The 71727-nt window shown below is 50.8% G+C and overlaps 2 long non-coding RNA genes across 4 annotated transcripts; one reads left to right on the forward strand and one right to left on the reverse strand.

Moving 5' to 3' along the window:
• Window positions 1-12165: 12165 nt before the first annotated feature.
• Window positions 12166-15959, reverse strand: LOC132343665 (uncharacterized). The gene is made up of 2 exons (XR_009492613.1): window positions 15784-15959; window positions 12166-12604 (listed from the first exon to the last, which is right to left on the reverse strand). It is a non-coding gene; the product is annotated as an uncharacterized lncRNA (long non-coding RNA).
• Window positions 15935-41505, forward strand: LOC112443832 (uncharacterized). Of its 3 annotated transcripts, none has more exons than XR_009492610.1 (4): window positions 15935-16351; window positions 21863-22022; window positions 38716-39026; window positions 40166-41505. It is a non-coding gene; the product is annotated as an uncharacterized lncRNA (long non-coding RNA). The 3 variants fall into 3 exon arrangements; XR_009492611.1 differs by lacking the exon at window positions 40166-41505 and adding an exon at window positions 39196-40058; XR_003032224.2 differs by lacking the exons at window positions 38716-39026; window positions 40166-41505 and adding exons at window positions 24164-24321; window positions 24594-24756.
• Window positions 41506-71727: the final 30222 nt, after the last annotated feature.

Below are 71727 nucleotides of genomic sequence, written 5' to 3' on the forward strand. Positions count from 1 at the left end.
GAAATGCCCTTCCTCCCCGTTTCTCCAGCTGCTCTTGGTCAACGCAAAGACGTCTCCCCTGAGCCCCTCGCTTTTGCCCATTTCCTCGCCCAGACCTCCATCACGGAGTCAACTCCTCCGTTAGCTCAGAGGACAGGGCAGGCTGTGGATTCAACTGCAGACTCCCCCTTGTCACTGTCTGATTCGTGTCTGTCCCTTCCACACAGCAGGCAGCTGTGTGCCACACCCCTCATTCCCAGTCCAGAGCCCAGCAGCCAACAGGTGCCCAAATAATTATTGATTAAATCAATGAATGAAAGAACTCCCCCCCAGGGATCTTTCCACATTGTGACAACACCCCGCAGATTGGAATACAGCCCTGCTTAACGGTGGGAGTGGGGAGAACAGAGAAGATGGCTCTCGTCGGGTAAAAGAGCAGAGAAACAGAGCTTCAGATTTTTTTAAAGGTCTGCAAGAGGGTCAGGCATGTGTCAAAAACAGATTCCTGGCCTCTTTACAAGATCGTGCCTATAGTAAGCCCCGATCATGACAGGAGCGGCCCGCACAGTTCAGGATGTCATCAATTGGCCGCTGCATCTTGACACCCACTCATATGCTTTCCTTTGGGGCAGGCTGCACTCCTATTTGAGGCTTATTGTGTAAAGTTTGATCCACCACAGTATAATTGAAGTAGAAAAGCATCTCATTATAGAACCGCAAGCCCGTACGGAAGCGCATCCTCCTTTATGCAGAGGGGTGAGAGAGCAAGGGTCCCATCAAACCGCTCGGGGCCCCGGCCGCGTGTCCACACCCCCAGAGACCCAGGCAGGCCTTTGGACAGGGTGGCCCCGTGCACGTGATCTGCGCACTGACAATTGACTAAGTGGCGTGGAGATGGGAGCAGGGCGCCCTCTCTGTTTGGGGCTCCTGTTTTCACTCATCTCCCAAGCCCCCCGATTAGGCAATGCTCATGGGCAGGAAGTGCTTTGGCTTTAAGGAGTTGGTTAAAAATCAAAAGGCTCATTTTGCTCACTGCAAGGAAATGCGTGCCCCCCGCCCCTCCCTGACCCCAGCAATCTCATCGCTCTGCCGGAGTCAGGAGGGGGATGCCAACTGGCAGGCCCGGGGCTGCGTGTTTAACTCACGGGGGAGCGAAGCAAGGAAAACATTTTTGTAAGGCTCTTTGAAAGTTATTTGCTAGGGAAACAATTAAAAAAATGTGTGGCCGTTTTCTTGCCATTGAAGAAATGCTACACGCAGTTTCCAGCTCCGGCCAGCCAGTTCTCTCCTGCAGGATTTATGCGGCCGGTGCTGCCAGGCAGACAGAAATCCACCCAGGAACATGTTTCATGGTAAGAGAACTTTCATAAGAATAATGCCCGAAATACCCAGACAGTTGTATAGCGTGCTGGTCCTGGAGCCCCACTTTCTCCTAGGAGCTTGGATGATAAACACGCCCATGATCATCCCACCAGGAGCCTCCTGGTGACTGCTGTCGGGCCGGCCCTGGCTGGGCCCTCAATCTTCCAGACTTAGCTGGGAATCTGCGTCTCCACAAGCACACACGTGTCACACCTCTCGGTGGATCCTTAGGTTTCTAGGCCGAACCCCCCCCAACTCCTCGCTTGGTGAATCTGAAGTTTATGAACAATCCCGTCTCTACCTCCCGACAGGCCACAGCGCATGTTCAGCCTTAAAGAGCTGTGTGGGGGCTTCATTCTGCCAGTTCCCACAAACTCAGACTGGGGGTCCGTGCGGACATCAGTGTTCCGACGCGCGGCTGTCTCTGCCTTTTCCTCTTGGCCTTCTTCCGTTTCAGGAGCCAGCCTGGGGCTCGCAGGGCACACAAATCGGGGTCACGGACAGGCCGTCTGCGGCTCGCCGTGGGGCCCAGGAGGCGGGCGCCAGGCTATGTCTGTACTCCATGTTGGTTCACGCGGGGCCCGCACTGGCTCAGGGCTGGCATTCCTGCGCCACTTGTGCCTCCTCTACCCGCGGCATCCAGGACCACCAGCCCATCACAATCTCGGAGACCAGACACAGCCTCGGAGTCTTTCTCAACAACAACCCCCAGCCCAGAAAATGAGCCTGGCGTTGAAAACGACCCGCCACCCATGGTCTGTACATTTAGACTCTTCCCCAAAATTATTTTTGGTCGTATGAGGGGCACACGGACCCTTAGTTCCCCAGCCAGGGACTGACCACACGCCCTGTGCATTGGGAGTGCAGAGTCTTAGCTGCTGAACCGCCAGACAAGTCCCTACATTTAGACTCTTAAACAAAGTAAACTCCTCCCTAAGTTAACTGGCATTTGAGGGGAAGAACTTTGTGTGAGCCATTATTTAAAACAAACACAGTCACTCACTCTGGTGCATCCCCACCACGTCTGTGTGTTCCCACCATACTGAATTGGCGTTGTTACTGTCACTGATACCATCTTGTCAAAGCGTCTGCCTTTTCTGCCAGGCAAGTCCCTTGAATCCGGGGCACCAGGCTCCCTTGCTCACTCCTAGGGCAATGGAATGTTATTGATGCTGAATAGACGCTCACTCGTTGACTTGAACTGAGAGCCTTTAGGTGATTTATCCAACCACAGCCCGGTGTTTCTGGATGGGAAGGGCCTAAACGCCCCTGGGGAGCTGGGAAGCGCTTGTGTCCAAGGAGACCGAGATCTCCCGGGAGGCTGACTGCAGGGCGGGGCCGGGCTTGCAAGCACTTCCTCTGCAGTCACAACTGAGAGCCGGCGTCTCAAAGTGCAATTGCTAATTCAAGGTTGAGCCAAACCCGGGGAATGCTCTGGTCAGCAAAACTGGACCCAAAACCGTCTCCTGAGAACAAGCTGTCTCACAAGATTTCCGTTACCTGCTGCTTTCCGCCGACTGAAAATACCCCGGGCCGCCTTTCCAGCGGTGGTTTTGGCACCTCTTCCCCCAGATGCAGCCACAAGGCCAGGAGTGCAGGGAACTCAAATGTCCTGGGAGGAGAGTTGATTAAATGCTTTCAAACCTCAAAAAAGGGGGGAAAATGAGAAAATCAGTTCAGGTAGAGTTCACGTTTGGGGGTCAAGCTCCAGGGACCCCTGGGGCTCTTTTGTAAGGAGGCCATTAACTTACTCCTTGAAATCGCACCCTGGAGAGCTCGGGGGCAGCGGTCAGCTCACAGCCCTGCCCTCCGTTGTTCTGTGTGGTCTGCGTGTCACAGCGTGACCCAGAACCACGCCGCGCTCTGTCGCAAGGGGAGAACGTGCAGCGAGGCGCAGAGCAGGCCGCCTCCACCCAGAGACCGAGGCCGACCCTCTGCTCCGCTCTGCTCTGCTTTCCTCTTGAAATCAGAGCTTCAGCCTGCTGACCCTGGCACGGATCTGTCTTTCCTGTGGAGATAGGATCGTTTCAAGCTGCTTTTCCACATGAAAACCTTGAGAGGCCCTTGGTGACACCACTGCCACCCGCCCGAGATGCTGACGGATGAAGCTGGAGAAAGCAATCCAGCGTGTGTTTAAAACCAAGACATTCCAAGGCTTTTACCTCGTTTCGAGCCCTTCCCCCTGTTGTCCAGTGTGGCTGGCTTCCGCGGATGGATGGTGTTTTTCTGAACAGGAAATCAGGCTTCATTTTCCCGAGTCTCAGAATAACTCATGGAGCAGAGTCCAGGGACGAGTGAAGTTCCATCCCCTCCAGAGATTCCCTCCACCCCTTTGTGGTATGTCTGCAAAGGGACTATGGATTTTGATGACTTCTTAGAGAAGGCGGCCACCAGTTTCACCACTGAAGATGATAACGTGGAGACGACTGAAGAAGACCAGGAAGGACCCATGAAGAAGCTGCCTGAACCCCTGGAATAGGGCAGGCACGCTTTTCCTGTAAAGCACGAGACGGCAAATATTTTCAGCTTGGCAGTCACTGTCACAGCTACTCTGCCCTTCAGAAAGCAGCCCTGGATAACAGGTGAAAGGCTGTATGTCCGTGTGCACAGGTACGTGTACCAATAAAATTTTATAGGTAAACAGGCTGTGGGCTGAATTCATCACACCAGCCAGTTTGTTGATCCAAAGAAGAAGTTGGATCTGTTTGGAGGATCCACCTTCTCTTGTTCATCTTACTTGTGGTGTTTAAGAAGAAGTCACTGTGATGACAGACCACAGGTCCCAAGGGGTGCCCAGGCATCCCCGGGCAGAGGAGCACCCTCCTTCCAGGCGCATCCTCGGCAGGTGTGCCCGCTGGACCACGTGTCCCACAACCGACCGGGCCCTCCTCACCCAGCTCGACGACATGAGGGCTGTTTGTGAACCTTGACCTCCGAAACAAGGGGCCACGGCCTAAACATCTCTCTTCAGAAGCCTTGCCACCCGATCAGCAGCCTCAGGGGGGCTTTTAATTCTAATGGCTCAGATATGACATGCACCCTCTGCAGATGCAAAGTTGCCCTCCCCCAGCACGGTTCAGTTGGCTACAGAACCCCATCGGTGTGTGCGCTCAGTCGTGTCCAACTATTTGTGACCCCACGGACTGCAGCCCACCAGGCTCATCTGTCTATGGGCTCTCCCAGACAAGAATACTGGAGTGGGTTTCCTACTCTAGGGGATCCTCCTCACCCAGGGATCGAACCCAAGTCTCCCACACTGCAGGGGGATTCTTTACCACTGAGCCACCTGGGAAGCCCCAGAGAACCCTGTTTCATGTCCAGGACTACCCAGTCCTGCCCCAGCATCCCCACCAGGAGGTCAACAAGAGGTCACCGCCCTGTTCTCCCTGGTTCAGGCACGTGCAGATGTCCTCTGGATGTGTTGGCCCCTCTTGTTAGACTAAGGCCGGCTTCTTGGGCCAAACAGGTGAAACTGATTTATGCCAGGCTCTCAGTGCCGGGGGCTGCCCAGGCAGAAGGGGCTTTGTGTGAGAAGACCGGGATCCTTCTGGTTTGAGATTTGTGAGAAATTCAATTTGAGAGTGCACCCTTTTCACCTCTGAGGCGAGCCTGAGGCCACCTGAATCAAAACCAGATGGACTCTCAGGACTAAAGACAACAAAAGGCGGTGGGAGAGCCCGGCGGCGGAGGACCACCCGAGTGCGGCTGCGAGCACAGCCGGCTGGTTTCCAGCGCTCAGCGGGGACGCTCCCAGATCTGACTGGGGCCCTCTGTCCGCCGGCCACGCCCAAGGCATCGCGTTGTCCTGGGCCGGTTACTGGAGCCCCCGCCCTCGGCCCCTCCTCTGCCGTGCGCCCCTCGCAGGGCTGGTTGGTTTCCGCTCGGCCAGCAGGTGCCCTCCGAGCGCTGCGATCCGCCCCGGCAGGGATGTCTGGGGTGACCCGAAGTCTTGGGTGGCCGCCTTCACGCTCTCGCTTTCCCGTCAGCTGATACATCTGCCACCCACGTGCTGGAAGGTTCCGGCAAGCTCCGAGATTCCTGCAGGAGGGAGGCTGACCTCCTGCGCCCCCGGCCCCCACCAGCTCTCCGGAGGAGCCGGGGCACCCTGGAAACCTCGGGCTCTGCCTCTCCATAAACAGTGCGGGGAGGAGCGGGCGTTTACACATGTGGCCTGTGAAACACGAGCCTCCGACTGATAACTGCAATCGGCCGTAAACAAACGCTGGCTCACAGTCCCAGAGCTTCTTCTAAATCGACTTTGGAAAAAGGAGAGGACTCAGCGGGTTATGTTTCGGAGATCACAGAGCCATCAGCAGAGAGGCCCTCTTTCCCGCGCCCTCCTTCTGAGCTCCGGGGCGTTGTGCCGGGGCCCAGCGGACCCCTGACCCGCCCCGGCAGCTGTCGGGCAGCGTCTCCACTGTCACCAGGGCCCCTGAGCTGGGCCGGGCTTGGTGTCCGGCTCTCTCCATTCAGATTACGGAAGGGTGTCTCCCCTCTCCCCGTGCGGTGGACACGTCTATTCTCTTCCCGACCCCGTCCCAGCCCTGATGTCAGCACGAACCCCGCGGGCTGTGGGCGCGTGCAGGCCTCGCTCTGTGGGTGCAGGTGCGGGCCCCTCCGCGGGCCCTTCCGGACGCCCTGCCCCTTCTCACGGCCTCCCCCTCCGTGCTCCGTCGCGGCTCAGACCAGCGGTGGGCGGGGCCTGTGCGGATGGTGTCGAGGGTGGAGCCAGAGCACTTCGAGGTCACTTTCGCCCAAGAGCGGCTGGACTTAAGATCAAGGCAGAGGGCATGTGGCGCGGCCGGCAGGAAGGGATGGGCTGGTCCCGAAGGGAACCTGTAACGCTCTTGTCAATACTCGGGGAAAACTGAAGAGCACGGAGCCCAGGAGCAGGCCTGGACTTCCACCCCACAGTGACCCCACTGTGTCTCCACCTGGAGGTCCTCCGGATGGACGGCTCAGCGTGGGTGGGTCCTCATGGGCTGTTTGTGGTGGGAAGGCACCAGGTGAAGAGGAGGCTGGATTCCATGAGTCTCAGCTGATTCAGACCATCTGACTGGGGAACCAGGGCAGACCTACTGAGTGTGTGTGTAAATATCCTCCAGACCATATGTACATACATACATATACATGCATACCCACACGTATGTGAATATACGTGGTTTGGGGGCTATTTAGTTCTTTTTCTTGTGTGTATATACAAAATGACCTTTTCCGAAGGCTCAGCAGGTCCAGAATCTGCCTGCAATGCAGGAGACACAGGAGATGCAGATTCGATCCCTGGGTCAGGAAGATCCTCAGGAGAAGGAAGTGGCAACCCACTCCAATATTTTTGCCGGGAAAGTCCATGGACAGAGGAGCCTGGTTGGCTGTGGTCCAAAGGATTGCAAAGAGCTGGACACGACTGAGCAACTGAGCACACATCCATCACAGTGCGTGCGTATTACAGCGTGCATATGTGTGCGCGTGCGTGTTTTGTTTGAGGAAGCTCTCCTGATTGACCACAGTGTGCACGTTCCCCTGTTTGTGAGAAGGAGGCAGTAGCAGAACTGGGAACCACCCGGCCTGAGCCACAGAGGGCACCAGAGATCCTACAGCAGACAACAAGGACAAACAGATCACTCGGAGCGGCTGTATTTTACTTTTGAAAGAAAGAAAAGCCAGGGATGGAAGGAGAGAGGAAGAACCCGCTTCTGAAAATGTATACCAAGACGTACCTGGGAAGCTACAAGCTTAGTGAGATGCAGCTGCAGCGCTGGGGGCAGTCGCCGAACAGAAAGCCTCTGCAGTCCCTACTCTCAGCCTGCAGGCTACGAGGGAGTCAGACTCACCAGGACCCAGCAGGGAAGCGGTCTGTCCCTTGAGGCCAAAGTGATGGGGGCAGGAGAGGTGGGCCTGGACTTGATAGCCAAGGAGCCGAATTTGTCCTGACATTATTCGGGGCTTCCCTGGTGGCTCAGCTGGTAAAGAATCTGCCTGTAATGCACCAGACCCAGGTTTGATCCCTGGGTTGGGAAGATCCCCTGGAGTAGGGAGCGGCTACCCACTCCAGTATTCTTGCCTGGAGAATCCCACGGATCGAGTGGCTTGGTGGCCCACAGTACATTGGGTTGCAGAGAGTTGGACACGCCTGAGCGGTTAACACTATCAGGGGCTTGCACATCAGGTGGCGCTGGGAGAGGCGACATCTGTCAGGGAGGTTCCGTGTTCATTTGCTGAAATCTGCACTTCCTGAGCCGGCAGCAGCCAGACGTGTTCTGCGGCGGTGGAGTCAGGTCGACCGGCCATTTGCAGACCTTGGTTGGGTTTTCATCACCTCATCACGAAGCATTTACATCGTACTCTACTTTCTCTGTGTATTTCAGATTGTATTCATTTTCTCCAGGGTTTACTATTTTTAAAGATTTTGCTGGGGAGAATTGCAGAGTGGGCTAGCACACTGTCCCCATTCTGAAGAACAACCCATAACATATGTTTGCTTCTTTGCTGCAGATGATGAAACTGGGGTCCAGGGGAATCAAGCTTTCAGGAGCGTCCCGTAGATTGTTTTCTGAGGTGGACTTTGGAAACTCTGGTCCCTGGTTGTACCTTGGCTTTGTTTTCACCACAGGACCCCTCCTCCTAGACTTCCCAGGCCCGGCAGCCCGGGGTCTTTTTCCTTCTGTAACGGGCTTATTTCACGCTGTTGCCAATACAGAGCGCCATTGCACTTTCTGAACGGCTTTGACCTTTGAAATGTCACCGAGCAGAAGGGAAATTCTCATCTTGCTATCATCCCAGAGTCTGAACAAACAGCAGGTAATGAATAGTAGAGATTCTGTCAGCTTTCGTTTTTAAACCTTTTTAGCTGTTGTCTCTTTCCGTGACATTATTATTGTCCCTGACAATAATATTGATATGTCCGTGACATATTATTGATATGTGGATACAAACCACCACAAATCCTTTCTGAAAATAGGAGGTAGGCGTGTGTGTGTGTTCAGTGCTCAGACTAAAACTCACTTTTCTTCCTAATTTCTCTGTGAGCCGTGGGGGGCTAGTCACCTTTGTGTTCTGCAGCGTGAAATGGAAACCAAGACTGAGTAATCAGTTAACACGTCCACGAAGGGTCTTAGGGAATCTGAGTGGCCGTGGCGGGCAAGATGCAGGGATGGCATCTAGTTACCACTGAACCGGGCAGTACCTTTTGGTCGACTCGGTGAACCTAAAGCTTCAATATTTTCACCAGCAAAACTGAAGTGACATCCAGTGTGCCCAAGGTTCTGTATTCATGACTCTGGAACGGGATCACGGATGGAAAATGTTTTGTAAATGGCAAATAAGTACACAGTTGTGTATGATTATACCTTATTCTATATGAACACCTGCTTATGTTTTATATCATATACACACATCCACACATACGTAATGCATTATTACTAAAATCTATTGAAGTAATTTTATTTCAAAAGGGTGGATACATTTTCTAGACTGGGCAAAAGCAAGCTTCTGCTCTGTATCCCTTGACATGGGATAACTGACTTTCACAATAAACTAATAACAAGATTCTCATTTAAGTAAGGACTGTTTATGAAAACAGACCTCAAATACCTCCAACAAAAGGTCGTTGTAAGGAGAGGCGCACTTTATTAACTCGAATTGACTTCGGATTAACACTAGTCCTTCACAGACGTGGTATGAGATCACACTGCTGGAAAATATATCAGTTTCCCTTTCAAGGAATAATGTATGTTCCTCTCCCCTCCCCCCAACCCCCACGCCCGCCTTTTCCCTTAGCTAATGGAGTAAATATTGGAGAACTTCTCCTTTAAGACACTCTTCGAGAGAAACTCAGCAACCTGGCGGGCATGAGTGGAGGTACCCATGTCCCCACGAGGCCTGGCCTGGTGGGCGCATTCCCTCAAAGTGGGCTGGGGTCTGGCAGCCTGTGTTTTAATAAGACCGCAGGCGATGGCGATGCTGCCGGTCCATGGACCACACTCTTAGTAGCTAGGGTCTCCACATTTATCCCAGAGGAACAAGGAGCACTGAAGGAAAAGTCTGAGCTATTCAAAATAAGGCAAACACTTACTGCAAGATAACAGGCTTCAGGAAGTGCCCTGAGGTTGGGGCCTTGGGACATTGTCCCTGGAGGCGGTGTGCACCAGACTCTCTGTATACCCAGGGCCTCGGGTGGAGCAGCGGGCTTGGCCATCCAGCCCCTCAGCCCCCACCCTGCCCCGGCCCCTACCTGTAGGTGGGTATAGAAGCAGCCTGTTTTTAGACACAGGCCAAGGGAGACGACAAGTGTGGAAATGCTTTGCAGGGTAAGTATAAACATCAGGAGGTATTTTTTTTATTATCAAGATTTTGCACAATGTGCTGGGTACCGGAAAAGGAGAAGAGGGCAGCAGAGGATGAGACGGTTGGATAGCATCTCTGACTCTCCCGACGTGAGTTTGAGCAAACTGTGGGAGATACAGAGGAGCCTGGCGTGCTGCAGTCCGTGGGGTCGCAAAGAGTCGGGCACAACTTAGCGACTGAAGAACAACAACTGGGTACCTAGGCACAGCCTTGGGGGTGTGGAAACGGAAAGGAGCTCAGCTCCTGTTCCAGAAAGCTCTGGAGGGTGCTGGAGATCTTTCCCATGGGTTCGTTGAGTGGAAGTCTCGGACCTGAGTGGGGGCAGAGGTTCTGCTGACGCTCTCTCTTTGCATCACCTCATTTTTCCCTGCTCTTGGCCTCCGCCTGAAGCATCCCCCAGCCCACACCCCTGCCTTGTCCCTTCAAGAGGGGGTTTGCCAAAGCGGCTGGAATGAGCTGTTTGACTCCCACACACTCATGCTCTCTGCCGACCTCCAGCCAACCTCACCCAGAAGCTCTCGTTTGCTACCATCTTGAAACACATGTATTTGCAAATTAGTGCGTCTCAACCTTCAGCCTCAAAAATATACAACAGGCTGCCTCCCCGCAATGTTACATTTTCCACTGCCTACCTCTCTATCCCACTATCCTTCCGTCCATCATCCGTCTGTGGACACGCGTGTGTGTGTGTATCTCCATCTCTGCATCTTTCCTGAAGCCGCACTTTCTCAGCCTGTTGCTGTATGTGATTCGTGACGTTATTACGTTCTGTGTGTACATTCGCGTATATGTGCGCTGTGGGCCGACCTTGGACAGCTTGCGGCAGTGCCTCTTCACTTACTGGTGTTTGCGGACCCAGCCAGGCTCTTGTTGATCTACTATCAATTCAAGCAATGTTTGCTTAGGAGTGAGAACTGCTTGGTTTTTATTTGTTTGAGTCTCTCGTGGGAACTAATCAGAGGACAGAATGACTCTGCCCTTGATGGCTCCTGGGTCATGTGCATTCCAGCTTGATCTGATGGTATATCTGGGGAACCGGTGAGCCATAACTGGCCTTCCAAGTCCAGCTGTGATCAGAATACTTTCAACTAGAATCAAAGCAGATGGGAAATTCCAGATCCCATACTTGATGGCAGTTGACCCGGAGAGGTGCGCACTTCTGGGACCCCGCTCCTTGTTTAACATTCATTCAACGGCCGTGACTGACGCCTGCCCTGGGCAAGGACTTTGGCTATGGGGAGAGTTAGACACAGAATTGCCTCTGACGTGCTCACAACTGTGTGTGTGCGTCTAAATGGACAGTCTGTCCCAGCGTATGCACACGCCTGGGCGCAGTCGTCCCTGTGTGAACAAGGAGAGTAGCCGGGGGAGGACAGATAAACAGCCTTCTTCAAGATCAGTACGCCAGAGAGCAGCAGAGGCGAGCAGGGCACGCTGGGGCTGAGACGGTAGCCTGGGGTGCAGGCAGGGGCGGGGAGTCCAGGTGGGGAGCCAGCAGAGGCCAGGTCCCGCCCCCAGGTCCCAGCGTGAGGCAGAAGCAACACTCCACTGCTGCCCCCAGCCGCACTCACCTTCTGCTAGAAGCGGAGCCCCTGGAATATCCCTCTGGGTTTGTCCCCTGGAAAACCATTCCACGTGGTCTCCACCCTCTCGCTTCACACGCCACGGCCATCGTGCAGGACACACACGGAGCCGACTGTGGTCGCGCAGGAGAGGAAGAGGGAGGTGGCCTCTCTCTCCCCTGGAGCCACAGCGCTTGCTGAGCGAGGACGGTCCCTGCTTCCCACGTGGAGAGCGATGGCGCGCAGGGCGGCGCAGTGACAAGCATCTGATAGATGCCCCACTCCTCGCACGTTAATGCAAAGGCGCGAAGGCCTGCTTTCTGCGCCAGCGGCTTCAATTCCAGACTCAGGCAAGCTAATGCAAAAGGTCTGATGGGCCTGCCTGGATGGATATCCAAATAAGCAATTTCTTACAAACGTGGAACCCAGTGATGGAGGGGACCCACAAGGCGAGGAAAGGAGCCTGAGATAGCATCAGAGATGACTTAATACAAGGGGAGCCGGCAGAGGTGATCGGCACCCCAGCTTTTGCTAAATTTAACATGACTAGCCAAGTAAGAGAAGTCATTATTGAGAAGACGTGGAAGTCCAGCCAAGAGGTTGGGTGATGGAAAATTAACTGTAGTTGAGACATAAAATTTTACAATGTAGGGATTGTAGAATGATTGGACAGCTTTCATATTTTAAGAATGCAGTTCAATAGACCATCTCTTAGCGTTATCCCGAAAGCTTACACTTTTGATTAAAACCATAAAATCCATCTCAGAGATCCAGGAAAGAGTGTGCATACATTAAACCCAAACATTCTACCACCTGAACAACCAGTAGTCTCCGTTTTCCTTCTATCTGTAATTTCATTAAAAGGGTCGTGGCCGAGATACAAGTCTTTATATGTGAACTCTCTGTAGAAAAGAAGTCAGAGATTTTAAAAGATTATTTAAGAATTTACACATAGGATCATTTTCCGAGGATACAAGGTCAGATCCACGCTTAGGCACGGAGCTCGGGAAAATGACCCATGCGCCGTCCTGGGTGTCGCCTGCCTGGAGGGGCTGGAGGCTGACTGAGGACAAGCCTTGCACAGTCCAGGGAGACAGTCCTGTGACATCGTGAGCTGACGGGAGGAGCGTGGGGACAGAGGAAGGGGTAGGCGCTGGAGGCAGGCGACTCGAGGCCTGGCTGAGCTCCTCTCCAGATGTTCCCGTGTGTTTCCACCTTGTCTGCTTCACTCACATCCACACTCCTAACTCCGCCAGGATCGCAAGTGCTCGTGTAATTGCTTGGGGCTGGATGATGAGAGACCTCTGAGGTTTGGAATTACTTGTGCCAAGATCTGTCACACCAGAGAGCATTGTGTACTGCGAACAAGAAACCCAGAGGAATAAAAAAATAGACATAGTTATGAGGTGCGTAGCACATCCAAATTTCCATGATATGCTAAATAATAAAAATGTTTCTCAAGAAACATCTACCCTAACAGAAAGGAATCAATCAGCTGAGCTCAATTCTTGAGCATTTACTGAGATCCACTTATACTTGAGGTACTGTGAAAACGGATGAGAGTGAAGAGTGAGCCACGTATGGTCACACTGGTGACAATTACATCTTCAATAAATCTAAGAAGACAGCAAACATCAATTGATTACCCGCTCTGAGCCAGGCGCTGTACTAGACTCTGAGGCTATTAAGTTGGTTAAACACAAAATTCTTATCCTTAGTAACTCATAGGCTGTTTGGTCTATTTTTATTTGCTGATTTTATAAAAAACCAAATTCTTATAGTCCAAAGTCTTCATTCAGTAGAGGAATAAAACTGAAAGATGCTTAAACTTGAGCCCGATGTCTTGGTTCCTCTACTGAGGTCTCAAAGAGTCAGACATAACTAAGCAACTAAACAACACAACAAATAAGAATACACTGACTCGAAGTGTTTTCCTACATTTCAGAAGAGCCTGGCAAGTCTGACATCTGCCCACAGATCTTGTGCTGTTGCTGAACCTGAGGGAGAGACAGGAAAAACTCAACTCATGCCAAGTATCATGGTCATCACTACTTTTGCTATTGAAAACCCTATACTGGAAAAAAAAAATTGATAATTTTTCAGTAAGGCCAGAATATAAGACATCTAAAGCTGAAACTCCAGTACTTTGGCCACCTCATGCGAAGAGTTGACTCACTAGAAACGACTCTGATGCTGGGAGGGATTGGGGGCAGGAGGAGAAGGGGACGACAGAGGATGAGATGGCTGGATGGCATCACTGACTCGATGGACGTGAGTATGGGTAAACTCTGGGAGTTGGTGATGGACAGGGAGGCCTGGTGTGCTATGATTCACGGGGTCGCAAGGAGTTGGACACGACTGAGCAACTGAACTGAACTGAACTGAACTGTTGTTTATCTCCATGAGTACTTCTGTACCAAATCAAGTAATCAATAATAGTTTAAATTAATGATCTTGCAACCCCACTCCTTGACATATATCCAGAGGAAACCATAATTCAAAAACATGCATGTATCCTGATGTTCACTGCACCAGTATTCACAATAGCCAAGACATGAGAGCAGTCTAGATGTCCATCGACAGATGAATGGGTAGAAGAGGCGTGGTAGACATGCAGTGGAATACGCCTTGGCCATAAAAATGAAATACTGCCATTTGTAACAACAGGGACGGACCTGGAGATAAACACACTCAGTGAACCAAGTCACGCAACAGAAAGACAAGTATCACGTGGTATCGCTTCTATGTGGAATCTAAAAAAGTGATACAAATGAACTTATTTACAAAGTAAATAAAGAAGTAGACCCACAGGCATAGAAAAAACTTACAGTTACCAAAGAGGAAAGTTGGGTGGGGAGGGATAAATCAGGAGATTGGGATGAGCAGATACACACTATTATGTATGGAATAGACACATAATAAGGACCTGAGGCACAGCACAGGGACTCTACCTCACGTTCTGTAATAACCTATTAGGGAAAAAAAATCTGAAAAATAATAGACATATATGTAATGTATGACTGAATTAGTTTGTTGTAAACCTTAAACTAACAGAATATTGTAAATCAACTATACTTCATTGAGATAGTGGCATATTACATATATGCATATGTATTTATAGTAAGTTGTATATATGTGTGTGTGTATGTATGTATACCTTACATATATTCCAAAATATTAGCAGAGATGCGAATTATGGTGTTGATGTTGGTTTTTGTGAATGACCTTGGATGTCATCTATGTGCTATTATTGTTATAGTTAGAAAAAACACAATTTTAAAGTGAGTTCTTTTTATAAAGACAAAAAATAATTTATTAAGCACTAACTCTGTCAGACATTATCCTAAGGATTTTGTACGTACTAACTCATTTACTTCCCATAATCACTGTATCAATATTGCTGCTGTACACTGTGTTGGTTATTAAGCTGCTATAAACATCAGCTGTGAAAAACTGGGCTTCCCCAGGTGGGGAAGAACCTGTCTGCCAACGCAGGAGACGTAGGAGACCCGGGTTCAACCCCTGGGTTGGGAAGGTTGTCTGGAGTAGAAAATGGCAACCCACTTCAGCATCCCTGTCTGGAAAATTCCGTGAGCAGAGGAGCCTGGTGGGCTACAGTCCATGGGGTTGCAGAGAGTCGGACTCAACTGAACACACACACACATGAATATATCAGGAGTCTTGAAAACATTATAAATGAAAGAAGCTCATTACAAAAGACCACGTATTGTATGATTTCACTTATATGAAATACAAAATTTTAGAATAGGCAAATCTTTAAAGACAGGAAGTAGATTAGTGGTTTCCAGCGACTAGGGGGTGGGCAAGTGGAAAGGGGAGTGATGGAACAGGGTTTGCTTTGGAGGCTGATTAAAATGTTTGTGGTGAGAGTTGCACAACTCTGCAAACATACCCAAAACCATTGAACTGGGCACTTTAAATAGACGGATTTTATGACATGTAAATTATATGTCAACAAATACACTTAAAAATATATCAACTATGGTCTCATGATCAGTTACACAGCCAGGACCGGTAGCAGTCACACATATTTCTCACACATGATTTGATATGTGCATCTGCTCTATGTGTTATATATGTATACGCTTTGTATATGTGTGTTCTATATATTATATAAAGTTACATGTTTCTAAATTAATTTGTATGTATAAATTATATGTAACTTTTTCTTCTTCTTGCAATGTAGTTGCATAAAACGTGCTTTGTTTAAAACTATGTTTTTAACACTTAAGACAGCATCTATTCCTAAAGCTCACTGTCCACATGGGTTACTTGATCCACCTCCATTCTCTGTGATAGCGCTAAGCCAACAAAGTCGGGGTGCTGGGCTGTCATCTGATATCCACCACAGCTTTCAAAGGAGAAAGGGGACGCTTAGAGCAGGTGACTCGTGGGGACCCTGAAGCGGTTTGGAGTCAGGGGCCTCGGCGTTCGCGGAAAAGGCCTGCAGCCTCCGTCTCCCCGCGGCCTTGACTAAGCCGACGCCACGAGAGAAGAGATGCTCGCCCTACCTTACCTTCTCATCCTCCTTCTTCGATCACGTTTCACAGACGACTTCCTGTCACCCAAACGCCTCCTTCTCTCCTTCTGCCAAGTGGAGAATTATTAGGTGCGGGCATACTCAATAGACGGTTGTTCGGTCGCCCTTGAAAATGTTCATTTACTGTAATAGGCTCATTATTCTAGGAATGTAATTGGAACCCAGACTGTTATGACCTCAGGAAATAGAATGTAACAAAGCTATGCAGAAATATTAACTTTGCCCCCAAACAAGGCAGGGCCTTCCCTGGAGAAAGTGGAGAATCCACCACCCACCCTCTTCTCCCCTCCCAAACTCAGCGATGGTTGGCTCTTTGGGGAACTTAGAAGGCTTCTAGTCAAAAATCCTTAAGGGACCCATGGAGAAACTGAAGCCTACTAACTGAAAAAAATAGAACTTTTACTGTCCCAGAGGATTTTCTCTAGTGACCCCTAAGGTTTGGAATAGCCAAGAACTAAGCAAGAAAGACCTCATGTGCACCGAGGCGTGAGGGGCATCAGGCAGCATGGACGTTGTGTGAAGTTACCTGTAACCAGGTGTGAAGGTCAGTACTGAATGCATTTTAAACGGCAAAGAAAAAGTAAGAGGGAGGGTGAAAATCAAAGTCCCTATTAAAGGCCTACATAAAACGAGGGGATTAGACAAGATGAAAGCTCTGACACTTTACTTCATGATGTCTATTATTCTTTTAAAAGTTATTAATAAAATGGAGTTCAATATAAATGCAATACACATTCAAGCAGCCACTGCAGGAATCTGGTTTGATATTAATGATTTAGACTGGAATCTGTTCAACAAACGGGCTTAAAATAATTAGAAATGTAATTAGAAATGTTATCCCCTTAGTGGGAGAAATGCTTGGACTAATCTGAGACCTTATTTCTAAGCTTCAGCATAGCTCTATTCCAGAGACCTCATTTGAGGTTGGTTCCCTTTTTGGAGTAAAGTTTTATGGCCTCACATGACTTTATAAGAAGGCCATCATTATATGCACACACACATACATATGAGCCATGTTTGAAATTTCTAATTTCAGACTCTGAACAAAGAAACTATTTTGTAGTATAATAACACATATTTACTCTTATTAAAATGGAAGGGTTATTATAAGTTTTACAACATTAAAAATGCAATGGGATTTTTAGATCCAAAATAATGCACAGCATTTAACATTTTTCAGTTGGCTTAAAAACACAGAGTGCAGACCAACAATCCAAGAGAAAAACGGGCAAAGGAAAAGACGATAATTACGTCTTAAAGTTACGAAATACGAAAGACAAAAAGAGATGCTCACTGTATTTAGAGTAAGAAAAATGCAAATTAAAGCTATGCTGAGATGTCGTTTTTCATCCATCACGTTGGCAAAGCTCTGACAGTTGTTAGCGCCTTCCGTTGGGAGGCTGCAGGGAAAGAACACCCTCATGCCTTGTGCGTGGGAGTGAGTGCTCCTGCGGGCCCTGCTGTGGTCTGTCTGTCAATGACCGTCAGACCTATCACGCGTATTACTCCTTAACCCGTTGCTCCCCTTCTCTAACTTTATCGTACAGACTTGCACACCTGCAAAATGACCCGTAAACAAAGCTTTCCGTTGCAGCATTGTTTACAACAGCAAAACCCAGACACACTCGGGATTTCCTTTAGCAGAAGCGATTTACAGTATGGAACATGCAGTCATTAGAGAACAATGAGGAGTCTTTCTATATATTGGAATGCAAAAATCTCCAGGTCTATAGTTCTGTGTAAAAGGCAAGGTGAAAAAGCTGAGGGTATTGTGCAATCATTTTGTGTAACAATGAAAGGAGAGATTAAACGTATATAGTTGCGTTTGTTAGTATTTGTACTTTAAAAGTCTGGGAAAATGCAAAGAAACAAGCAGGAGTTTAATGGGAGTGAGGTGTTTGGCTGCACCGAGCTGTGCCCAGGACCCATGCGTGGGACTCCCTCTGTCCCACAGCCTCACCGACACTTCTTGTCTTTTGTCTTTTTTCAGCAGTCACTGTAACGGGTGTGAGGTGACACCTCTTCATGGTTTTGATTTGCTTCTCCCTGACAATGAGTGATGTTGGGCATCTTTTCATGTATCTTTTGACCATTTGTATGTCTTCTTTGAAAAAAATGCCTATTCGAGTCCTTTGTCCATTTTTAAATTGAGTTACTTGGTTTTTCACTATTGAGTTGTGTGAGTTCCTTATATATGTTGGATATTATCTCCTTATCAAATGTGTGGTTTGCAAATGTTTTCTCCCATTTTCTGATGCTATAAAGACCTTGTTCCTCATAACTGTCCTCTTTCCCAGCTTAATTTTTGGTCTAGTGCCACTTACTGTCTGACAGTCATAAATTTCAGGTATTTTTAATTGCCTGTGATATAAGCTTCATGATATAAGCTTCAAGAGGACATTCATTCACGCATTCATAGAACCACCTGGCCCTCCCTGGCCGCCGTGCAGGTACGAGTTCCGAGGTCTCGTGTTGATACACACCCACCATGTAGGAAAGTTCAGCCGATGGGTCCCAGGCCAAAGACGTGCTAGTCTCAGTCGTGCCGACTGTTAGGACACGTCCCTCTCTCCTTCCAGATTCCCCCGCTGGGCTTTCCAAGCCTGGCCTGCGCCTCTGCAGAACATGTCAGGGCCAAGACGCTGCTCTGAGCTCATCTGATCTGCAGATAGGAGACCTGTCAGAGGTGGATTTTGTTGCCTTTGCAAAATACGAGACGGGAAAGAGTGGCACAGAGTGAAGGAAAAGGAAACAGTAAATGAGCAGAAAACTCTGAAGGGTGAGAAGTGGAGCATGTGCAGACACACACACACACACACATGTGCAGACACACACATGTGCACACACACACTAAGGGGAAAAGCTGAAGGGTGAGAAGTGGAGCATTGCAGACACACACATGTGCAGACACACACGTGCACGTGCACACACACGTAGACACACATGTGCACACACATGTGCAGAAACACGCACATGTGCACACGCATGTGCGCACACATGTGCAGGCATACACACTGTGTAGACATGCACACTAAAGGGACAGGCTGAGGGGTGAGAAGTGGAGCATTGCAGACACACACATGTGCAGACACACACACATGCGTGCACACACATGTGCAGGCACACGCGCTGGGTAGACACACACACTACAGGGAAAGGCTGAGGGGTGAGAAGTGGGGCACGTGGGCACACACACCAGAAGGAAAACCCTGAACGACACACAATCACACAGTGAGGTAAACACTGAGTGTCACACTCTGTATCCTGAAATCAGAGAACAACTGTTTTTAAAAATGATTTATTAACAGTCACAAAAATGGACTCTAGTCAGCCAGAAAGAAGACCTCCATTCATATCTTTTAAAAGGCAAAAATAACCTTTTCTGATCAAAAAGCAATAACATGAAAAATTAATAATAAAAGTAGAAACTAGGAAACAAACCTACCATCTAGAAATATTTTTAAACCTTTAAATTCTTCTGTTACTGAAAAATCAAAATCAAGATAGCAGAATATCCGTTAAAAACAAATGAAAACAATTTTTTCAATAGGAAAACAGTAATAACAATAAGGAAATAAAAGCGTTGGTTTTAGTAAAACTCACATCAAAATCCATTGGAATGTCCCTCTGTATAGCCCAGGGAACTATATTCAGAGTCCAGTAATAAATCAAAATGGAAAAGAATATAAAAGGAATGTATGTGTGTGTATAACGGAGTCACTTTGATATACAGCAGAAATCAACACAACATCGTAAATCAACTCTACTTCAGTTTTAAAAAAGAAATTGAAACGATGAGGGGAGAAATGCAAATACGAAAAACAGCAATGGGCTCATATGCGGCGCTGAAAACACGAGCAAAGAGACACAGGCTGTGATCAGTGATTCCGGCTCTGAGCTCCTGGAGGCTGTAGCCCCTCCCTTCACTGACTGCCCCCTGCCTCACCCTGGTCCTTACAGGCTCCGTCCAGGAAGCGGTGGTTGGTTTAGTCACTAAGTCGTGTCCGACTCTGCGACCCCATGGACTGTAGCCCACCAGGCTCCTCTGTCCATGGGATGCTCCAGGCAAGACGACTGGAGTGGGTGGCCATTCCTTTCTCCAGGGGATCTTCCCGACCCAGGAATCGACCCCAGGTCTCCTGCACTGCAGGCAGGTTCTTTACCACTGACCCGCCAGGAAGCCCCGGGGAAGTAGGTCCCAGCTCTCCACCCCCGCCCCTGCTGCTCCCCTCTCTCCGGCGGCGACCTCAGTGCCGAAGGCAATCGAGTCAGGAAAGAGGATGCAGCAGGCCTGCTCCTCATGCCCACCCTACAGAAAGCGGGATCATGGTCGTTCATGTGTGACGTGGGCGAGGGTGTTCTTGGAGTCAAAGAAAATACCCAGAGTTGTGACCCCAAGGGGAGGGTTAGCAGGAGACATTTCTGAAGTGATGGCTCTGAGTTGGGGCCCCCAACTACCGAGTTTCCCGGATCCCCCAGGCAGACCCCTAGATGCCTCGGTCAGCCAGGCTCCACACAGGAAGCAGATGGCTCACCTGGAAAGCTTTTAACGAGGTTATTTACAGAAGTTCGGGCAAGTTGGCATTAGTGTTAGTCACCCAGTTGTGTCCGACTCTGCGAACACACGGACTATAGCCCACCAGGCTCCTCTGGAGGGGTTGCCGTTTCCTTCTCCAGGGATCTTCCTGACCCAGGGATCGAACGCGGGTCTCCTGCGCTGCAGGCGGATTCTTTACCACTGAGCCACCAGGGAAGTCCAGGCTAGGGGTGGTCAGGTGGCCCAGCGGCAACACGGAAAACCATCACCACTCTCACCCGAAGGGAAAGACGGCAGTGCTCCTGTGGGCCCAGGCCTGCAGACCCAGAGCAGGTGCATAAGCTTCTGCCCTCTCTCTGCCCCACCCTCTGGTCCCACAGTTGTTGTCCAGTGATCATATCCACTGGATGCCAACCCGCCTGGGCACAGTCGGGCTGAGCAGGACGGAGAACAGATCTGGGCTCGGCGGCCAATACTGCACAGCCGGCTCAGCTGCCATCTGCCCCTCAGGCTCACCTGTCACCGTGGACAGCCTCCTCTTCCTTCAGAGAGGATCCCCTGCGGGAAGCTCGTCCAGAGTCCACACCGACCTCTTTTTGTGAACACTGATGGAGTTTGCTCTCTTCCCACATGTGAACCAAAGTCCCCGAGAAGCTGAAATGTGATAATGTGTCAAAAAGTCACCTAAAACTTCTCAGACAGTAATGAAAGTTAAAAAACAAAAGCAGGAAGGCATTTTCTATAGGGTAATTATTTGGAGAAAAAAATTAAAAATCAGTGGTTTCATGCTGTTGCTGCTAAGTCGCTTCAGTCGTGTCTGACTCTGTGTGACCCCACAGACGGCATGATGTGCTCGCAAGAGCAAAAATGTACTCGGTGATAAATTCCATCATCTGTCACACAGATTTGTGTTCCCTGAAGACATCACAGGCACACAAGCTTAACAAACGGGGTTTGTGAAAGTATTTGTACAGCTGTAAAGAACCAGGCAAATATAAGTTTATAGTATTATATTCAAACAAAGCAATCTATTATTATTGTTATAATACATATTAGTAAGCATGCATTAAATTTATATTACAGATTCACAAGAAATTACTTAGTTTACTTTTTTTATTAAACAAGTACTTATTAAGTACCTGTCATGGTACTTAAGGCTCCAGAATTACAAACCTGAAAAGCCCAGCCCTTAGAATTTATGCTGGAAAGGACAGGGTTCAGTAAGCGGTTGGCAGTGGGTCTAGTCTAGCGCGCTGGCTGTCTATTTATAGCCTGTGAGCTAAGAGTTGCTTTTACAGTTGTAAATGGTTTTGAAGAATGAGAAGAATAATATTTCATGTCAAAATTAGATGAAATGCGAATTTTAATGTCCTCGAATAAAGTTTTATTGGAACACGGCCACACCTCTTGTTTGCCTGTGGCTGTGGCCTCTCTGCAGTTGAATAGTTGAGGCAAAGACCGGGTAGCCCACAAGGTCTAAAGTATTATCGTTATAAACTCATTCTCTGGCCTTTACAGAGCAATGCTGCTGAGCCCTGGTCCGGAGAGTTACCTGGAGATGCAGGACATTTGCATTGCTGACGGACCCAACGCCTTCCAGAGGAGCCAGCCTTAGTGCTTGGCTTTGCCCAGCCCAAGAGAGCAAGCGTCTCCTCCAGGAGAAAGCACCAGAGAGAATGTAAGGCAATTAAAGCTGCGCGTTCTGAAAGCTGGGTGCGTGAGGGGCTTGCACGTTTGCTTTCGGTGTTGTGTGTGTGCGTGTGTGATACACAAGTGCATCTTGCCAGGAAAAGGAGGAGGTGGGAAGGAACAGGGTCCACCAGCCACAGGACTCGGCACCGCTGCCCCGGGACTTCAGGGCAGGTGGGGCGGGGCAGCTTTCCGGAGAAGGAGAATCTTGCGTCTTGAGGGTGGGGACCTTCGGAGGGGTGCCCCCTCCATCTCTCCACCCACGGCAGGACGGCCAGCCCCTCACCACATGCCAGTTCTCCGTGTGTTCACGTTGACCTCGAGTGCTTTTTAAGGGGAAGCTGAGGAGTGGTTTACGCGAGGAGACCTGAGAGGCGGCTGCAGCCTCCGGCAGGCGCGTTAGTCACAGTTGCCCTGTGACAGTCTGAATCCTATTGGCTTCCTAACATTACTCTTCAGAGAATTTTTATTCTTGAAAAACAGCAAATTGTTCATCTCTGGAACACTAGATAGGTCTGTGACTCTGAGAGCATTTTGAAAATTATAAATGATAAGGAAACTCTGGGCCAAATTTTTTATATGACGCTCCAAGAATTATGCAGGATGGGAATCTGACCCTTTGAGAGTTAAAAATGTTTCTGGAGACAGAGAAGACTTCACGCACTAGAGCGAAAGTGCCTTAAATCATATCGATGGTGCAATTATCTCTCGGCAAAGATCCTCGGAGTTGAAGTTCAAGCTGGGGGTCAGGAGGATGGCTGGGGGAAACAGGGTCCCCCTTGTTAAAATAAAGCAATTAGTTTAATATATACTATCGGGGAAGGAGAGCAGGGAGGGAAATTCCCCTTGTCAAACGCTGAACACTGAGAGCATCGCTTACAGCAGAAGTAATAAGGCGCTCTTCATGAAAAAGTTGGCCTTATACCATGCTTAAATGCAAACATGTGCGTCCTTTCTAGCTCTAATTCATTTAAACTTCTGTTAACCGGGAATATTTTTATGTGCATTCTGTCGTTCCCTTTCTTACTTGAACAAAAATGTGTCAGGGGACAGGAATGGTGCCCAGGGTTGCAAACGCATTCAGACACCATAAAATATTTAACAGCTCTTTCTGGTACAGTTAAGCCCCACCGAATGGCTAAACAAACTTCAATTTACAATTCAAGGGCTGAAGCATTCAAAGGGCCATACGATTTTGCTGCTGCTAATTTATATCTCTCAGAGACAAGAAATCTAAAATGAGTCATTTCAAAGTTCCCAAACCCACATTCCTTCTTATGAAATACATATCTTTATTTCCAGGAGATTGCATTCTTTGCCACAGAGAAGGGCAGCATTGCTCTGATAGCTTTAAAGTTCTGTGCTGTCTATAGAGATCTCAGAGAAAGGATTCTTGTTTCTCCTTCTTCAGATAGTGACTTCTAAGCAAGCTGACTTCTCCCCTGGCATACTCCAACCTGATTGGACAAAGGAAGAACTATGGCCCGGAAGAGGAACTATTTTTAAACTATTCTTTAAAGCAAAAATGATTTTTTTCCCCATAAATAATTTTTTTTTAATTTAGAGGACTAGAACCAGTTTGTTTTTGGCCTTTCTGCTGAAAATTTGTCTCATTTAAGAGGCAGTTAGGATCTTTACCGTATGTATGAATTAGTGTAATTTCATTTTGGATAGGGATAAGCTTCTGCTTCTGATAAAAGCCCAGAGTTTCATCTGGTTCCTCAGAAAAAAAAAAAGAATAAATAAGCCTCAAAAATATGATAGGTGATTAGAACCCAACTGGGATCCAGGGCTTGTTTTGGTCTCATACAATGAGTGAAATAAATTAGCTTCTGCAATGATACACCTGGGTGATTCTCAAAACTATCATCCTGAGTTTTCACTTACCCAAAAGAAGATCTACTGTGTGACTCCATTTATCTGAAGCCCCTGAACAGGCCAAGTCAAAAGCTGGACGAGAAGCTGTCTGACTGTGAAGGGGGAAATCAGGGACTTTGCTGTTTTATGTCTTGATGGGGTTTTGACGGGTGGAGAGATATACGAGAAGACGCCTGCAGGAGACTGTTAATAGTAGGCTCAAGGTCCTGGCTAGGCAGGCGTTCTGGTTAAACCCTTCTGACTCATTCATAGTAACGACTTGGGGGAGAGGCGACAAGAGCCACCACAGCATCAGGCCGGGGACACAGTTTAGGCTGCCGCTGTCCCGGCTCAGAGCAGCTCACACAGGCGGTCACCGCGCTCACACGAGATCCCAACTCTCAACTTACCGCTTGCGTGTTGGAACAAAGGTATTTGTTTCCTATGGATTATCTTGAACAGTGTGAAAGTCCTCACAAAGCTACTCAAAAGTCTCACGGTCCCCTTCCTCTAATACAGAAGCCATAGAATCTATGCAGCGAGGGTAGATAAAAGAGCCAGTCCTGGGCTCTGAGACGTCGGTGGGCCTCTGAGGACAGAGTGTCCCGCAAAGCTTTTTAGAGAGGGAAGATCTGGGAGGTCTGCCTGTTTCAGGGTTTCACCCTTTCCCCTTCACTCACCTTTCTTCCTGCCTGGAATACAGGGCCTGGAAGTGCAGCAGCCCTCTCGCCACCATTAGGATGAAGACAAGCCTGCAGAAGATACCAGAGCAGGAAGATAGGGGGAGCCTGGGGAGTAGCCTGGTTTCGACCACACTAAGATTTCTTATTATCCGACACAGATAAAGTCCTTCGTTTTTAAACATCTTCAGGTTTTGTATTGCATTCAGTCAAACACATGCCTAATATTCATGGCATCTTAGATCTTAACTTTCACTGACTTCAGCAAGGGGTACAGCAAGTTGAGCATGACTAGGGTGGAGGCAGGGCGGAGAAGGCAATGGCACTCCAATCCAGTATTCCTGCCTGGAAAATCCCATGGACCGAGGAGCCTGGTGGGCTGCAATCCATGGGGTTGCTGAGGGTTGGACACGACTGAGCAACTTCACTTTCATTTTTCACTTTCATGCATTGGAGAAGGAAATGGCAACCCACTCCAGTGTTTGCCTGGAGAATCCCAGGGACGGGGGAGCCTGGTGGGCTGCCGTCTATGGGGTTGCACAGAGTCGGACACGACTGAAGTGACTTAGCAGCAGCAGCAGCAGCAGGGTGGAGGCAGGGCGAAGCACCCCCCAACCAGCACACACAGAAACACAGACTGAGAGGGTCAGGAAGGCTGGGGGTTGGGGGCGGGGGACACACAGGCCAGTCACCACGTCTCCCTCTTCCTCCTCTACCTCCTTGACACTGTTGTACTGAATCTGGGTAAAAAAGCACAAGGGCAAGCTTGAGTGAAGAGAGGCTGCCAGAGAGCTTGATGCCATGGCCCTGGAGACATCACAGAATGCACAGGGGACTCTGTTGCCAAACAGAAAGGCCTGAAGCTCTGCAGATTGTGTCTGATTATGTCTAAGGACCCCAGGCGTTTCCACATCCCGTGTCTGCAGCTATCCCTCCACTCCCAGCAGAGCCGCCTCCTCACAGCCAAGGTCTGGGGGCCTCCAGATGCCAGAGGCCCAGGGGCAGCTTCCAGGAAGGGTAGCCCGGGACGTCTTGGTGATGGCGGTTGGGTGTGAGTGGCAGCCACTTCGGGGATGGGGGTCACCAGGCTGCAGGAAACTGGAATGACTGAGTCATTCTACAGACGTGGCTGCTCCTTGCCAACCCAGGTTCCCAGACCAGCTTCAGATAGAATAACTTGAGCAGGGTGAATTCACACTCCATGAAAAGAGACGGGAGACACAAATCTATACCTTTTCCTCATATTCCCAGAAACGGTGGCTTCCTGCCCACGGCACATGCAAACCTTTAATCTGCTAGAGTTTGAGAAAGGATGAGTTCTCTCAGCACTGGGATGTAGACCCTGCAGGTAACGGCTGTCCACAGCTTCTAACTCGGCACCACCATGTCACTCTGACACTGTTTAAACCTCTCTCTTGGGCTGGCAGGGCAGCCCCCGACGCCGGGAACACAGAGTAAGACTGCCAGGCTGCCCCCTTCCCGCTGTCCACATGGTGAGTTTCACAGGACACTCGCTTATTACAAAACTTGAAAAATATTGTCAACATCTCTGAGAGCCAAACCTCACCCCAGCTCAACAGCTAACGTGATGTGAGTGGCCTCGGAGTTTATAAACCTGGAAGTCACATTCAGTCACTGGCAGGAAGCGGAGTTTACTTTGGTGGCCAGATCCGTTTTCTGCTTATGACAGGATTTTTTAAATTGCTGGTGAAAATCGCTGTGGCACAGCTGGAAGATTACCAGGCAGACGCTGACCGTTTCACTTCTAGCTGACAGCTTTGCTCCCTTTTGTTTTTGAAAATAGTGGCATTAAAAAAAGAAAGAAAGAAAGAAAAAGGAAATTGTATTTTCTACTGTTAAAGTCCTTGTCCTGTCCTGATTTCGTGAAAGATTTGAAACGAGCCTTCCTACCTCAACAGTGCACCCGTCAGGCACGAGTGACCGTGGCGAGGTTCCAAGCCCCTGGTTTAAGGCAGTGTTGCTGGAGCCCTGACCTACGTTCTTGGCCTGATGGGCGTCGCAGCGGGACCCTGGGTGTCTCCACGGCTGACACATCAGACTCACGTGGAGACGCTCAGCACAGTCGGACGCAGGTCCCCTGAGCGCTGACGCCCAGCACCACGTGGGCAGGGCTTCTGTTACGTCCTGCATCACCCGCATAAGCCCGCCGTTCTGCCAGCCATTCTTGGCAAGATGCTAAATGTGAAGAAACACTGTCTGACATCCCAGGTTTTTTCATGAGAAAAGCAATTAAAATAGATTTTCCTGGGGTCTCTGTAAAATGCAAAAGGGGACTCTGTTAATTAAAAACAAACAGACAGACATAAAAGCAGACAAAGGACTCCAGAAAGTCTCCTTTCCAATCGCTCTTTTTCACGTCTTTTCACGGCTCCATCACACGTCAGCATCGGTCAGTCTCAGCTTGAGGTTCGCCTTTCCCCCTGCCCACCCACCCCATTCCCCCCGGAAACTCTGGAAGTCAGCCCCCCTCTGGGTTCTCTGCCTTTGCCATGCATTCACTGCTGTCACCTGCCCAGCAGAGCTTTGGAAGTGGAGGATGTTAAGACAACATTTCCCTCACTGCGTAGGGCAGTGGGGGGCAGGTATTGATGCAGATAGAAATTCCACAGTTTTGGGGAAAATAGAAATGCTCAAAATGCCTCCTTGGCCAAATGCCAACTTCTTTTCTAGGTGACCAGAACTTATAAGAAGTCCCAGGATGGATGGACTGAAGTCCATTCCTTCATCCAGCACCACAGGGGGTGTGTCTGCAGGAAGGTTTAGGGGAAAGGTCCCCACCCTTCTAGATCTGACCCAGAGCTTTGCACAGCTGCCCTCGATGGCCAGGAACAAACTAGAACCACCACCACCAAGGCCTGGGCACAGCTGTCGTCCGGACCATTCACACGTCTTAACTGCCCATTTGTTAAACTTTCTCAGCTGGACTAAAACAGCTTATTTATAGCCCTGTATAGGACTCAGAAAAGACGGGACTTTTCTTGGAGGTAATCCACAGCCTGCAGAAAACCCACAGCGGGCTGAATCTGTGTGTGTGTGTGTGTATGTGTGTGTGTGTGTGTGTGTGTGTGTGTTTGCCACTGGAATATACCAGGCCCCCGCCCCCGCCAAGAGGGTTCCTCCAGCAAATGACCTGGGCAGTCGCGTGCTTGTCTTGTGCCTCCAAAGTCTGACACAGCGTAGACGCACGATGAACAAAGAGACAGGGTTAGAAACACGCCTGGAGCTCGTGACTTCAGCTTCTTAGGGCAGAGACAAGTCGCCACTCGTCGTGTGGGAGGTGGACGCCGGGTCCCAGGTCCTCCCTGCGAGGATCCCTGTGGGTTACCTGCCCTCCGCTGACCCCGCCTTCTGCCTCATTCTGTGCATTGTGCGCCCGGCAGATCTGTGCTCTCCTAATCTTTCTGTCATCAGCGATCGGCCTGCCTTCTGGCAGCTTTTTGGCTTGAAACTGAACACTTTTGACAAGTTCTACAAAGACAAGCATTTAGCCAAGGGGCTCTTTTGTCAATTAAGACCTTTCATCCCTCAATTGCCATCAGGGGCTCACGGGGTCCCCGTGCTGTCTGGATTTCAGGAATGAAGAGGAAAAATGTCAGACCTTCTAAAGTCACTCCCTCAACACAGGAAAGGCAAGTTCTTAGCGGCGCAGACTTAAACACCTGCCCAAAGAGGAGGCGTACGTGCGTGGCGGGCCTTTCCACCGTTCTCCACCGGCGATTGCCCGCTGCCTTGGAAATACCCAGGCAGCCTCTGGGGTCCAGATTGTCCAAACTGACCGTCTCACCAAGTTGCTGATTCAGAGTGATTCCAATATACAAGAAAACTGTTAAAGCTTATGCTTCAGCTGTTGAAAGCTGGCCTCAAGTTTCTAATATTGGATTATGTGGACAACGTACAGATGTGTTTCTTATTATTCATACTCATAGTATACATATAAATACATGGCCATGAGAACGTGACTCAGTCCCACGGAAGCCTGAAACAGTTCTCTGGGCTTCTTGCAGCCAAAGTCACTGTTAATCGTACAGTTTAAAACACCAGCCTTTGTTCTGATGGCCATTTTTTAAAAACTTACTTGTTTTACTCGGGTCATATTTCCCCTTTTGAGATGATTTAAGAACTTTAATAAACTGGGATCCTAAAACTCTCAGGATGCCTTTCCTGCTCTTCTGGGAAGAAGACACATAGATGAACCCGAGCTGAGACTGAATTATGTTCCGAAAATCCAAAGGCCAAGAGGTCCGGTTGGCCCTGAGAGCTAGAATGGCTGATTTACAATATCACCGAAGTCCCCACGGAGGGCGAGCACGTCTTGTCTCTGCTGCCTTTGTAAATTTTGTGTAATTTAAGAATGTTAATGCAGATAGGGTTGAAAGCGCCAGCAAATACTCGCAAATCAAGCAGATTTACCCCAAGCTCAAACTTCCGCTTGCTGAACGCCTCTCAATGGAGATTAACTTTCATCTCTAGCAAACTGGGAAAACGAAAGGCTCGTCAGCCCGTTGTTCAACTTACTAAGTTTCTTCACTAGCCTTCAGGTGTGTAACTTGAAATACTTTGGTGAAAACCAGCACAAATCGTGAAGAACTGTGAGATGGACGTGGCCCCGTTCAGTTGCCTTGGATCCCAAGATATTTCAAAGTTTTTCTCCAGCCTGGATCCTCCAAACTTGTGAGGGTGTTTCACCTTGGAAGGGAGCCAAGGAAAACTCAATTGTGCAGAGATAGCCACCACCAATGGGATGATGGTAGGAAAAGTAAGAAAGGAGACGGATCACTAGAAGATCAGGAAATTAACGTTCACGCCACACACTCCGTCTGTCCTCTCCTGAAACTGATGGAAAGGGGGAAAGTAAGAGGTCTGATGAAACAGTTTCTAAGTTAATTTCTGCAGAATCAAATTTGATTAATGATATTACAGATTCATTTGCCAGAAACTTTTGAGCATAATCTTTAGGGTTTGTGATCTTCAGGAAGTTCTTAGCACAGCCCTCTCCCTACGTCTTTTCTTGTTTAAAGGAGAGCCAACAGCAGAGAGTGGGCAGCGGTGACCTGGTTCCACCCTGGCCTGAGCTGTCGGGCCTCTTATAGATGTGGTGGCCATTTCCTGCTCAATTAGGATTCACTTATTTATTCTTCCCATTCCCAAATCAAAAGAGTAAAACCAGAAACAATCCCTGCCTGTTCGGGGGTGGAGACAGCCATGCAGCGGTCACATGATTACCTGTTCAATTGCAATTTGTAGAAACCTTCGGATAGAGCTCTGCAGTCCTCCTACGGGGGTGGGGCCCAGTGGGGGCGAGAGGAAAGGACTCTGGGAAGAAGCCTGGGCCTGGCAAGGTGTGAAGGATGTGGGGGGCGGTCACCAGGCAAAGCAGGGAGGAAACAGCACACAGGAAGAGACAAAGGGGCTTCCCTGGTAGCTCAGCTGGGAAAGAACCCGCCCGCAATTCAGGAGACCGGCGTTCAGTCCCTGGGTCGGGGAGATCCCCTGGAGAAGGGAATGGCTACCCACTCCAGTGTTCTTGCCTGGAGAATTCCATGGACCGAGGAGTCTGGCAGGCTACCCTCCATGGGGTCAAGAGTCGGACACGACTGAGCGGCTTTCACTTTCACAGAGAGACTGAGGCAGAACAGGGGCCCGGTCAGGGTGGGGCGGGTGGGTCTGTCACGGAGGGCCGGGCACCTGTTGCGGGGCCGGAGCACAGGCCTTGGGCAAGAAGCCTGGCGTGCTGAGGGCGTCTGGCCCAGCCATGCCGGGGTCTGGGAGGCTACGTGGCCAGCATGCTCCCCTAAGGCAGGGGGAAGCCAGTGGTGTGGTTTTCACCTCATTTTGCGCAAGGCTGTTCCAGCAGCAGGTGGGAATTCACCCCAAACGGACAGCAGGGATGAGGGCAGCACGGTGACTGCAGTGGCCGGAGGGGTCTCGGGGGCTTGGACACGGGTGCAGAGGGCGTAGGGGAGACAGGGGAGGGCTGGAGGTGGCCCCAGGCTGCTCGCGTGGGCCCGTGTCTGGCTGGTGGTACCTGTCATGGGGATAAAGAGCCGAGCAAGCACCAGGCTTTCAAGGGAAAAACCGACTTTGGTTTTGGACACGTCAGGATTGAGCTGCTCTGGAACATCTCAGAGGAAATGTCAAGCGGGCAGTGGGATACCCAGGCCTGGGTCTCAGAGGGAGGTCCAGGCCAGAGGTAGACACGATGAGTTATACGGCAGGTTAAAGGTGAAGCACGAGCATAACTGGCATTACTAATCTATTTGCAAACACGATGCTGGAAGCAAAATTTAAAGTAATAAAAACATCTGGACCCCTCTAACTGTTATCCATCACTCCTAACGTGGCCCTCCCCCACCTCCCTTCCCCTGCAGCCTTGACTCTTCATTGCTGTCCCTCAGGCCCTCCATCTGACACGGGGGCCTCCTGGGAAGCCTGTCTGGCTCCGGCTGTCACACACTAGAGTCATTGTCCTGGCACTCAGCTGGGAGGACTGGGGGTCCTGTTCAGCAAAGTTCCCGGATGCCCACCCCTCCCACCGCCAACCACCAAGTTCCCCCAGGAACTGAAGCGGCGCTCCCCCCAGAGAGCTCCTCCTGCCCCTCAGGGGACTGCAGGCCCATCGCACGAAGAAGCACAGGGTCCGTCAGCATGAAGCCCAGTGACGGTCTTTGTCCAATAAAATGACAGTTTTCTAGGCTCTCGCCTCACTCTTTCAACCTTCTCAACAATTTTCCCCCTCCCTGGCGGTCCACAGCTAAAATCCGTGTTAGGTGTTATATGCTTGAGATTGCAAAAATTATTCAGAGCATCTGAGGCTCACACAGACTTTATTCTGGAAAGTTTGACATTTTAAAATCTAAGTACACCACGCAATGCATTTCCCTGGTGGCTTAGATGGTAAAGAATCTGCCTGCAATGCAGGAGACCTGGGTTTGAATCCTGGGTCGGGAAGATACCTTGGAGAAGAGAATGGCAACCCACTCCAGGATTCTTGCCTGGAGAGTCCCATGGACAGAGGAGCCCGGCAGGGGTCGCAAAGAGTCACACACAACTGAGCAACTAACACTCACTTTCACACCAAATAGCAACTTAAAAAATATTTGATTTAAAATTTTTTCAAGGTTTTTAGACTAACAAAACGTTAATTTAGCTACTGATGGTTACCTTCTGGATCCATGTGAATTTAAAATGCATCAGCCAGGTCTACTCCGAAGCAGTCATTATTACAGAAAGAACTGAACTGTTAGACAATGTGGTGTTCTGGGGCTACTTCTTCCTCGTTCTTCATTTATGACCTTACAGAAGTCACTCATTCTCTTTGGACGTCAGCATCTCCATCTGCTAAATGGGAATTTAGTGCTTGACCTCAAAACTATACATCCATGTAAAGTCTCTTAGGATTGCATATAAGTTTATCATTTTATTATCATCTGGATGTAAAATGTCATTGCTAAAACTTTCAAATAAATTTTCCTGTAAGTTTCTTCATGTCTGTGTCTTCTTGGGGGTGACAGAGGATTAGATGGTTGGATGGCACCATCTACTCAATGGACATGCGTTTGAGCAAGCTCTGGGAGAGGGTGAAGGACAGGGAAGCCTGGCGTGCTGCAGTCCATTGGGTCACAAAGAGTAGGACATGACTTAGTGACTGAACATATTTCTCCTTGAAATGATTTATCTAAAATTCTTTTACAATCAGTACTCCGATTTTTGCATTAACTTGTCTGGGCCACCAAGGGTCCAGATATTTGGTCATATGTGATTCTGGGTGTGTCTGCTAGAGTGTTTGAGGATGAGATCAATGTTTGATTCAGTAGACTGAGTAAAGGAGACTGCCCTCCCCAATGTGGGTGGGCCTCATACAATCAGTCTGGATTACTCCATACAGAAAGTCTGGATTAGAGAGAATTCACTCTCTGCCTGTGGCCCTGGTCTTTTCCTGTCTTCAGCTTTGCCTTGGGTGAGAATTTGCTCCGCCAGCTTCCCTGGCTCTCAGGCCTTCTGACTTGGACCTGCGGCTTCACCATCCGCTCCCCTGGGTCTGCCCTCATCAACTGGGGTCCTGGCTGCCAGCCTCCAAGATTGTGTGAGCCAGCTCCCTATAGTAAACCCCTCTCTCATGAACATAGGTGGACGATAGATACACGATAGATGAATAGATAGATGGTAAATAGACGATTGATAGATAAGTAATACATACAGATATAGACAGATAATAGATAAATGATAGATAGACAGGTAATAGATACACGATAGACGGATAGGTAGATGATGGATGGACAGATGACAGACAGTTAATAGATCATGATAGATGGACAGATGGTGGAGAGATGATAGATACATGTCCGTCCTTTCGGTTCTGATCCTTTGGAGAACCCTGACTAGCACAGTGTCCTTCTTCCAGAAGGAAGCAGTCAGAGGGCCTGGGCTGTCTCAGCAGCTGCGGGAGGTTTGAGACTGTGGTCTGTGGAGTCTGGAGGAAGGGCCTTGACAGGCTCAGCCGTGCGTCCTTGCACGAGTTATCTCAGCTCCAGGAACCTGAGCTCTTGAGGCCTCAGCCAGAGAGCGAGGTGGCCAGTCCCCAGCAGACCTTCCTGTCCCTCTCTGCCCCTCTCCCCCTGAGCCACGCCCGCCCCTCGGGGACAGCTGTTCCCAGCGCCAGGGCTGTGGGCACGCTGCCGCGTCAGCGCTCTGGCTGCCAACCGCAAAGTCTGCACGTGGTCCTCACGCCTCCCCGGGGGTTCACTGACCCTAAAGGCTCCCGAGGCAATTCTAGATCATAAAAACAGGAAACACTGGAGTTATGCTTCAGAAAATAATTTCTAAGTGTTTTTCACTCCCCATATATAACCCGCCCTTGCTGCGTGCCTGCCTCCTTCCCTGAGAAGCGGGGCCTGCAGCATCTGGGCAGCCAGCGAGCCCACCCAGTCCAGGCCCAGACACCGGCCGGCCCCTCCCCTCGTGCCAGCCTCGGCCCAGACAGGCGTCCCCTCTCGACTCCAGAGGCTCCATCCTGCCTCCTGGAGGCTTTTCCAGAGGGCACACAGGACAGGGCCTCTGCGGGCACAGTCAGCGTGGCTCCTGGCTCTTCACGGCTCTGGCTGAGTGTGAATACCTCTGACCCAGTACACAGAGGGGCTATTTTTGGAAGGATGCTGCTGTTTACTCTGGAGAAAAGTCACCACACCAGGAGTGACAAATACTTTTCCCTTTGCTCAAAGGTAATTTCTCTGGGCAATTTGGCAATAGCCACGCTTGTAGATGAGTTTTTAAAGTGCCGGCTTGGGCCATGAGTGACGGTGTGTTGGTGTGGACCTCCTCTCCCAAGAGGGGTGGGGAAGTGGGTCTGCTTGGAGGACCTGAAAGGAAGACTCGCGTGACACGCGGGGTCCTCCTCCTCCACGTGGTCCCTGCAGGACGTGCCGAGACCCAGCGATGAGCCGGTACGGCTCCCAATGCAGGGGGTCCGTCTGCGAGCCCGTCTTGTCGGCCTGAAGCCCACCTGCCTGCCTGAGGGCTGACCTCCCATGAGGCACGGCTCCAAATGTTTCCCTGTGTCACTGTGACGTTCTACCAGATTTTCAAAAACACTGAAGATGCTTCATGAGGACAGAGTTACAGTTTGGGAAAAGGAAAGTTCTGGAGGCTGTCGCGGTTGGTGGCTCAGCAGCATAAATGCAGGGAAAGCTCCTGCCCCATGCACTGAAAGATGGTGGAAATGGTACATCTTGTTATATGTGTTGTAATAAGGAATGAAAGAATGAAGGAAGGAAGGAGGAAGAAGCTATAATCAGAGTTGTCAGATTATAGTTCATCTTTATGCCTTTGGTTCAGTTCAGTTCAGTTGCTCAGTCGAGTCTGACTCTGCCACCGCAGGCCTCCCAGACTGCAGCACCCCAGGCCTCCCTGTCCATCACCAAGTCCCAGATCTTGCTCACACTCATGTCCATCGAGTCGGTTATGCCATCCAACCATCTCATCCTCTGTCGCCCCCTTCTCCTCCCACCTTCAATCTTTCCCAGCATCAGGGTATTTTCAAATGAGTCAGCTCTTCATATCAGGTGGCCAAAGTATTGGAGTTTCAGCTTCAACATCAGTCCTACCAATAAACATTCAGGACTGATCTCCTTTAGGATGGACTGGTTGGATCTTCTTGCAGTCCAAGGGACTCTGAAGAGTCTTCTCCAACACCACAGTTCAAAAACATCAATTCTTTGGCGCTCAGCTTTCTTAATAGTCCAACTCTTACATCCATACATGACCACTGGAAATGTCAAACTGAAAATACTTTAGCATAAGAACATAATTTTAGTTAACCTTTCATATCCACACTGACACATCTCTGACACATTTCCCTGCACTCTGCCCTCATCTGATGGAAAGAGTTTTCTCTACCAAATCTCCATCCATGAAGTCAGTCTGTGGGTTTACCTTATCTTGTTCCTACGCGTGGAGGTGCCTTCACAACTCAGTGGACGTTGGAAATGAAAACAAGACTCGACCATGCAGACAAGAGAAGTGAGGGGCTGACCACACATGCGGAGGCCTGGGGCCAGCACGCGTCCCAACAAATCTAGGCAGGTCGGCTCAGCGTGAGTGCTCGGTCCTGTGGATGGGGATGTGGTGCTCTCAGGAGCTTTGGCACTCATGTGTCATTCAGCCTTCTCAGGAGGCTGCTGAAACTTAGCATCTGCTGCTCAAAATCCTCCAGAATCCATTAGCTTATATTAAATGTGAGGCCATGAAATTCTTTCCTAATGACAGTCATTCCACGTGGCAAGTTTGAAAGATGTAACTTCCCACCAGAGAGGCATTACAGAGAAACCAGACCTGGGCAGCGCCTTCCCGAAGGGTCCCCTCGACCGGCCCGACAGGAGTCGTCTCAGCCACTGGGAAAGAACATGACGGGAAGCGGGGCTTTGCGTCTTCCCTCGACTCCAGGGCTCTCAATAGCCGCCCGGGGCTGGCTGTCCTGCTTACGAGTTGTGGCCGCTTAAGTCTGCCAATCACCAGAGAGGACAGTGGTCATGTATTTATATTTATAACCCACGTTCATCCCCGAATGCTGGACGGTCGCCGGGAAACGCCATCAGCCACGTTTCCTGCATGCGGCTTGGGACGTCCTTGGAGAAACCCCTGCTTCTCACAGGACAGGACCAGGTGGGGAACGAAGGAGGAGTCGTTTTCCCTGTGGCCCGGGTGGTGCTTGTGCCGGGAATTGCGATTAGGTGTTGCCATCTGACCTGCGCAGAGCAAATCTTACCAGTCGGAGAGGTGAGGAGCTGTGACTGATGGGATGACGACCGGAGTTGCCCGCTCTTAACTCCGCGTCTGTCCAGAGTTGGGCACTGGCGGGCGCCCTGGAGACTCCGTGGGCTGGTGTGTCTCGGGGACACGGACTCTCGTGGGCAACCGCTGACTCCTCCGCTTGTGGGGACGCACCCGCCGCCGCCCCGCACCCAGTGAGAAGGAAGAGGCTTTGCTCCTTGATCTGGACGCGGGTGCCAGGCCCCGCCTCACGGCGAGTGGAGACCCACACGTCCTCGGTGAAAACAGTCACAGCGGCTGCTCCCCCGTGAGCGCTCGGCCCCATCTGGCCCCGCCCAGCCCTGTCCTGAGGCTCCGCACGCGTCCACTCTTCCCATCCTCACGGGTTCTCCGACGGAAGATATCCACTGGACGCTGTTGGAAACAGAAAAGGTGGGGCGGGAAGTCCAGGGGCTCCAGCTGCTTGAAGGTGCTGAGCTGGACTCCAGACACAGACAGCCCGTCTTCAGGTGCGTCTTTGCAGCTTTGTGCCCAAGTAGCCGTCCAGATGGCTGCTCCCGACACCATCAAGACCCCCTTGTGTACCTGGTGGAGCACCTCCTATTCATGGCCCACCCTGGCCTCACTCTCCGTGTAGCAAGGAGATGGAATACACGCGCACACACACGTGTGCACACACCCGGCGTCTGGGAGGATAAGGAAGCGTGGTTTGTGTGTGCATGTGTGTGTGCCCGCGTGTGTGTGGGGGTCTCTCCATGCACCCACAGTGCACACACCTGTATCCCTGTCACTTTGCAGGTTATTCTACTTTCTGGGATGTCTATGCTGTGGTGGAGCTGAGGGGACCCTCGGGGCTGTGACTCACAAGCCCGGCATCCACTGCTGTTCCCTCCTGGCCTGGCAAGCACCAGCCCTTCCTCTGGGGCCTGGATCCACCAGCCCTTCCTCCAAATCAGCTTCCAGACCCCTGAGGGCGGGTCTGCCCCCCGATCCCAACACACACACAGGCCGGCAGGTCGGCAGAGAATTCACAGCAAAGAGAGAGTCCCAGACGAGCAGGCAGTTGGTCTAATGTGAGAAGTCAGTCCCGGGGGGGGGCCAAGCCCATCGTCCTCCTTCCCCCAGTGCCACGGGCCTCCAGCGTCACCAGCGCGAGGAGTGACAGGCGTGTGGCGGACGTGGCTGTGCTGCCAGGCGCCATCACGCATCGCAGCGCTTTGTCTCCTGGGACATTAGACCCCGGTTTCTTCGTCCTTTGTGCTGAGTTTTGGCCAGAGGGGTGCAGGGTGGATATTGTGTAACTCAGGGGTCAGCGGGGCACACCGGGTCCTCTAGGACTCAATCAGAACTGGCTGAGCCTCCTGCCCACATCCTGTGGGAAGGCTGGACCTCCCCAACATTCCTGTAAGTGCTGGGGGAATGACTTTCCCTCGGTCACTTCAGGTCCAGTTTCCTGTCCCCTGACCTCGAGATGCCCTTCCCAGCTCACCTCGAGGGGTGGCCTATGTCCCACACCTGGCAGCAACCTTTCCCCTGATTCCCCAGCCTCCACCCTCAAGCACTGGGGGCCTGCACTCAGGAGTTGGGGGCCTGGGCTGGGGCATCCACAGCACAGCAGGGGGTTCGGGTGGGAGGCCAGGGCCCTCCCTACCTGCCCTGGGGACGGCTCAGCTGCAGACCTCCCCCTCTCAACTGACTGGACACCATTGTTTGCCAAACCCACATTTCAAGTCCCCCTTGAACTTCCGACCTTCATTTAGCATCAGCTTGTCTCTCAGTGACTTGCACTCCTGCCCCAGCAGACCCTGATTTATCTTCGGTGATCACAACGCCCATTCTCCCAGAGAGGGAAGCCAGCAGAAGGGCCATCTCTGCTTCTCTCCTCGGCAGCCCCCATGTCTGGACAAGAGCCTAGACTGTGTGGCTGTTGTGCATCAGCCACACAGTGTCAGGATGGGCAGAAGGAAGAGAAGGGGCGATCTACCTCTGAACGCACAACTGAGTACAATTGTGCACACTTGTACACACCTGTACACACTTACTGTGTGTGTGTACAGGTGTGTACAAGTATTTACATGAGTTCACAAGTGTTCAAAAGTGCACGATTGTGAACACGTGTGTACATATGTGTACAAGAATGCACATGTGTGTGAAGTGTTCACAAGTCTGTACATATGTGTACAGTTGTGTACCACTGTGCGCAAGTGTGTACCTGTGTGTACATTGTGTACAAGTGTGTACTTGTGTGCACGAGCTTGATATCATGTGTGTACATGTATGCCTGGGCATGCATTTGTGCTTACACATGTGTGCGTGTCTATGCATGTGTGTGCATATGTATACGCATGTGCCTGAACGTCTGAGACCTGGCTGGAAATCAAAGCTAATAAGCCTCGGCTCCTGCCCACGGGCCTCACAGAAAGGGTATGATTCTGAAACCCATTTGCATCTCTGGCTGGCGAGGCTGTCTTTCCATTGGCACTGGGAGTGAAGGGAGAAATGGCCAAGGAGCTCCTAGCCAAGCAGACTGCAGTCAGCATGCTCCACCCAGATGCCCACCGGGCCATTTCAGTTGACACCTGAAGTGTCCGGGGCTCAGTGGGAAGCAGGTGGACGAGTCAGGGCTGGGGGCCACGCAGGAGCTGGGCTGGATTCACACAGCCTCGAGCTGCAGCCCTGGAGGCAAAGCCAGCGCACTGTCTCGGGACTGGGCCCTTCCCCGGGGCCCCTGTCGCACCCGGACGGTGCACGTCCTTCGTGCCCTGCAGTCCAGGGGGAGGTGCGGGAGCCTTACAGACCTGCAGGCTGCACTGGCCCTCGCGCCCAGGGCCCCCACTCTCTTTTGCCCTCACCCCACAGGCAGAGGCTTCCTGCCAAACCCAGGACACCTCGATCTTAAAAAAGGGCTGAATCTCAGCTGCTGCTTCCTCCTCCCGCCTCGCTGGGTCGTGTCCATTCAGAGGAGATGCCCCTCCAGTCTCCACTGAGCTGTGAGGATCCCAAGTCACCACCTGGGAGGGTCTGACCTCCAGGACACCGGCCGGGCTGAGCTCTGCTTCCTCTGCCTGGCAGTGGGGTTCACTGTGAGGAATTTTCTGGTTACTTTGTGGATACAGTCATTTGGCTCCAGACAAAACCGAGCATCCATCTGCATCTGATTTCAGTCAATCGTGAGCTTGTTGTCTTTTTTCTGAATGGTTAGGGTTGGCTGTGGGTGGGTGGGGGGATAGCTATTATGGGGGGTGTTTCACGAGAAAGATTCTGGGGGCATAAAGAGAGAAAACAGAAAACTTCATGACTAATTGGAAATTAGAAAGCGCCATCACACTCTTCACACAGCGTGCTTGAGGGGTCAGTGACTCGCGAGCCGTGGGTGGATCGGCTGAAAATGTCACCCTGTGGACACGCGTTCATTCACACAGCCCTCGAGGTGGGAGTCGTTCCATCCTGACTGTAAGAAAATATTTGGAGAAGCACATACTGGTATTTGCCCTGCATCTTAGAGATCACTGCCATGTCATGATGGAAAAATCATAGCCCCTGAACCGGCCATGTACTAAGCAAAAATAAAATCCCCATAAATTCCCCACACAGAAATCACACAGGTAAGGTTTTTCTCTAATGAAAGATAAAAATCATTTTTTCATGATTTTTTTAATGTTTAAAAGGTAAAAATCATCATTACTAGAGAGAAAATACAAAATGAGCACATCAGAGATTTTACTTTCATCATCAACCAATGAGGAGACCAGTACGATGTTAATTACCATGAGTTCAAAAAACAATTACACACATACACACACATACAGAAGTGATTAGAAATGTTGAAATGAATTTACAGATAAATCAAAACTGGTCAATATCCACAAAGCAATAGTTATCTGAATCTCCAATAATTCAGACATAATATATTTATATTTCTATGGTCAAGAGTCATTCGCACTATCACAAAACTTCTTCAGTTTCCAGGTTGTAAAATAGCTCCAGTCAGAGATGACATGGAACAGTATGTTCCTGTTACAACGGGTACCTAATAGTCTGCCCATTTCAAACTTTCCCCAAATTTTCGTGTGAGTGTATGTGTGTAATTTTTCATTGAATTTGTGGGCTACTTATTGTTAGAATAAGAAATGAGTTGGCAATAATTATTTTTACTAATTTTTTTATAAAGAAGTCCTATTCATATAAATAAGTAATAAGTAAAAGATTTGTCAAGGTGATGTCACTCAATTCTTTTAACTTGTTCTGAGTTATATGCCAAAAATCATGAAATGATCAATCACCAAAATTATTTTTAATGATCCACCAGCTGATAATTAGGTTTTCCTGTAACTGTATTGAAAGTGAAGAATTTGAGACAGCCTGACTTGCTGCCAGCACTGCAGTCCTTCGCTCTCTCAGCGCATATCGTGACCTGCTCCCTGCTTGCCTCCGAGGCCCTTACAGACTAGACCAGCGCCCCAGGACAGCTGAGTGCCAGCGCGCCCTTTGTGGAGTGGGGAGGGTTCGGGGGGATGCAGATGACAAGCCAGCACCACTCCTGCCCCTCATGGAGCTCTGGATATGTTTGACACAGAGCAGACCCTTTTAAAATTAACAACAACAAAATCCCGAATGACTAGATAGATGTCTAAGGCAGATTCACCATAAAACCAACAGAGCTCAAGCTTCAGGACCCTTCATTACTTGGGCTCCTTCCGGGGGCCAGGTGAATCCCTCAGGAAATGGTCCACACGCACGTAAGTTTCTTGAGCGACGCTTCACAATGTGCTCATGTGACCATGTGCAATAAAAGTTGCAAACATAAGATCATTTAACGAAGATGAACTAGCGTCTTCTTCCTTTGGAGGGTGAGCTGGAGTGGCTGTAGGGCATGCGGGCTCCAGGGAAGGGATGAGTGGGGCTGGGGAAACAAGGGGATAAATGGGTGGTTTCTAGCCCTCTCCTCTCCGACTTACTGCTGAACACCCTTGATGGCGCGTGGCTTCTGTGAGTGTCTCCACCACACACTGCGTCTACTGGCCCAGCCCCAGGACTGCAGGATGCAGGTCCAGAGATAAGCGTCAGTCCAAGGGTACCCGCTGTGGGTGGTCAGGAGAAGTAAGTCTCACATGCACAGGCTCAGAAGCTCGTCTGCAGGAGGCTCCTCCAGCCGTCGCTGTGTAAAACTGTACACGAGGATCATCAATATTGGTCAAAAGCTCGTTCTGCTTTCCTCTTTCTTTCTGGATGGGGTTGGAATATCTGATAAAAAAGAAAGTTTGGTTTTTTTTTTTACTGGATTTAGAAAGACGAAACATTTTAATAAAGCAAATGAGGAATCATAGAGACTTGATTTGGACGTATGTAAATGTACATCTTTTGAATGCATATGAATGTATCTCTGTGAATGTGTTTGGGTGTGTATCTTCTTTTGGCAAGCCTAAATTTGTTAAAGAATGAAGAGATAATTAATATTAAATTCAATAGAGTACAAACAAAAATGAAAAGTTGTGCAATGGAATCCATAAGAAATATTCTGATATAGAGTACTAAATTTTGACCAAAAGAATGTTCAGATTGCTTCAAAGCCAGTAATTCATCAACAGGAAGAGATAAATTCTGACTAGAAATTATGAGTAGGATTGAATTATAGGAAAATCTAATCAGTGAGGATGCCAGAACTGTCTGAACACTTTGGGGAAAAGATTTCAAGCAAGTTAATCAACCCTGCAAGTGACTGTGTGCCTGTGAGAAATGGCTCCCACGTGATGGGAAAATGAGGCGCCCAGGTAGAAGGAAGACCCCAGACAGGGCCAGAGGGGCCCAGAGGCGGGTCCCAGCACACCGTCACTTCTGTCTGGCCTTCATTTACCAGGGTAACGTTTCCCCGTTAGGACAAGCTTTCCAGAACAGCCCATCCTCACGGTCCTGCTGGCATGGGAAGGAGCTGGGAGGCTTTTTCTCCCCTGGAGACGACTGTCTGGGTGAAACCTCTACGTGTCCTTGGGTGTCGAGCCTGAGCAGTCCTTCCTGCTGGCCCCAAGCGGTAGGCTCCCAGCTGGCCCGGGTTCCCACGCACCCCCGAGGCCAGCCTTGTCCCCGTGGTCACTCTGGCTGATTGCGACTCCCTCTGAGGCTGAGGCCAAGCTCAGCTCAGGACACAGCAGAGACGAGGGTGGTCCTGGGAGCGAAGTCCCTGGACCGTCATCTCGGTTAGATTCCTCTCACGTCACCAAAAGACTCCCTCACCCTGGGGGACTTTTAAATGAACACGTGGCCAAACATGGGGGCCTCCATATTGGAGCTGACGAGCAGGCCACGCTGGGATCCTCGGCCAGTGTCCCATGAAGCCCAGTGTCCGACGCAGAGACCTGACTGGACAGTGACCCAAGTGACGCAGGCTCACGCCCTCTGCTCCCCGGAAGTGAGCAGCGGGTCTGGATTTAGCTGGACGGTCACCGCTGTGCAACCATCCTCTCCACCCTCTCTTCTGCCTTTCAAGCTCGACAATCCGGTGCTCCATCTGTCCCACCTCGAGGAGGAGTCTGTGTTTGGGCTTCGCCTCCCCACTGATGATCCCCTTTGGCGTCAGTGTGTGTCCACTCTGAAACCATGGAAAATGGTGCTCCCGGCCAGAGTGGAGACGCCCCCCGCCCCCTGCAGCGTGTCTGTCCTTCGTGAAGAGTCGGGGGAAGCACCAGGGGCGGGGCCGTGCAGCTCAGCCCCCAGCCCGGCTGCTCCCCACCGTCCTGCCGACTCAACCCCGCCAGCCCTGCCCTGCTCACAGACGTCCTCCGGTTCTTCGTCCAGAGTCAAATCTCTGCCTCAGCATTTTTCTCCAGCTCAGGAGGGAGAAGCAGAGGGTGGAGGGCTCTGGCCTCCCAGCCCTGCCGACCTCCAGGGGCGTCCCGCTGGCTGGCAGGGGGGTGATGGACGGCGCCCCTTCTTGAGGGGGCGGGTGGGACGGGGCGCCTTGGCCTGAATCTGTCCAGTTAGCAAAACAGGGGGAGCTGCCAAGACAAACAGCTGAGGTATGAGGGCTCGCAGCTCGCGATCGCTGCAGGGTGACAGGCCCCGGGGAGCGAGACGTCAAGGATGCTGCTTGGAATAGCTGGGATGGCGAGCATTCTTTCCCAGAGGAGGGCTGGACCCGGCGCGGGGGGCAGGCATACGCGACCCCGGTGCTCGGGAGTGGGGGGCTTACTGCTGCTGCGCCACCTCTGGGGGTCGGGGGCTGAGCAGCACCCACCGCTCAGCGTTTCCCACGCTGGGGCCCCGTCCCCGCCACCTCCTGGCCGCGTCCAACGCCAGCTTGGCCGTGAATCGGTTATATCAAAAGAGCCCTTGTAGTGCATAATCATTTTCATCTGGTTTTGGGGGAAAAGCATCCGTAAAACGTCTGCTGGGCTATGGCTCGGGCCAGCCGGGCAGGCCTGCAGAGCTGGTGCTTGGCCGGGGGAGCAGCTGACAGGCCAGCCGGGCCTGCTTTACGGCCTCCAAAGCCTGTGCTGACACGGAGGATTGGGGTAGGATTTATGGTCAGCTCAGGCCATCACCCAGCGCCGAGAATTGGTCATTACAAGCCGCCTGACAGCTGGAATGCAGTCGTCACTTGGAGGAATATTTATTTGGTTTTTAAGTTTTTGGATGAATCTGGTTTTCAGAAAGCAAGGGCCCCCTAGGAAATCAGACCATGCCATTATTGCATCCAAGCCATTATGCAGTTGCTGGCCAATTATGTAATCCTATATGGAAAACAAGCCGAGGGCAGGGCAGGCCCTGGGACACAAGGACTCCTGTTACCAGCCTCGCCTGCGGCTCCACGGGGCCGCCCGCACCTCGGTGTCACTAAGGCACCCGAGAAGCCAGCGCTTGTACCGTCTGCCAGGCCCCTCCACCTCCCCGACTGCGGTGACAGTGGCCTTGACGGAGCGGTGACATCCATTAGTGCGGTTCCCTCTGACTCCCCGCTGAATTCCAGGTGATAAACAGAGCAGGGCGAACAGAATTGGACATTCCTAGTAAGCCCCTGTCAGCCTGCTTCCATAAACACATCTTCTTTTCATGCTAAAATCATCCCAAATGTTAACATTTCTTTTCTCAAGCAGGTCACAGCTTGGAACTAACGACATTCGTGTGTGACTTCTTTGGACGGCCCTCGCGTTGTCCAGATAAGAACCTTGACGTGCATCGACGGACACACCACTGCCTCCGTAAAACACTGCCCAACACTTCTGGTATCTTCTTCAGCTCATCCGGCCCCACTTAACCGTCTTAATTTTCTTTCCAGAACTCGAGGCAAGCATCTTGCCCTGACAGCGCTTCTCCTCGGGAAGATCCATCCTTTTCCGAGGACCCGGGCAAGAAGGCGGGTCGCACTCGAGGCCGCGTCCAGCCTCTCGCCGTCACGCGGTCTCACGGGGCAGCCGAGGGTCCCCGAGCCCGACCCCCGCCCCGCAGGCAGTGCCTGGTGTGGAAATCCTCCGAGCTGCTCGCTTCTGTGGGCAGCGTCTGAGTGACCATCACGCTCCCCGGCGTAATTCACGGTTTACCATGGCCACCCCTGGAAAATTCTTGAAAGCCAGGGGCTGCGCAGAGGTTCCTGTGCGAGTCGTGTGTGTGACAGAGCTGACTCGTTTTCTGTGTCAGGAACGGCAAGCGCCTGGGTGCTTCCCTGACCGCACAAAGGCTGGTCAGCCCGTGGACTCTGCTCTGAGTGTTCACACGGCAACATCCTCACCTCAGGATTCCTTTGAGAGAGATGGGCATGTGCTTGGTGCGGGTTAAAGTTCAGAAGAGAGGCAGAAACATAGCAGAAACAGACATAGGGGGAGCCCAACCAGGAGCTCAGATTGCGCTGAAAACACCCCGTGTCCTGGTTCGTGCTGGTGCGGCATCTCCCTGGCTGCGAGCTCCTGAGGTCGGCACAGAGAGAAGCAGGGGTCCTCTGGAAGCCCCTCAGAAAGGCCCACATAGTTGAAGGGTTCATTGCTTCTTCAAACACCGTGAAACATTCATGCGGGTGTGCGGGGACCTCCCTTCCAGGCCTAGAATCATGCTCAGCTCACAGGCTCCTTACACCAGGAGCGCCTCCGGCGGTCTGACGTGACCCAGGGCACTGGGCATCCAGGTCCAGTCACCTCCGTTCACCCCGGGGTCTCATATGGTCACGACCGGGTGTTGCCGACCAGGGTTTAATATCTGTTTATTTTTGCTGAGCTCACAGAGTCAAATTCATAGATGTGAAATGTAATTTTCACACAATTCTAGCCTGTCTCAAACCGACATTCGCTTCTGAGTGGGCTACCTGCACGCAGGCATGCCGGGTCTGTGGATTTCATCAAAAATGAACGAACAGATCCACTGATGGTTACTGGTTTAATAACCTATTTTAGTGCCACAAAAGTCTAGAATTAAAACTAATAAACTTAAATCATTGTTTTTGTGAGGCTTTAAATCTATGGGCTGTAAAGTATAAACTTTTAAAGGTATGTTTTACTAAATGTTACTGCAAGTTGGAGGGAAGGAAGAGCTAAATAAATGTGTCATTGATCTGAAATAATAGAACTAATCAAGTGTTGGACAGAGAGAGAGAGAAATAGGTAGCTAGGTAGACATAGATACATGATAGATACACACACACATATACACAGAACAGTAGATAATACACACAACAGTAGATAATACACACACACACACACACACCAGTAGATGGATACACACATGCATAATAGACGGATACTGATTTTTGTTACTGGATATGGGCTATAAAATAAACTGGAATATAATTTATTTTTAGCAAAAAATATTTTCACCCACCAAGTAAAGAATAATAAATTATGATCACTGGAGAAATCCAGCGATGTTTTCTAGCAAATATGAATTTAAATTATATTGATAACTACATGGTCCCTTTTTTTAACACATTTGTTAACACATTTTTTAACACATCTTGAAGCAAGATACTACTGAATTATGTATGATTTTGAATAAATTCCTCGTGGAAACAGGTGGAGCGCGTTGGCAAGCCTCATGACCTTTATGGAATTCTCTGCCCCCAAAGGGCCATGGGAGAACCAAACGCCCGTGTGGACATCTCATAGGATCTAACAGTCCTCACTTCCTGCTCGCCAGAGTCGGCAAGCACATCAGCTTCACAGGAATCCACAAGGTTGTCCCAAGAGCTGGTCAGGAAGACCTGTGAGAGCTGGTGGCTCCAGGTGGAGAGAACAAAACCGAAAGACTGAAAGGGCGTCCTGGAATCTATAGAACCGGAGTTCAGGTCCGGAGGAAGAGAAACAAGCGAGCTTCATGTTGTAGGACAACAGCAAGTACGTGGGCCGCGTCTCGCCCACCCAGGGCAGCCCCCAGGGAACCAGCCGCCTCGTCCTAGGGCTGAGCCAACACGGCCCGAGCAGGAGCCGAGTCTGGGCACCTGGGCTGTGGATGCACAGGGCTGTGTGTACTGGGTCGTTTGTTTAGAGACAAGGGAAGGAAACGCACTTCTCCAGGAATAGAGCGTTCGGGAGCAAACTCAGTGTCATAGACAGACAGCTGTCAGACACACACGAGCAGCTGTGACCCCATCACGGAGCCCGCGGCCCCCACAGGACCCCCATCCTGGCCCATCTCATGTGCGTGCGCGCACACACACACTCACACACTCACACCCACCTTCCCGGGCTCCCTGGCGCCTGAACCACAGGGCACGGGCGAGACGCACTGGACAACAGCTCCTGTGTGCCCGGCCGCACTAATGCCCACGTGCACGGCCTGCCTGGGTGTGACTCGGGGACCGACACCAGTGCTCACCAGATGCGTGGGACCTGCTTCAGGCTGAAGGCTCCTCCAGCACCCCCCACGCAGCGCTTCCTCCCACTGCCCCAGGACCCCTCTGGAAGCGGCTGTCCGCCCCCCAGAGTGCTGTGTGTCAGTCACGTGGACAGAGGTCGCAGGGTCACAGCCACAGCCTCCCTCTGAGCTAAACCAGGATTCGAATCCGGGTCCCCGGGGGCAGAGCTGGCCTGGCCTCCCCTGTCATAACAAGTGCCCCACCCACGGGAGCCAGGGGTTCCGGGAACAGGGAAAAGCCGGGAGAAGAGAGCTGGCCTCCACAGCCCCCGCAGCCCAGCCGGCTGGCCTGACGCTCCGGCGGGACCTGGATGGACACTGGTCTCCTCGTTTGTTTGTGTCCCTTCTTCCCTGCGTTTACCCCAAACCAGAGAGAGGGACAAAGAGACTGGAAGTAATGCTGCATTCCTGCCATTTTTCTCATCCATTCAGATCTGGGAAGCACCAGAAATCTTGTGGGAAAGCCACTCCTCAGGAGGTTTCTAACCCGATTTCTCAACAGCAGTGGTCTGGAGTTTTTGCCTAAATTCTAGATAAGGTCCTAATTCCTGGTTACTTGGCTGCTCAAATTTCAAATCTTAGGTTCACATCAATCATTCCAAAAGACAAGCAAAACATTTCACAGAACGAAATTTGTTGGTTTTTTTTTTTTAACATATCTTTGGTCTGAATTTATAAGACTTCTACGTCTTTGAGGAAAAACACACATCTCCTGACAAAGGTCTCTCTCTCAGTCCTGTCTCTCTGTCTCGCTAGAAACCCGAAGCCTGCGCTCGCCACCACCGCAGACTCCAATACTGAGCTGCTGAACTGTGTGCTCTAAACAAAACGTATCAGGAAACCACAGAAATGAAGACAATTAGGGTAAATAAGATCCAGTGATCAAATATAGCTAATTTGTATCCATAATATTTGGGAGTTACACAGTCTGCTTCAATTTGAAAGATATCTTCCAGACCACACTGCTTCCTTCCCAAGGGGACTGCCTTTTGCTTTTAATTATTGAACCTTAAGAATTCTTGCTACAATTTGGGGTTAGCTTGTAATTCTTTGAGAAGAAAAAAAAATCCAGCCCATAAATCCTTCTGTATCCCATCACTTCCAATAATAGGCTTCTGTGGCCCAATCCACCGTCAATTAACTGCATTTTTGAGAGGGAGTGGGGGCGGGGTGGGGGGTGGGCCAGCTCACAGCGAGCACGGCCTCAAGTAGCAGAGGGTGAATGGACACCCCTTGGCACAGAGCCTTGGCTAAATCGGATGTGCAAGAATGTCTCCAAAGCAGAGCACGTCGTGAGAAGGAAGGGAACTGTAGAGAAGGAGCCGTGGGCCTCCTGCTCTGAGACTTGAGCATCCTTCCAGTAAATAGGTGGGCTTCCCGGGTGGAGCTGGTGGTAAAGAACCCACCTGCCAACACAGGAGACGTAAGGGACACAGGTTCCGTCCCTGGGTCAGGAAGATCCTCTGGAGGAGGGCGTGACAACCTCGCCAGTGTTCTTGCCTGCAGAATCCCGTGGACAGGGGAGGCTGGCAGGGTCTGTGGGGCCACACAGAGACAGACGACTGGAGTGACAGCACAGCATGGTGATGGGGTCTGAGCACCATCCACATTCTGAGAGGTGCATTCTGAGGCGCCATCTTATTGTCACTGCGGTCCTTGTGGTGGGAGGGGTCTTGCCCTCGGTCCCACCCCGGGGTGCAGCTGTGCTCAGGGTTTCCCCACGGTGAACTGTCATTTACTCTGCAGCCTGGGCCTCACTCTCCTGGATGGTAAGGAGAGGGGTCACAGCCATCCCACCGGACTCCAAGGAGTCTTCACACCACGCTTTCTCAGCACACACCCTCCGTGAGCTGGTGACAGGGTGTCAACCTCACCTTTCAAAGTCTGGATCTGATTGGTCACCATCTTGGGGCCCGGCTGACCCTGTGCCTACTGCCCCTCCCAGGACTGGCCAGTTCCCAGGTGTGGTGAAGGACGCACCTGCAGGAGAGGCTTTTATGCACAAACGAACCGTCCAGAGTCCACACCCCCTGCTTGCTTCACGAGGTTCTGGGCACTGCCCACCTGCCCTCCTCACCGAGTACCGGCCGACCAGGAGAGCCCCTGTGTCCACTGCGGTGTCTCCGCCTGGCCAATCCCGAGCCCACGTCTCCTGCCTCACCTGCTTCTTCCCGGGAACAGCAATCAAGGCTTAGCCACGTCTCCCGCCCCAGCACGCCACATCCTCGCCGCGTACCTTAGAGTTGATTGTCAGCAACAGTCCCGGGGTGCCTGGCAGAGGCAGACAGAGGTCCCCACAGACCTCCCAGCTCTCCTCAGGGCTGCTCCTGGGTGCTTCCACAGAGCAGGGCTACCCGAGCCAGCAGCTGGAGCCTGTGAGTGCCTACCCCGGAGACTCGTCACTCTCGAGGGCTCACACGGAGCGCCCCTGAGCCCCATGAGACCTAGTATCACTTTGCCACAGCACTCCATCCTTTCCAACACCCGCCCTTGTTTTCTTCTCAGCTAAATTCAGCAGCTAGCAGTGGTGGGGCCAAGCGCTGGGCTGGCCCAGATGGGTGGAGGCAGGGTCTGTCCTGAGTGGGTCTGGCTGGGCACAGAGGCCTCCACAACCATCCAGAAGGGGAGAAAGGCCGGGCGGAGAGAGGTCAAAAGGAGCAGACGGACAAGGCAAGGCCAGGAGTCTTCAGGGTGCAGCAGAATTAACATCGGGTCTGCTGATGGACGCCAAAGGGAAATGGGGGTCCACGGGGCAGATGGAGAGATAGGGAGGGCCTGAGGAGCCTGAGGCTCAGCCTGGTAGGCTGGAAGGAGCCCGCATCTCCACTAAGGATGTGGATGGAGACTTGGAGGGTCTTTGCCTGAGTGCAAGCTTCCCAGCATCCCACATAGAGATGGCCCAGCCCCAGGCTCCGGGGGACCCACGCAGGGACCTGGCCACCTCACGGTCCTCCCTCCTCACGGGGCCAAAGGGCAAAGCGTCCCTGTTGGTGGGGGAAGGACAGGCTGCTTGGCCCCAGACAGCCTGTGCTCGGGGTGTCGGCCATTCACAAAATTGAACACAGTGCCCGAATGTCAGCCGCCTGACCTGGGCCAGGAGGGACCGTGAAAGATGCAGTGTCCATGGAAAGGCAGGACTCAGCCCCGGCCCCAAGGGAAGCAAGCCTGGGCTGGTCTCCCCTGCTAGAAAAACCAGAGTCCCTGGTACCAGAGCGCTCATCCGTCAGGCCAGAGCTGGCCCGCACAAGACCCTTCAGACACCGGCTCGACGCTGCATAGAGAAGCCAAAAGAGCCGAACGACACAAGAGACAAGGGGCCTTGGAGTAGGCGCAGGACGGAGGTGAGGGCTGTTCAGGCCGTGGAGAGAGACCCTCAGCAAGGGAGATTACGAGGCCGCGCTCCGTGGAAGGCCGCGAGTCCGACCACGGCCTGCAGGGGTGGGCGCGGCTTGCTGGTGGACACAGGCGGCCGAGGCGTGATGGCTGCGTCACGGGGAGCAGAGCAGAGAGCCCGGCACATCCGCCAGGCCCTGGGGGCTGTCCACGCTCGCCCACCCCACACTGGCATCTCAGGTAACCAAAGTGCCGGAACCACTTCCCCTTAGAACTTGAGGACGGAATCGAGAAACGCCCTCGGAGCAGGTGGCTGTAGGCCCTGGGATTCAGACTCCGCGAGTGCTTGCTTTCTCAAACTTGGTCTTTTGTTCCATTGGAAGCCAACATAATTTTTTGGCTTTTCCTTATTCTACTCGAATGTTGCTACTTAGCATAGAAATCCCACAATGGAATTCTTTCTTCTTTCCAAATGCTCTTTTCCCTTCAGCTCAATTCAGATGTTTTAATTTGGAACGTGTCTTGCTGTTTTGGGGGCAGGCCTGCTTTGAGATATCTCAGGATAAAGAACTTTTGGAACAAAACCTCGCTTTCTAAATCCTGGCAAGGAACATCTAACAAGAGCATTTTCTGCATGGGGAGGGGGACATTGGGGACGCTGGAGGCCTGAGCCACCCGCCTCCTCCCCATCCCAACGCTCTGCTGCCCCCTTGGCCATTTGAGCTGTGACGTCAGTCCTTCCAAGTGACCGTAAAATGTTTTTTTTTATATTGTTTGTCCTGAGGTAGATGAGGGTTAAAGATAAGCCAGGTTTGGGACCAGGTTGGAACCAAGAGTGACTGATCACTGGCCACTCGTGCAGGGAACACCTCCCCCACGCTCTCACCCCTCACTCGGGCAAGGAACACCTCCTCCCAAACTCTCACCCCTCACTCGTGCAAGGAATTCCTCCCCTCAAACTCTCACACCCAACTCGCGCAAGGAACACCTCCCCCACCCTGTCAACCCCCACTTGTGCAAGGAACACCTCCGCCCACTCTCTCACAGCTCAGGTCGGGTCACGTCCTGCTCTCCCTCCCCCGTCCACCTCCAAGAAAGGGCCTCCGGTGCACAGGAAACTCAGCGGGAGCCAAACACCCTCTCTGAGAACAGGATGGACGTTGCACGGCCAGGCCACCTGTGTGCCTCGCCGCCTGCCCCCTCCACAGGTGAACATACGGTCCTGCTCCAAGCTCTGCAGGCAGCTCACAGGCCTTCCTGTAAGTCTGTGGATTCTGGGTGGATGAGTCCTCATCCTCAGAGAAAGGAAGTCACCTAGTAAGAGGCATTGCCTCTCCCTGCAACATCCGTGTCCGCCGCAGACGTGTGCTGATTCACTTCAGTTGTGTCTGACTGTGTGACCCCATGGACTGTGGCCCACAAGGCTCCTCTGTGCACAGCATTCTCCAGGCAAGAAGACTGGAGTGGATTGCCATTTCCTCCTCTAGGGGATCTTCCCAACCCAGGGATCAAACTCTTGTCTCTTATATCTCCTGCGTTACCAACAGGTTCTTTACCACTGAGCCACCTGGAAAGCCAATAGCATAGCTCGGAGCACTGACACCCAGTTAGATCTGTCAAGTCATTTTCTTCTTCCCAGTTGTACGTTTTGCAAAATTTAGAGCAATCAGATACGGACAAATAACTAGTGACAAGTCTTTCTTTGGTGAACTCACACATAAGACAGGAGAACACAATCCCAGGTGTCAGAAACCATCAGATCTAAGTGTGAGAACGTGAACCTGAGCTCTCGGAGCCTGAGGGCGGGAGCACCCTCGTCTCCCGGCTCTCATGCACCTCCCTCTGTAGCCTGTAAGCTCCCCAAGGATGCGGACGCTGCTTTATCCATCTCTAAATCCCAGGAGGCTGGGACATCAACCCACCAGCTGTGGATAGACAGTCGTGGGTGGATCTTCCCATGACTCAGGGCTTCAAGGAGCAGACTTGAAGACCCACGGCGATTTAGAAGGCAGTCTGTGCATAGACGCGTCCCTGGTAGGCAGGATCCCAAGAATCCTTTCTTCTCAGAACACTTCTTGGAAGAGGGAGCAGGAATATTGCTTCCAGGCTCGACTATGCTTTCGATCACACTGATCCAATTTGTGGCTGCTCCAGTGGGCACTCACTCTCCAGGGGTGAGGAGGGGGCGTCTTGGAAGAATCAGTGGCAGATGCTGGGAACGTCCCAATCTTTGGCCCCTGGGGCAAATCACATGAACTTGAAATGACAAAACCCCCGAGAAAGTTCATGAGAACATCTGGGCACCTTATCAGGGATTTATCGAGCTTTTCAGAGTTGATCCCAGCCCTGTTTTAATGAAAATCGCCTGCCCATGAACAACAGATGCCAAAGGATTTCCTTTTCTTCTCCTCCTTTTCCTTCTGCTTCTCTTTCTTCTTCTCTCCCCTCTCCTCTGGCTTTTATTGCTGTAAAGTTAATCCTGAGACGATGAACAAGCCTCACGTTTCCAGGCCTGCTATGCACTCTGTGGTTATCAAACACTTGAACTTGGGTTAACCACTCTGTGTCAAAATAAAATGAGCGCAGTGGACATCCAGCATCACAGCTTGAGCCGGGGAATTGTGTGAGGTTGAATTACCCTCTACTTGGGTCCTTGGCCAAGACAACATAACCTTTCAGTCCTGATCTGTGTGAATAAGAGAGATCTTCAAATGTTTTACTGATTTTTAAACTGGTAATTTTATACCAGGCATATATTTCAATTAACTAATTGTTATTCCTCTGTACTTGTGCCTTGAGATGACTAAACTTAAGAAGTTACGATCATAAAATTGAAATAAATAACTAAATCCCACTAGAGCCCTGCCCATCTACCCAAACCAACAAGCTTTGTTCCCAGCATTCTTTGAACAATCACAATATTAACATGTAAACTCCTCCTTCATTTCTGGGCTCTGCCCTGATTTAGTTGGTGTGTTGTCTTTCCTGACTCCTTCATTTACATGAATCAATTAACTGAATGGCAGCCAATGAGACAAGGAAAGAGTGCAGCTGAAGGCTCAGTGGGGGTCATAGTGGGCCCAGGACCCAGAGGGTCTCCAGCATCTGGAGATGGAGCTTGAGGGGTGCCAGGGCTGGGCAGAGAGTTAACACCCAGGGGCTGAGAAATCAGCTGGCTGGGAAATAAGACCATCCTCTGAGTTGGGAATATGAGAATTGAGGCTCAGTGGACAAACAGATCTGACAAAAGCCGTGGGGTGACAGAGGAGCCCCGACTGAAGAAAGGGTGAGCTTTGCGCTAAGCCCTCTTCCAGCCTGTGATGGATTCAGAGTTCAGGGATAAGGTGGGATCAACAGACAGACATGGGTATATTCTGGTTTTGTTTCCAACTGTATTTGCAAAATCATGAAGCGTGGTTTTAAGGCTTTGAAACAATGTTAGCCATCACGGTATGGGATTTTTCCATTTTTGATTTCTCAGCACCGCTCACACTTGGTTTAAAGAAAGACTTGGGACGCCCCTCAGCTATGACCACGTGACCAGATCAGCCTTCCTTCATTTAAAACAGGAGTGCCTGGTGTCCCGAGCGGCGACTGACACGGCAGCAGGGCCCTGGGCACCCTGACGTCCTCAGGGGGGACAGCCCTGCCCCCCGCCCTCCAGACGCTCCGCCTCAGTGGCTGCTGACGGAGTGCGCGGGGCCGCGTCCACAGCGCGGTGGACGGAGCCGACCCCAGGAGGACAGGCCCCCAGCCTTCCGTCTGTGGGGACGCGCCTGGGGGAGGAGGCACCTGACTGGGTCAGGACCCCACGTCGGGCTTTCCAAGAGCCTCCTGGTCGCTCTGCCCACAGCCCTCGTGCTGCCACGCGGGGTGCCTCGCTCCCTTTGAGGCCCTCCCTGCTCGTCCCGCTGGACCCCAGGCACAGGCTCTGCGGGTCTCGCTCTTGTCCTTGTCTAGTCGCTCAGTCGTGTCCGACTCTTTGCGACCCCGTGGACTGTAGCCCACCAGGCTCCTCTGTCCATGAGATTCTCCAGGCAAGAAGACTGGAGTGGGCTGCCATGCCCTCCTCCAGGGGACCTTCCCGACCCGGGGCTGAACCGTGTCTCCTGCGTGGCAGGCGCGTTCTTTACCAGTAGTGCCACCGAGAAGCCTTATGTAACCAGATGGGCACTAGTGCGGGGTGAGGCCAGGGAGGTATTCAAGACTTTGTTTCTCCATGAGTCCTTGGGCAGGGGAGGGATTTCTGCTCAGTCAAGTGATGTATCAGCAGAGAAGCTCCTTAGAGGCACGTTTATTCCTGGCTCCGCAGGTTTTCCTGGAGGGGATGGAATTGCCACTTTGTTCCTCTAGAGGCTGAAAGATGGGAAGACTTCCTGAGCTTCTCTCTGCCCCAATCTCCTCTCCCCGCAGAAGGGGGTCGTTTGTGTGAATTGGCTCCTTCAGGCGAAGGAGACATGGCCGCCTGCTCCTGCCTGTGCTGGGCTTCTGCCTCTCCTGGGCTCCTGCCTCTCCTGGGCTCCTGTGTGAGCTCCTGGGCTCTCCACCTTTGGTCAGGTTGGTGGTGTCCTGCTCCCATCCCTTCCTGCCGGGAGCTGGGGGGAAAGCTTAGGCATTTCTGGGGTTGTTTTTTTAAGTACTGTCGCTAAAGCTCAAGCTTCAGGTTCCAACAGAGCTGATGTATCTCACTCCCTCTGGACCCCCCTGTCCTGGGTCGTCTGTGCTTCCACTCACGGGTGAGATCCGGGGACCGCGTCCCAGGACAGTGCGGGCGAGGCGAGGATTAAAGCTCTACCTGTGGGTCTGGCAGGTGGGGCTTTGTGCCCGAGGTGCCCCTGACTGCAAGGTCTCTGGCTGGAGGGAGCATTGGAGGCTCCTGGGGAGCTGCTGGGGTCCCATCCCTTGTCGGGCCCCCAGTTCTTCTCACGCGTCTTCTGCTCACATCTCAGCCTCCAGCCCGAGTGTTGAGCACGAGCCAAACAGGCTCCCTGTCTTCATTTCCCCCTTCTTTGTAGCAGCTCACTTCACAAATAAGGTTTAAGTATATCCTTAGAAACATTTCAAATGCTACAGCATGAAATTCCCCTTGAATTTCCCCTACTCCTGCAAGCCCAAACTTCTTCCCTGAGAACCAGCCCACACCCTTCTGGGACCAGCACTAAGGCCTCAGACGCAGTGGGGACCACCCCCCAGAACCTGCCCCCTGCCGCCCTCCTCTGAGCCAGACTTGGTTTCCTGAAAAACCAGTGAGCTGCACCTCAGGGTTCATACAGGCTGTGTACTTAGCAAAAATGAACAATCAACCACCAGTTTAGCAGAGAAATAATTTACTCACCTCGATGTAGTTAAGACTGAGGTTATGGGAAACTCCACGGGACAAACGACCCGGTTTCTCTAACAAATCCATTTGTAGGGAAAAGAGAGATGGGGGTGAGGATCTACAGATTAAAAGAAACACACTGAGCAAATGCAATGTGTGAACCTTTTTTGGATCCACGATTCAAACAAACCAATCTTGGAGTAATTAAAAAGACATTGATGAAACAATTAGAATTGTGAGTGAAGTAGTTGTCAGACAATAAGGAACCACTGTTAACATTGATGTATGATCATGGATTTATACCTTTATACTCACAAATCCAGGCTTCCCTGGTGGCTCGTGGTAAAGAATCTGCCTGCGATGCAGGAGATGCAGGTTTGATCCCTGGGTTGGGAAGATCCCCTGGAGGAGGAAATGACAATCCACTCCAGTATTATTGCCTGGAGAATCCCATGGACAGAGAAGCCTGTTGGGATACAGTCCACGGGGTCACAAAGAGTTGGACATGACTTAGTGACTAAATGACAACGCACAAGTTTATATCTTTTAGAGATATAATCTGAAACCTTTATGAATGAAATTATATGAGGCTTGAGATTTGCTTTAAAATAATACTGGGCAAGAGAGAGTGGGTGGGCGGGTGAAACTGAAGCAAGGCTGGCTTTGGTAATTGTTGGAGCTGGGTGACGAGTACCTAGAGGTTTCCTTTTGCACGTGTTTAAAATTTTTCATAATGAAAGTTTAGAAAAGCACACAACTCTGGCTAAGCTTCCCTGGCACCATCCAGAGGAAGGGATCTCTCTTTGTTCCCCTCCGGAACTCCGAGCTGGGTGCGGCTGGGGGAGCGGCTGGCGGCAGGTGTGGGCACAGATGAGGCTGAGAAGGGGCCTGGGAGTCAGGGTGGCCCCGACCCTGTTAATGAAACCTGACTCTTCTCTGCAGAAGGCCAAGTCCAGCCTGGGACTCAGATGGAAAACATGACGGCCTGCTTTGCAATGACCCCAGCTTGGAGGTGCCTGTCATCTTACTGCAGGATGAGGTTCCCACACCCTGGCTTAATCGGAAACACTCACGCGCATCTCCCCCAGCTCATCCCGAGGACGGGGAGACGAAGGTTTTGAGAGCCCCGATGGCCGGGGCGGTTGCCACAGCTGGACATGCGGGGTGCTGGACACAGACACGGCCGAGCAGTGCTAGGACTTTGCTCAGCCGTGAGGAGATAGCTGGGAATTTACTCTGAAGAGCAGCCTCAAGTGTGGGAAATGATTAATCCACCACCAGGATTTTCTCTTCCGCGGGGTGATGCCCTCAGGAAATGGAGCCCCGCTTTGAGAAGGTTGCAGTCTGTCCCTCCAGCTCAACACTTGCCGGACCACCTGCCGTCCTGGGGCAGAGGGGCAGCGTGAAACCCAGGGGCGGGGAAGAAGAGGAACAAAACCCCTTTCACCAGCTTTGAGAAAGCCATAAGTCATCAGAGGATTTTATCCAGAAAGTGAAGACAACCTAGAGAATGGGAGAACACATTTGGAAATGTTTATATATTTATATATATACTAAATATATAATAAATGATGCTGCTGCTAAGTAGCTTCAGTCGTGTCCAACTCTGTGCGACCCCATAGACGGCAGCCCACCAGGCTCCCCCGTCCCTGGGATTCTCCAGGCAAGAACACTGGAGTGGGTTGCCATTTCCTTCTCCAATGCATGAAAATGAAAAGTGAAAGGGAAGTCGCTCAGTCATGTCTGACCCTCAGTGACCCCATGGACTGCAGCCTACCAGGCTCCTCCATCCATGGGATTTTCCAGGCAAGAGTACTGGAGTGGGTTGCCATTGCCTTCTCCAATATAATATATAATAATATATATATATATATATATATATATATATATAAGTAAAAGGGTTTCTATATATAATAAACCCTTATATATCTGGTAAGGGTTTATTCATACACCTGACAAAGGTTTAATACCCAGAATATATAAAGAGGTGGGTGGGATAAAGTTGAAATACGCTTGGCCGTGCTTTGGTAACTGCTGAAGCTGAGCCTGTTGCTCAGCTGTATAGGTAACATAACAACTTAACCAAAAGACAAACACTTCAACTTAAAAATGGGCAAAAGACTCAAACAGACATTTCTCCAAAGAATCTTTACAAATGGCCCAGAAGCACATGCGAAGATGCTTGACATCACTCGGCACAAGTGTGCTGCTGCTGCTGCTGCTAAGTCGCGTCAGTCATGTCCGACTCTGCGGGACCCCAGAGACAGCAGCCCCCCAGGCTCCCCCACCCCTGGGATTCTCCAGGCAAGAACACTGGAGTGGGTTACCACTTCCTTCTCCAATGCATGAAGGTGAAAAGTGAAAGTGAAGTCGCTCAGTCGTGTCCGACTCTTAGTGACCTCATGGACTGCAGTCTACTAGGCTCCTCCATCCACGGGATTTTCCAGGCAAGAGTACTGGAGTGGGTTGCCAGTGCCTTCTCTGGGCACAAGTGTAATGCAAATCAAAACCATGGTGTGAAACCCTTTCACACCCACTAGGATGGCTATCACAATATTGTTTAATAGAAAAAAAAAGTATCAAGGATGTGAAGCAACACTGCTGGTGGGAGTAGAAAGCTGTGATGGAAATCAGTTTGGTGTTTTCCCCACGACCGTGAGCACCATATGACTCAGCAGTTCCAAAAGAACTGACAGCAGGGACCAGAACAGATGCTTAGACGCCCAGGTTCACAGCAGGTGACCCACACGACTGTCCCTCGGCAGGTGCAGGGTAAGCAGTGTGTCCATCCACACCCCGGAGCCCAGATCGGGAGGGAGTTCTCACTCAGGCTGTAACACGGATGAGCCTTAAAGGCGTTGTGCTCAGTGAAACAAGCCAGTCACGAAAGGACGAACGCTGCATGATCAGCGTACGTGACATATCTGAAACAGCCAAATGCGTGGACACAGAAAGGTGAGGGGTTACAGAGCCTGGAGGAGCAGAGTGTGAAGTAACTGCTTAGTAACTTCAGCTGAAGTTTCTGGTTTTAGGCACAGTTTCTGCTTGGGGTGAAGAACAAGCTTTGGCAACAGAGAGGTGATGGCTGCCCAGTGCTGCACATGTAATTGTTGTTGTTCAGTCGCTCAGGCAGGTCCGACGCTCTGCAACCCACAGACGGTAGCACACCAGGCTTCCCTGTCCTTCACCATCTCCAGAAGTTTGCTCAGATTCATGTCCGTTAAGTCAATGATGGGCTTCCCTGGTGGCACAGACAGTAAAGAATCTGCCTGCAAAGCAGATTACAAGCAGTCAATGATGGTAACTGACCATCTCATCCTGAACATAATTAATGCTATTAAATCATACATTAGAATTGTTAAAATGACAAAAAATTATGTTATGTAGGCTTTACCACAATTTTTTAAAGTTAATAATGTAATATACCAAAAAGTAAGTGAAAGTGGAGAGTGAAAAAGTTGGCTTAAAGCTCAACATTCAGAAAATGAAGATCATGGCATCCGGTCCCATCACTTCATGGGAAATAGATGGGGAAACAGTGGAAACAGTGTCAGACTTTATTTTTCTGGGCTCCAAAATCACTACAGATGGTGACCGCAGCCATGAAATTAAAAGATGCTTACTCCTTGGAAGGAAAGTTATGACCAACCTACATAGCATATTCAAAAGCAGAGACATTACTTTGCCAATAAAGGTTCGTCTATTCAAGGCTATGGTTTTTCCTGTGGTCATGTATGGATGTGAGAGTTGAACTGTGAAGAAGGCTGAGCGCCGAAGAATTGATGCTTTTGAACTGTGGTGTTGGAGAAGACTCTTGAAAGTCCCTTGGACTGCAAGGAGATGCAACCAGTCCATTCTAAAGGAGATCAGTCCTGGGTGTTCATTGGAAGGACTGATGCTGAAGCTGAAACTCCAGTCCTTTGGCCACCTCATGCGAAGAGTTGACTCATTGGAAAAGACTCTGATGCTGGGAGGGATTGGGGGCAGGAGGAGAAGGGGACGACAGAGGATGAGATGGCTGGATGGCATCACTGACTCGATGGACCTGAGTCTGAGTGAACTCTGGGAGTTGGTGATGGACAGGGATGCCTGGTGTGCTGCGATTCATGGGGTCGCAGAGAGTTGGATACGACTGAGTGACTGATCTGATCTGATCTGATCTGATACCAAAAGCCATTGCACACTGTGAATGGGTGAATCATTTGGTATGTGAATTCTATCTCAATGAAACCACAAAAAATATAGGCACACCTCAGAAATATTGTGGGTTTGGTTCCAGACAACCGCAGTGAATAAGTCACACAAAGGTTTTGGTTTGGGTTCATATTAGTTATGTTTACACCACAGATTATTGTGTCTAAACGCAGTGTACTTACCTTAGCTAAGAAATACTTAATTGTTAAAAAATGCTAACCGTCATCTGCACCTTCAGCAAGGGGCAGTAGTCGCATCAGTGATCACTGATCACAGATACCATCACAAACAGAGCAATACAGAAAAAGGCTGGAATAGCGCAAGAATCGCCAAACTGACAGAGACACGCAGTGAGCCAAGGCTGCTGGGAAAACGGTGCCAACCCACTCGTGGTGGCCACAGGCCTTCAACTGGCAAAAAACTCAGTGTCTGCGAAGTCCCCATAGCACAGTGAAACACAATCTGCCTGGATAGAGATCACACACATACAGACACAGACACACACACACAGACACAGACACACACAGACATAAAGGCACACAGAACCCCACCCAGACAGACACACACACACAGACACAGACACACACACACAAACACACATACAAACACAGACACACACACAAACACACACTCACAAACACAGACACACACACACAAACACACATACAAACACACACACACTCACAAACACAGACACACACACACAAACACACATACACAGAGACACACACACAGACACACGCAGACACACACACAGACACAGACACACAGACACACAGACACAGACACACACACACAGACATAAAGGCACACAGAACCCCACCCAGACAGACAGACACACACAAACACAGACACACAGACACACACACAGACACACACACACAAACACACACACACAGACACACACACAAACACACACACACTCACAAACACAGACACACACACACAAACACACACACAAACACACATACAAACACACACACACTCACAAACACAGACACACACACACAAACACACATACACAGAGACACACACACACAGACACACACAGACACACACACAGACACACACACACAGACACACACACAGACACACACAGACATAAAGGCACACAGAACCCCCCCAGACAGACACACACATACAAACACAGACACAGACACACACACTCACAAACACACATACAAACACAGACACACACACACAGACACACAGACACACACACAACACACAACACACAGACACACACATACAAACACAGACACACACACACAAACACACATACACAGAGACACACACACACAAACACACATACAAACACAGACACACAGACACACACATACAAACACACACACACACACACAGATACACAGAACCCCCCCAGACAGACACACATATACAAACACAGGCACACAGGACCCCCCAGACACAAACACACACATGGACACACAGAGACCCACACGCACACAAACACACAGACACCCCAGACAGACACAGACATGCAAACACACACACACACACGCCCCTCAGAAGATTCATGACTCTCCAGCCAGGCTGATGTCCACCTAAGGTGTGGCCATGGCGGGGACAAAGCGCCCTCGCCCCGTGCGGTGGTCTGCGCCCCAGGACAGCTGCCCACTGACTGCGCGGCCTGGCCGGCCTGGGCCTCCCGCTGGAGCTGAGGGCCGTGCGCCCAGCGCCTTCCCAGCACCCAGGGCGTGAGGGGACAGGCTCAGGAGCGTGCACGCGGCCGCTGTGAGGACGCGGGCCAGCACGAGCTCGGCTTGCGGCCCCCTGGAGGACCGGAACACCTAGTCCTTGAACAGGACTCAGCGACGGGCGGGGGGGCGGTGTTGGCGGGGCAGGTGGCCGACACTTCCAGGAAACAGAGGCTCTGGAGAAGGGCGAGGCCCCCTCCTCCTCAGACGGCCGGGCTGAGGGGGGATGAGCCAGAAGCCCCCAGCCAGCTTCCTGGGCCGGGTGGGGCCGCGCCCAGCCCTCCAGAGCAGCCCCCCGCCGCACCGGCTCTCAGGACGCCCCGGGACGTCCTCCAGCTCCGGCTCCCGTCGGGTCTCACTCCACTGCTGTCTCATCTCTGACCTCCAAGCCCCCGGGCAGTCAGCCTTCCCCTGCTCACACCTGTGCGAGGACCCCGTTGTCCTCGGCCTCCCGTTGAAGGACCCGCAGCGGAGGACAGGCAGCCGCTCCACTCCACGTCCCCACGCGGGGGCCCTGGCTGTGCACACAAGCTCCCCCGGGGTTGTTGAAGGGGCAAGTGAATGAATGAGAGTGAATGAATGAGCGGCCCCGGGCTCGGGCAAGCCCTCACTGGAATGCTGAGGATCCCTCCTCCTGGGTGTGTGTCGGGGGCCTGGGTCGGGGAAGGAGCCTGGGAGGGCGGTTTCAGCTTCTCTCTCCTCCTTTATCATACCAGCCTCTTCAGATCAACTCTTCTGTGATTTCAGTCAAAACCCACAAAAATAAACTGCATTTTCTAATTTTCTGAGTCCTACATTTTTCTGTGGAAACAACTTCCACTGTCGTGTTCCCATTGCCCCTGAAATATCTGGATGTCGTTTTACCAGCACACGGGATGAACACCCAGGATCCCCCAAACCAAAGACGCGTGACCACCGTGGGTTGTCGCATGGGTTCCTACTGCATATTTCCATCCAAACCCCCACTTCCCCCACAGTTTTCAAGGGCACCTCAGAGTCTTTGGCTGATTCCAGTTTGTGCCCCTTGGTGAGAATATGGAGACTGCAATCCACTGAACGTGTATTGTTCTCTTTTCTGTAAATGAGTGCGTGTTGGAGATTTTTTACTGCTTAAAAAAAAAAAAAACAAACCAATGTAAAATGCATTTGTGCTGGCGCTTCTTCAGGCGTTAAGACTTCGAGGCCTCTCCAGTGCCGCGCTCGCTGGCGTCCTGCCTGGACCATAACTGGGCTGTCGGCCGGGTGACGGCAGGCAGCCCCAGCCTCAGAGTGCTGGCCGAGCCCAAGGGCCCTGCCATCTGCCGCGTGGGCCCCGGTCCGGGCGAGGCTGTGCCATCGGCCACGCGGGGCCCCCGGTCCAGGCGAGGCTGTGACCAGCCTGCGCGCCCGGGGCTCTGTGCACAGTGGGTGCTGCTTTTATAGACTCTGGTTGTTTCTGGCCGTGTGTTTTTATTACATTCCTTTGCAATTCTAGCAGCTGTTTTTGTCAAGAGTCTTAATAAAGTTTGAACTGCTAAACGAACTTTATGGAAATTGGTCACAGAAAACAAGAGGCCCGCAGCTGCCTTTCACAGGAACAGTAGTGACCAAATAAACCCAAAAGCCGGGGCGAAGGAGGATGGTCTGCAACCAGTTCCTGACGAGGTTTCCAGACAAGATTTCCGAGAGAATGCCCTCCGCACGTGATTCTCTTCTCTGGCTCTATTTACCGTAATTTATTTTAAAAGTCTGGCAGCCTGACCCAAACATGAGGATGTTTTAAGGACTTTCCCTTTTAGGACAGTCAGGTCAAGTTTGAGTGTTTTGTCTTTTGGGGTCCTGTTTTCAGGTTCTTCATTGTTATAAACCTAAGACTCAGAAGAATTAAACATACGCAGAGTTCTTTGATCTATGAAAGAAAACTGAAATATCTGAGATGCTGCGAGTTGATCTGTTTTGTTTTGTTTAATTTTACTAAAGTATTGCTCCATTTTTAAAAGCATTTAAATTCAGTTGTGAACTTAAGCTGATCTACCTGAGCTTGGAAAGGACTCCAATCTGGCTCCAGAACCACCTTGAGTGTAATGGTTTACCCTCGGCTCTGCATACCAGGGTCATGGAAGAATAGCTCGCCAGCAGACCAAGACTAACCCTTCATCTGTTTGGGGTGTGACTTCATACATTTCTATGAACCAAACAGACTCTAAAAGCAATAAAACCAAGTGTCTGAGGAGGCTTGGCCAGGTACCTGGGCACCCACCTCCCAAGTCCCTCTGTGACCATCTGTCATCTCTTTGAAATTTCATTTTGCCACCAAACTGAGAAGTTTGTAAACAGAATACGCTACTGGGTCATGAGCCACGCTGCAGCTGGTGGAAATAAAGTATCTGTACAGAGATGTCACTGGGACTTTAGCCCAGTCACCCAAGGCTTATAGAGTGAGAGAAGGGCCTGGACCAGGTAGTCCTGACTGGCCGCACGCCTCTGAAACCGGATGTCCACAGGGAGAGGAGGGACTGGCCACAGTGCCGTCGGGTGGGTGGGAAGCCTGCCGAGTTCACGGTGCTCCCAGCAGGGAGAAAGGGATGCTCCTACCACTCGGGGGCTGCAGCCTCAGATCTGACCCCAAGGAGCCCGCAGCTCCCGAGCAAGCTGAGACCCGCCTGGGGTTGCAGGGTCCAGCTGGGTCCAGCTCCTTTCACTCTTTGACAACTGTGCCTGATTTTAGTTTTCTTGTCTGCGTAGAAGGGAATCCGGAGCCCCACCTGCTCTGCCAAGGTGTCGTGCAGATACTCCCCTTGGACGCTTTGGCGCTTTGCTCCTGTTCCCCGTCTGCAGTCAGTGGGCGCTTTTCTAGGTCATCCTCCCTGGCTTTACGTTCGGTGCCCTAGCACCTTGGACTCAAACAGCAAAGGCATCCGAAGCTCTGTGTGGTCAGCAGAAACAAGACCTGGAGCCGACTGTGGCTCAGATCATTGGCGCCTTACGGCAAAATTCAGGCCTAAAATTGAAGTAGGGAAATCAGCTAGACCATTTAGGTATGACCTAAGTAAAATCCCTTATGATTATATACTGGAGGTGACAGATAGATTCAAGAGATTAGATCTGGTATACAGAGTGCCTGAAGAACTATGGATGGAGGTTAGTAATATTGTCCTGGATGTGGTGACCAAAACCATCTCAAAGGAAAAGAAATGCAAGAAGCCAAAGTGGTTTTATGAGGTTTTACAAATAGCTGAGAAAAGAAGAGAAGCGAAAGGCAAAGAAGAAACAGAAAAATATACCCAACTGAATGCAGAGTTCCAGAGAATAACAAGGAGAAGGAAGGAAGCCTGCTTAAAGTGAGCACACAAAGAAATAGAGGAAAACAACAGCGTAGGAAAGACTCTTCCCACAGCTCTTCAAGAAAATTAGAAATACCAAGGGAACATTTCATGCAAGGATGGGCACAATAAAGGGCAGAAACGGCAGGGACCTAACAGAAGCAGAAGAGATTAAGAAGAGGTGGCAAGCATTCACAGAACTGTACCAAGGGTCGGACCGACCTCTCGTAACCGCCCAACCCAGGAGGCGTGCACTCCCTCTAAAGGACAGCGGGGGGCGCTGTGGGACTTGATGTGCTTCTCCAGGCAGCTCAGGGACGCCTTCCTCTTGAAGGGAAAGGGCTCTTTCCCATGGTAATATGAACATGATGTCCAGTAATGAGAACAGTAACTGCATCAACATCCTTTCCCCAGAAGTCGGGGATTTTTTTTCAGAGTGCGAATGCAGGGCTCTTAGTTACAAGTGAGTGGATTTTAGAAAAGGGAGGAGGGTACTGAAAACAATTTTTGAGATGAGTATAGGCTTCCCAGACCTTGCAACTTGACGATGTGGACTACCGAGTATTACGGCCCTCGTTCCGGGCCATTGTTCTGTGATATGGAGATAACACAGCAGCAACAGAAGAGACAGCAAGATTAACATCTGGCCGCAATCAGCCCTGGGCCATAGAACACCCTCCGCGCCCAAGTGTCACAGGGCGTGAGCCTGGCGAGAATGCTAGAAAGCCACAGTTTCAAACCTAGGGGTGACAACTGAATGCTGTTTTCCACCACTGCCCATCAGATCTCCTGAGGAACTTCCCCTCCCTGAAGCCTGAACTCCAAAGACCCGGCTCCAAACTTGCCCTTGTCTTTCCCACAGCAGATTTCTGCGTCTGCGTGGCAATGCCTTTTGTGTGGCTCCTCGCTGCCAGGCCTCTGCGTGTCACAGACATAACCAGTAAGTCAGCGTGGGAAGCGCAGGCCCGCCGCGGCATGCCCAGGGGCCTCCAGAGCTGCATGCAGGTGTAGCAGTAACTCAGGCCCGTTTCATAAGCCCCACGGAGGGTTGCCCGATGCAACACAGGACACACATCTAAACCTGGATTTCAGATAAACAACAACTCACGTTTCAGTGTATGTCCCAGGCACTATTGAGGATATACTTATGGCTGCATGCCTGCTCAGTCGCTTCAGTCATGTCCGACTCTTTGCAACCGTACAGACTAGAGCCCGCCAGGGCTGTTCTGGGGCTTCTCCAGGCAAGAATACTGCAGGGCGCTGCCATTCCCTTCTCCAGGGAGTTTTCCCGACCCAGGGATCGAACCTATATCTTGCATTGGCAGGCAGATTCTTTACTGCTAAGCCATGTGGGAAGCCTGTGATATACTTATAAAGAATCATTTGTTGTTTATCTGAAATTCAAATTTAACTGTACTTACTGTGATTCTGTTTGCTAACCCTGACAGCCCTTCTCCCTAGACGCAGGGGAACCTACCCTGAGAATGAGAGGGCTGGGCTCTCTCTATCAAACTTGAGACCTTAAATTCCACTTGTCTACGGTGCATGAAAGTATAATGAGAAGCCTGCGGATTTACAAACACTGACAAACTTGTCAGCCCCTCAGCTTCTGGAGAAGACAGAAGGTGGGCTTTCCTTCCTCTCCCGACTTCTTCTCCTGCCAGGAGCCAGATGGAATATTAAGAACTCGGGTAATTCAAAGCTCTGTTTAAGGAAAGCTCAGCTTAAGGAGTAATGTTTTGTGAAGCCAGGCTGACAGCTGACCACAGGATTTAGCTCAGGACGCACGGAATGAGCCTCTTCTGCCGAAGCCAGGTGTACACCTGGGGTCCTCACGGCTGGCCGCCCGGTGAGTCCTCTGACTGTGCATCTGTTACTTGTTAACTCTGCTCCCTAGCCCTGATCATCTGAGCAGAAACCCAGCTCTAGCTGCTTCCTGGTTTTTCCCAGGATCAAAGCTGAGCAGGTGATGCGGGACACTCAGAAAATACGGGTCCCTGCCCTGGAAAGGGACAGAGCCCGCTGGCACGGTGGCCACAGGGGCAAGGCCTGGAGACACGGAGCAGACGACCCCTGAGGGGCTCCGCACTCCCGAGCTGCCGGTGTCGCCCTGGCTCAGAAGCTAAATCCTTGCGCAGCTTCACCCAGGGAGCCACGAGAAGCTCCTGCAGGCACGGCGGTCAGCAGTCAAGGGGGGCGTGAACTGTGGAGACCAGAGCCACCTCGTAACGATGACCGCTGAGTCCCCTGAAGTACCACCCGTCTGGTGCTGCTGTTTAGTCGCTCAGTCGTGTCCGACTCTTTGCGACCCCATGGACTGTAGCCCACAAGGCTCCTCTGTCCATGGGATTCTCCAGACAAGAGTACTGGAGTGGGTTGCCATTGCATACTCCAGGGGATCACCTCGACCCGGGGACTGAACCTGGGTCTCTTGCGTCTCCTGCATTGGCGAGTGGAGTTTTTAACCAGTAGCGTCCCCTGGGAGGTCATCACTGTTAATCAAGCCAAAGTAAGCTCACTCGAGCTCCCTGCAGTAGGAGGCTGCCACCACGACTGGTCTTGGCCGGGTCTCCCAGGGCGACGTCAGGGGACCCTCTAGAAGGTTCTACGCCTGGACTCTATTCCTCGAGGGAGGCTGGTCCTCAGAACAGGGGACTGAAGGGAACATGTAGGACTTTGGGACATGGTTGAAAAATGCGAGCTTTGATTCTGCCTAGAACCACGCCTTCCTTGCGATGCCTCTTAGTCCCCGCCCAGAGAAGTGCACGCAGAATCTGTCAGGCGGACGCTCTGACTCCATGTCTACCTGTCGGGTGGACCCTGGGCCTAGCCTCATGCTCAGTCTGAAGATGGGCCCCTTCTTCAGCGTGGCCTTCACGGGAGCCTGAGAACCAAGGCGTTGCTTTCCCAAGGAATGAAACAGGCCGTGCTCTGTGGCAACTCTTCTTCCCAGGATAATTTGTCAAAACACGGCCTAAGTCCGGATAACACTGATCCTGGATTTTCAAAGTAGGACATGAAATTGTATCTCAGTGACTTCCTTGACCCAAAAGAAGAATGCATAGCTGGCCTCCCTCAGTTTGTCTTTGGGTTAATCATGGTGGAGGGTGTGTTTCAAATACCACCCAGAATAAGGCCTTTTTCAACCTTTTCCTCACCATGTTAGAGGGTCTTGAGCCACAGTATTTGTTTAAGGCATCAACTCCAGTGACCTTCCTCTCTGTATTTATTATGCTTTGGGTGAAATAATATCATAGCAGTTTCTGCTTTTTAAATTCCGTGTTACTAAAGGATACACACCGAATGTGTCACTGTTTTATCAATCCATTTATGACTTTGAAATTATAAATGGATTCGTTTCAAATCTCCCTTTCTGAGAAAAATAGGATAAACTCTTTCATTTATCTTGGAAAGTGCTGGTTTCTTTATTTTAAATACACAGCGCATATTTGTGTTTTCTTTAGTAGAAATTTCTGTTTTCCTTTTGCCTCACCTGGACCATCCTCTCTGGAAAACAGAACTGCTTTTGGACACATGCTGACACCACAGATGAAAGGGAGGCATGTAACCCTAAACACAAAAGGGAGAATTTTCCTTAGCTCTCAGCAGTAACGGCAGCAACACAGCCATCTTTATAATAACTTCATTTTTAACTCATCATAAGTTATAGATCTAGTATTGTCTGCAATAAGTGGGGTAAGATTTGCCATTCTTTCTTTTTGAAAAGATTGTTTTATTCTTTTTCATGAAGGTAGACTTTACTTTGCTGTAGTTCAGTCGCTAAGCAGTGTCCATCTCTTTGCGACCCAATGGCCCAAGCTTCCCTGTCCTTCGCTGTCTCCAAGAGTTTGCTCAAACTCATGTCCATTGAGTCAGTGATGCTGTTTAACCACCTCATCCTCTGTCGTCCCCTACTTCTCCTGCCCTCAATCTTTCCCAGCACCAGGGTCTTTTCCAGTGAGTCGGCTCTTCTCATCAGGTGGCTGAAGTACTGGATTTGCTTTCAAATCCTCCTTTCTAAGAAAAATAAGATACAATCTCTCATTTACCTTGGAAAGTGCTGGTTCCCCGAACACGTTCCCACACTCCCCTGAAGAGTAGCTTCACCCTTGAACTTTTTTTTCAATTTCAGCATCAGTCCTTCCAATGAATATTCAGGACTGATTTCCTTTAGGATTGACTGGTTTGATCTCCTTGCAGTCCAAGGGACTCTCAAGAGTCTTCTCTAGCACCACAATTCAAAAGCATCAGTTCTTTGGTGCTCAGCATTCTGCATGGTCTAACTCTCATACCCCTACATGACTACTGGAAAAACCATAGCTTTGATTATATGGACCTTTGTCGGCAAAGTGATAGTTCTGCTTCCTAACATGCTGTCTAGGTTTGTCACAGCTTTCCTTCCAAGGAGCAAGTATCTTTTAATTTTACCACCTGCAATGATTTTGGAGCCGAAGAACATAAAATCTCTCACTGTTTCCACTTTGGCCCCATCTGTGTGTAGCTGATATACCAGCGTGAACAACTGGTTCATATTCACCTACAATATGTAGGTGTGCTACATATTGTAAACCATTAGCAACATTGAAGCTATTCTAGTTTAATTATCATTAAAAATAGTTGTATTCTGCCCGTTAAGACTGACCAATAATTACCACACCTGATACATCTACTATTTCTACCCTATGCAGCCTAGAGGATCTCTTTATGACTAAATGGAGTCCTAGATCTTGAAACTATGATTAGTGTTACGAACAGAAGTGTTATAACGACGGGACCCCTGAGAACAGTGTTTCCACTGTCTGCCTGGACAAGGCTGCCGGACAAGCTCTATCTTAGGAGGTGAAGATGCAAAGAAGGAGGAAAAACACTGGAGCTCAGTCATTCCTCTGAGGAGACTGCAAATATTAGAAGTGCTTAAAAGAATAAGAAACTCTACGTCTTCCAAAATGCCCAGCGTGTCTAAAGGAAGACAGTGTGCGCTCTTCAGGGAACAGAGGCATGGTGTTGCCGGCCGATGGTGAGGAGCCCCACTGTGTCTGCCGACGTCCTCTTGGGCAGGCGAGCAGAAAGCAAACCAACAACCTGATCTTGGTAATCCGCAAGTGTGTGAACACATCTGCCTGGAAACCGATTTGCCAACGTCTAAATTATGGCGTTGAAGCACTCATGAAAGCGGTGGAGAGACGGTGTCCCGAGGTGGTCGGCCTCCGCTCTGAATCTGGTCATCCCACCCATGTCAGCGTCAAACACTGGTTCCCAGAGAGGGCTAGGCAGGCTCTCAGGGCTTCGCCCCCGCCGAACCTCCCCCTAGGCGCCCCCTGCTTTCAGAGGGAGCCCCCCCGCCCCCGCCGCCCAGCACAGCGCTTCACCCTCGCACGTCGTTTGTTTCTGGAACTCTGGCAATGCTGAAAGAGGCTCCCGCTCCACCAGGGGCAACATTTTTCTTCAGGGAAATTGTCAACACAGGCGAAACAGCTGCGCGCAAATGAAGAGGAATTAGCTATCAAGCCGTCTTCCTGTAGTTCAGGATGATGTTCATGGACATAAACATGTTCCAGAGTAATAAAAATAGCGTTTCCCGAGCGAGATCCAGGGATGCCGACGATAGCCTATCTGTGACGGATGGTCCATCTGAAGACCGCAGGGGAAACCGCATCATCTCTGACTGCCTGGCTCCTTCCACTCTTACTAACGAGGGCTCCGGGCTCTAGCAATTAAACGGTGGGAGGAAGGTCAACATAGATGGAGATCTGAGGACAAATCATCTGGCCACCAGAAAGCGGACTGCTGTCTGACATTCTCACAGAGGCTCGCCTTGCCAAGCTTATGAGACAGTCTTCATCTTTCCTGTGATTTAAGAGCTGCAAAGCATATGGATATTGTGAGAGACAATTTTGAGGGTGTAATTATTAAGTCTGGGGAAAGAGCAATGGAAGAAAATAAGTATGGCCTTTCCAAAACTGTGATTGGTAAGTCCAGACTTTAAACTTGGCTGCTGTCTGTGAAGAAACAGTGACAAGCGCTTGCTTTGTGCCAAGAGACGAGTTATAGAGAAGGGTGTAGAAAGAAGACAACAGGAAAGATTAAAGGCCTGGGATTGGAGGGGATGTAAGGGCTTTAAGTGGCTATAGAGCCAGAGAGAGACGAGAACACAGTCAGGGAATAAGAGCGTCGTGGGGGCAAGTTGTTTGTTTGGGTTCTGCTTACGCTCAGTCGCTCAGTCGTGTCCGACTCTTTGCGACCCCATGGACCTTAGCCCGCCAGGCTCCTCTGTCCATGGGATTTTCCTGGTAAGAATACTGGAGTGGGTTGTCATTTCCTTCTCCAGGGGATCTTCCCAACCCAGGGATCAAACCCATGTCTCCTGCCTGTCCTGCACTGCAGGCGGATTCTACACCACTGAGCCACAGACCAAGCCTGGTTCTCTGGGCCAGCATTTCCCAGAGTGTGCCTATTCCCTAGACCACGAGCTAGCTCTATTTAGCAACGCACATTTGGCTACCACTTGGAGTTTCACAGTGTTGGTTTCTGCATTAAATCCTCTAACAAGTCCTCCCGTGCGGGGCATTTTACTGCGCATTGAAACAGAGTGTTGAGAGTAGATGGCTATGCTGTGACCTGGTCGTTTAATTTTCAGGAATTTGCAAACAGGTTTTTAAAAAGGGTCATTGTTTTGAAAAATAAACTATATGTACATAGTTAAACACATTATCATAGGAACACTAACATTATCTTAATAAGCCTTAATAAGGTTGTGTTATTACATTTTCCAGTTCTTTCTTTTCATTTGTTTGAAGTGTATTCTCAACTGTTTTTTGGAACATTTTATTAATAGTTTCTCCTAATATCTTTGTCATATAATTCCAGCATCTGTGCCACTTTATTGGTGTCTGTTGACTGTCTTTTGCCATGCCAGTTGAGAGTTTTCTAATTCTTTCTGTACCAAGTAATTTCTGGTCACATCCTGGACATTTTGACTATTATGTAATGAGACTCTGGGTAAAATGTACAGAAAGTGTTGGTGCTTTTGTTGCAGTAGACAATCAACCCAAGGAGGCTCAGGCTGCGAGCTCCCGCTCACCGTCTCTGTGGCTTCCGGGTCGGGTCGCTTTCAGGGTCTTTGCTGCGGTGTTTGGATCTGCCCCTCGCACTCGCTGCCCAGTGACTGGGCCGG

The sequence above is a fragment of the Bos taurus genome, chromosome 23 (genome assembly GCF_002263795.3).
Source record: "Bos taurus isolate L1 Dominette 01449 registration number 42190680 breed Hereford chromosome 23, ARS-UCD2.0, whole genome shotgun sequence".
In the NCBI taxonomy this organism is placed as follows: domain Eukaryota; kingdom Metazoa; phylum Chordata; class Mammalia; order Artiodactyla; family Bovidae; genus Bos; species Bos taurus.